Source organism: Crocodylus siamensis, chromosome 1, assembly GCF_052110815.1.
Source record: "Crocodylus siamensis isolate JL-2025a chromosome 1, ASM5211081v1, whole genome shotgun sequence".
Lineage (NCBI taxonomy): Eukaryota > Metazoa > Chordata > Crocodylia > Crocodylidae > Crocodylus > Crocodylus siamensis.
In genome coordinates, this window is record NC_143395.1 from 53,227,506 (window position 1) to 53,299,594 (window position 72,089).

Sequence of the window (72,089 nt, forward strand, 5' to 3'; positions counted from 1 at the left end):
CAAAGTCAAGAATAAATCTGATACACATTAAGTGTGGAGCTAGACTGAAGAACTGTTTTTATAGATTAAAAAATTGTTATTGAATGGGATTCAGTGTCTTAAAGTGACCTATTTGCTCTTGGAAGAGCCAAATGATAGTCAAAACCTTGTTAATTCAAGTTCATTTATTTGGTCCAGCAGTAGCTGTAACGATGCAGAACTTGTTTTTTAGCTCTCAAAAATGGTACTTCCTCCTTTATAGTCACACAAACTGCTAAGTCTTCTTCTGCCATATTGCCAAGAAGTGAAACATTATCAAGGAATTGTCAGACTTTTATATATCCTTTTCTTGCTTTCCTCTTGCAAAGTGCTGGATTTGTAAACTTATTTTGCTTGAAATAAATGGATATATTTTTCAGCTTTCCTCTTCCCATGCCCAAGCAATTAGTTGAACACAATCCTGCAAATTTACAGACTTCAGAACTATTTTAATATCTTTTTGCAGGTTCTCATTGTGAATAACAATAGTCCAGTTTCTGACCTTTGCTTGGTAGTGTCTCTTGTTCTTAAATACACCTTGGCCATTGTGTGTGGGTAAAATATGAGTGAAAACTAATCCTTGGGACTTATGGAGAAATGTGAAATAATGAAAGCAAGTCTTACTGCCTTGAATGATAAACTGACATTCTCACTATTTCAGCCACATGATGTTATCTAGGACCTTCATAAATTGCTGTAGCTGGGGGCCACTTGTAGTTGCCTTCAAGGACATTGTGGGAGTTTTGATTTCCCAATGATCAGGCACATGTATCGTTATATCTATTCATGTTGACACATACAAACAAAATTACCCATTCTTTTCCAAAGTCTGGCTTTCCTTTTGTCCACCTTGTCCTCTACCAACAAACCTTTCAAATAATATCCTGTTTCATACATCATTGTAGATGTCAGCCAAGGTAAAGTTCTCAAAATATTGAGGAAGGGTTACCACTCCTTAGTTGGTGGTATATCTGCTAAATGTTTCTTTGCGTGCATCTTTGTGTAAATTAGGTTAAAGTATTTCTTCTACTTATTAAAGCAATAGTCTGTTGCCTTAGAAGCACTTAACTCAACTGTAGTGGCAAGCTGCAGGCCTTTTTCCCTGACCATGGGTTCATATTCCCTCTATCCATTTGAACTTGCACCACAGAAATGGAACCTTGTCAACCTTGAGGGATTTTCCTTCAAGTTTGTATTTGTGATTTTTCTTTGCCTGACTTTCTTTACCTGACCAACTTGATTTCTATCTATGACAGGGTGATAGGCTTTGTGGATGGGGAGAGAAGATTGGACTTGTTATACCTTGATTTAGCATGGTTTTTGACTGCTACAACATTCTCATAAACAAGCTGAGTTAATCCAGACTAAGTGAAATGAGTAGTCTTCAATGGCTCAGTGTCACCTTGGGAGGATGTATAAAGTGGGGTTCTCCAGTGTCCTGAATCCTGTATTGTTTAATATCTTCATTAATGATTTGGAAGACGGGATTAAGTGTACATTTAGTAAATTTGCAGATGACAGCAAGTTGGCTGGAGTTGCAGACTTTCTGAATGACAGGGCTAGGATTCAGAATGACCTTGATAACTTGAGAAACTATCCAAATTCAATCAAATGAAATTTAATAAGGGCAACTACAAAGCCTTCCAATATACTGAAATACATACTGGGGAATGGCTAGCTAAGCTATAGTACTGCAAAAGATCTGGTGGCTGTAATAAACCATATGCTGAATATAACCCAAGAGCAAATCTCTTGAAAACAAAAGCCAGTATTATCCTGGGTTATATTAAAATAGGGATGGGCAAAATATGGCCCGTGGGCTGGATCTGGCACATGGAGAGACGTTGTCTAGCCCATGGGAGGTCCCTTGGTCTTGCCTGACCTAGGTGCCATCCGGCCCATGGCATGTCACACTGGTCCTAGATGCACAGCAGGTTTGGGGTAGCTCCATGGCTGGACTGCATTTCTAGGCAACCTAGGCAGCAGCTCCTGGTTGCCACTGCTGCTGGTCCCAGCCCCATGTTACTGCTGGGGATTCATGTGTTCAACCCCAACCTTATCTCACCTCATGCCTGCTCTGGACTCACCCCAGCCAGAGGGACCATATTCAGGCAAGCTGGAACCTGCACACACAGTCCCAATCCCAGCCCTCCCTGTGCCTGCTCCAGACTGCCTGCTCACATTGAGCAGCAGCAGGGGCCAAGCAGAAGCTGTTGCTATGTACAGGGGAAAAGTAAATACCTAACCCTCACCACTGCTCAGCCATTCATGCTGCAGCCACCCAGAGTCCATGCTCAGGCTACTCAGCAGTTCCTCTCCGCCACCATCAACACCCTTGCAGTGCCATGCAGTGGTGGCAGTGGGGAGGAGCCACAGGGTACCCCGGGTGCAGGCTCTGGGCAGTGGCAGCAAGAAGCGCCCAGCTGCGGTAAGGAGGACAAAACCACTTTTCCCCCATGCCAAGCAGTAGCTTCTGCCTAGTCACTGTCACTGCTGCTGCTCAGGATAGGAAAGTGATCTGAAGCAGGCACAGGGCCTTCCACTTCAAGAAAGATGTGGTTATAAGATATAAGAATTGGCTGTATGCACAGGTTTCTTCTCGTCTGAAGCTGGTCCACTTCAGCCAGAGTGACTGGAATTGGTGCAGGATGGGCTAGGGTTGTGGAACTGGTGTTGTGTGTTCAGCTGCTGCTGGGTGCTGTTGTGTCACAGGCCAGTTGGGCACTGTCAGTATATCAATTTTATCACAGGCCAACTGGGCTGTTTGATTCAGTTTTGGATCGAGGAGGTAAAGTTGGGAGTGAAGTAAAGGCAAATTTATTATAGCTTACACATACGCAACAGTTAGTAGAAAGATAAATGTGATAAGCAGATAATGCAGTATTAAAGAGCTAATAGTAAATAATAATAACAGATAATAACAGATAGATAGATCAATTCTGTTACAGGCACTGTGAAGGTATTAGCCAGTGGGTTGTTCAAAATAAAAAATAAACAGACATGGGTTGGCAACTTATCAATAGTCCCTCAATGCCAGGTATGAGTCAAGTGATTCCAGTGAAGTCAGCATCCCCAATCTACACTCTCAGAGGGTTACTGGGAAAGGTCCCTTGATCAGGATCCGATCCTCACTCACACTGGGAGTCCGGGGTCTGGGCATGGAACAGAAATGACCATTCTGTTCCATCCTTCTTGCTGGTCACCTGACGCACACATGTTTTATACCTAGTTTTTTGCTAATATGTTGGCTTTAGAGCCACTCAGAATGTTACCATATAGCTGTTACCCTATGGGATTGAAAGGTGTTAAAATTATCATACAAGGTTACTACCGAGACTCGAGTTTATCCAGTAAGCAAATTATGATGCAACACTTTTAGGCTTGAAATTAGCATTGCACCACCTAAGCCCCAACCTTCTTTAGGTTTCATTTGATATGCTTTCTTGGGATGTGCTTTTCTGGAATGTGTTGGCTGTGCCAGGCAGTTGGATCCAGCTTTTTATCGTCAAAGCTGAACCCTGAGAACAAACTTTGAAGTCAGCTAATCTTACATCTACAGCTTTGCCTATGGGGCCCAGTCAGTTCCACGAACAGTTAATTTTATTATTTTGGTTAAACTTATGACAGACAAGTTACATTTGCAGTTTACAAACTTACAAGCTTTATATTAACTAATATTACCTGTTTAGGCAAAATACCAAATGCCTCTAAGAAGCACATATTTATTGCTTATTAATCCCTCTGGTTCTGGCCGTCACACTGGTGGCAGTGGTGCGTGGACAGTGAACTACTGCAGTGGGTGGGGAGGAAGGTAGATGCTGACCAGCCCATGACAGCTTCCCTATGTAGGGCTGTGGGCCCAAATAATTGCCCACAATTGTAATTCAAATATTTTAAAACAAAAAAATAATTAGAGAGCTGGGAAGCAGGACTTAAGAGGAAAATATATAAGTACTGGGAATATTTAGGGCCTTACACTGTGAGCTACTTAATTCAAAGGGTGAGAGTGTTGCCAGACCCCAGGCCAGCACTCTGAGGCAAAGTGGAGAGGGGGTGTGTGTGCAGTGGATGTATCTGTTGATGATACTGACATTTTCAGTCTCCCTTTCCCTGCTTCTTCATACCGTTTGCAAACCTGACAGGCAAGGGAGCCAGCAGGTGGCTGATAATCCAGTGCAAAACAAAAGCCTTTCTCATTAGTTCAAGCTCTTTATTCCTTCCTTAGAAAAAGCTGGTTAAAAAGGAACATTACCAGCAAACCTGTTGATTAGTAGGGCTATGCGAGGTTTTGGATCGTGCTTTGGATCCAGAGAAGCTTTGGACACTTCAGCATACAAAGCAGCATGTCCAGATTGAAGTGCTGGCTTCGTTAGGCTTTCCGAAGCACTTCTGAGCTTCTGAAGAGCTTCAGAAAAGCTTCAAAGCTGCTTCAGAGATATGGCCATAGGGTATAATGGGTAATCAATGAAATACCTATAACTAGCTTGGTTTTTCTCTGATTTGGATGAAACTTGCAGGGATCGTAGACTCTACTGAGAGCATGATGTCTGCCAAGCTTCAAGAAGATTGGTGTATGGGTTCAGGGTGAACTTCACCCCAAATTCTTGCAAGTAAAACTCATGTCACATCTATGTGTTACAGCACAGAGTGGTAAAAAAATGCAGAGATAATAGCTCCCAGTGAGGCCACAAAGTCTGCCAAGTTTGAAGAAGATCGGTGGAGGGGTTGGGGGGAACTACACCTCAAGCTGCAGACAGAGAAAACTTGTGACATAGATGAACCTGTGTGTGTTAAGGTGCAGTGGACTGAAAACTGCAGGGACGCTGGCCCCTAATGAAGTTACGAAGCCTGCCAAGTTTCAAGGAGATAAGTGCAGGGGTTTGGGGCTAACTGCACTTCAAGCTGCGGACAAGCAAAACTTGTGACATGGGTGCTTGTACAACTGTATCTGTGTTGGGGGGAACTACTGCAGGCCTGGCTGCTAAGCTACTGTGTTACCAGTTACCAATCAAACATGATTCACTCAAGGACTAGCTCAATACACAGTTGCTAGCTAATGTAACCTGTTAATTAGCAACAATTAACACCTACAAAACCCCACACTAAGGAGAGGAAATAATCAATACAGACAATCAACTGCCCCAAGACAGAGACAGTCAATTGCGCAAGCACCCATGTCACGAGTTTTGCCTGTCAGCAGCTAAAGGTGCATGGTCACAGAAGCCAGAACCCCTGCACTTATCTCCTTGACAGCTGGCAGGCTTCGTGGTCTCAGTAGGGACTAGCAGGCCTGCAGCTTTCACCCTACTGCTTCTTAACACACACAGTGTCACCCATGTCATGAGTTTTGCTTGTCCACCACATGAGGTGCAGTTTCCTCCAAACCACTATACCAATCTTCTTGAAACTTGGAAGGCTTTGTGGCTGCACCAGGGGCCACCACCCCCACAGTTTTCATGCCCCTGTGTTGTAACAGATAGACATGAGCTTTGCTTTCAAGAATTTGGGGTGCAGTTCCCCCCAAAACCCATGCACTAATCCTCTTGAAATTTGGAAAGCTCCATGCTCTCAACAGTGGCTACCATCCTGGCAAGTTTTACCCAAATCAGAGAAAAACCAACAAAGTTATAGATATTTTATTGATTCCCCATTATACCCTATGGCTGGATCTCCAAGGCAGCTCTGAAGCTTCGGAGCCTCTTTGACTGGATCAAAGCAGGAATCCATTCCGGAGCTCCAGATCAGATCCCTGGCATCCAAAGTGGCCAGATCCAAAACCGGATCGAATAGTTGCCTACTTGCACAGGCCTATTGATTAGCGCCAAAAAGCCCTAAGCAGACACTGGTCTGTCTGCCTGTCCCAGTGAAATTGGAGCCACATACACAGACACCTCTCAGCATTAGCTAGCATACCACATGGAGCAGACAGCCCAGCCCATGGTTGGAAAGCATATGGGATGCTGGGTGATTCTGGTCAGGAAGGGGTGTGGAACAGACTTTGCATAAATCGGTTTGACCCAATCAGTTAAGTCTGATACTACCTTCAACCAGGTTTATCTTAACCCACTTTCAGCCATTTGGAAACTAGTTTATGTGCACTGAACTTATGTTTCGTTACAGGTTTAAACCAGTTTCTGATCACTTAAACCAGTTTATGTGTAATCGCTGGCCCTAGCCAATGAGTGCCTAAAACTAATTTCAGGTGTTAATGTGCAGGCAATCTAGATGTTAAGAGATCCAAGAGCTACTCCAAATTACTGTACAACAAGACCCTTAATTTGGAGAAGAGAAGACTGTTGGGGATTTCAAAATACCTAAAGCCTGATTATAAAGGGCATGGAGATAATGTTTTCTTTGTGGCTGTAAGGGAGAAGACAAGGAACAATGACCTCAAGCTGCCTGAGAATGAAGATAAGTCCCTTCTTAGAATTACCATGGAAACTTCCCCTCTGACTATGGGACTATGAGACCCTGTAGGGAAGAAAAGAGAAGGATATTCTGTAAATGCAGCTGGAATGTTTGGACTTTGCTAATTTGCCCATCCAGTACATGAACAACAAAGTTTCAGCAGGAGTTGTCTGAGACTTCTCGTGGCTGGACAGTGGTAAAGCTGAAAAAGACCCTAGGAAGATAATAGTTCTGAGCTGTATTGTGTCTTGCACAGCTTTACACAAAGAGAGTCTGTTTTTATTGGAAATGTCACTAAGGAGGGAGTTCCATCCCACAGAGAATTGTGCTACAGAGATTACACTCGTTCTTTTTTGTATATCCAGAGGAAAGTCTGTACATGGATCCTCAGGAGGTAATCAAGGGCTTTTCAGTTAGGTTACATTTACAACCCATAGTTGTTTCAGGTGGTTTACATTAGTAGCAAAAAAGAAAACACAATTCATCTCCAAATAAATTGTAATCTATTTTCATGGTAATTCTAATACTGTTATTTATTCATGATATTACAAATAATCATTGTTTTAATTGGCTGCTTCGAGACATTACAGAAACATAGACAAAGGAGAGGGATTTCAATCTGTGGACAGGTGTTAACTGTCAGCTGTTGTAAAAGGGGAAAAGGAGCTGATGTTTTACTAAATGTACCAGTTACCTTATTTAACTGCTGTGTCTGTATGTTCTTATGGCAATATAAGTGAGCAAAAATCAATGTAACTTTAAACCTGAATGAAACAAGTTAAATTTACAGTTTTGTTTTGTTTATACTATATTGGCTCAGTTTACCACAGTACTATTTGATGAAGATTTTACTTGTAGGTCTGTCTACAACCTAAAAAGGTTAATGAAAAAATTGACCATATAGATTGTGTCATCAGCAGGGCTTTGACTTCTTCAACTATGAGGTGGTTTCCAAGAAGATAGATTGCAGGGAAGAGAAGGGGCCCATCTGACTAGAAGAGGGAAGCGTGCATACCAGCTTGCTAACCTAGTGAGGATGGCTTTAAACTAGGTTCAGCAGGCGATGGAAACAAAAACCCAGAGGTAGCTAAAAAACTTGGATAAAACTTAGTGAGAGCAAGCAACAACGGAGCAATGTTCTCATGGAGACGATAGGATAGTCATTGAAATATCTGAAATGTTTGTATACTAATGTGAGAAGAATGGGGAACAAATTGGAAGAAGTACAGGCCCTGATACAATTGGGGATTTGTGATGTAATAAGGATTACTGTAACATAGTGAGGTAGTTAATGTGACTGGAGTGCTGCCATGGATGGGAATGGCTTGTTCAGGAAGCATAAGCATGAAAAAAGGAGGAGGTGTTGTCCTATATATACATATAAAGGCAATGTACACATGTGCAGAGGTGTAGTGCAAAGTGCCTCTGGAAAGCCTGTGGGTAAAGGCCAGAGAGAAGAGAAGCAGAGGGGATGTTATGGTGGGTATCTGCTACCAGCCTCCAAACCTTTAAGAAGGCCCTTTTAAGGACACAGGAGCAAGCTGTCCTGATGTGATAGAATATGAAGTGCAACAGAAAATCAGCCTGACTAGACAGTGATCTTTTCAATGAGTTGAAGCTCAGAAACAAATCCTATAAAAAGTAAGACTATAGTCAAAGTACTAGGAAAGAGTATAGGTATCTCATGGGAATGAAGGGAGAAAGGAAAGCCAAGCCATAATTTGAGCTATAGTGGGCAAGGGTCATAAGAGTCAATAAAATGGGATGCTACAAGTATGTCAGAAGTAGAAGACAGATCAGAGAAGGCAATTTAGTTACCGATCATGCACACAAGGTGGAAGTATGTAATGCCATTTTAACTTCAGTTTTCACAAATAGAGGCACAACTACCAGGTGATGAATGCAATTGGCAGCAAAGATAGGGAAGGAGACAAACAGCTTAGAGTAGTAGAAGTAGCTTAGAGCAGAGAAACTACATGCTTTCAAGTTATCAGGGCTGTGTGGGATAAGGCCTTGAATGCAGATATTGGCTGAAGTAATTTCGGAGCCATTGGCTATCCTCTCTGAGAACTCATGGAATTTGGGCAAGGTCTCAAATAACTGGAAAAGGGCAAATATAGTGCCCATCTTTAAGAGAGGGAAGAAGGATGGGGCAACATGAAAAGGAAGGCAAAAAATTATAAGTGCCTAAGCCTGATACATAGGCAGTGCTCAAGTGATGTAGGAACTTAGAAATCAAGAAAATAAATCTAAGCTCTCTACAGTGAACAAAGGTAAGTTAGTGGATTCAAGGATTTTGTAGATAACAGTCAGATCCATAAGGAACATAATTATAATCAGGGATCCTGGTTTTTTCTAATAAAAAATCCCCAATTTTTTGTTTAAAAATGTAAACCCAAATTTACATTTTTCCATGATATATAACTGTATATATATATAGTGGTGTTTCATTTTAATTGTGGAAATACGTGGATTTTAGGTTCCTTTTTAAAAACTGAAAATTGGGGATTTTTTGTATCAGAGAAAACCAGAATCCCTGGTTATAATTAATTCATTGAATGAACTGATGGAAAGTATTGTTAATGTATAGGACACAAAGAAAAGAAGTTTATAACTTTTATATTGAGGGGAAATTAAGACATGACTAGGGGTATTCTACACACACATAAAAAGTACACAATCCAGAAGTCTTCCACACCTGAGGTTTCCATCCAAAATAATAAGATTTCTGTGAAGGCTAGGAGTATTAGATCCTCGCATTTTAAAAAACTTTAATTACATGATAGTAAAAAGCCAAAAAAAAATTCTCTCTCACGCCAGGAAATAAACATTTCCAACTGTCAATTGCTCCAATAATGGGAAAGTGGATTTTGCTCAAAACTTCTGAAAATATACTGCCCCATTAATCCTTTTGGGATACAGGTAATCCCTTGAGTCAAACCAAGAATATTTTTAGAAGTTATACCAAGCATGTGAAAAGCATGGGGTTATATTGACAGTCTCAGATATAAACTAAACTGTAGCTTTTACTTTTCAGAACAAATATATCTGATTTTCTTTGTGTAAAAGATTTGCAGTAACTTTGTGGAATCACTGAAGCAAGCTATAAATGTTGTATGAAATGAAAGCTCACTGCCCTGTGCGCAGCAAGAATACAGACACTACTTTTCAATCACTGGGACCATTTGCTTTATAATTCACTATAAGATTTTGTTCAGATGAAGTCAGAAAAAAAATCACAGAACCCAGCCAAAAAGAAAGAAAGAAAGAAAAATAAAATTGAAAATAAAATAAACTTAAGGGATGCTTGAATTTGGTCGTTTGTTTCTTCGTCTGGGCACACAGAAAGCCAGATTTATTCTGAAGGAACTCTCTTCCCTATGCTACCAATACCCACACACAGCTCACTACACACATTCCTTCAAAAGACACTTAAAAATATGAGACACCATTAAACAACTACTTCAGAAAGATAAAGAGAGATGTTTGTCAGGGCTAGAAGGAAAGATTATATAACTATATTGAATATTGTATATGGCTTTTAACATTACATAACATAATGGGATGAAATTACATAATGGATTTTAATGTAAGGAAAATTATAGTATTGTAGTGTTCCTGTAGCCAGGATGTTGCAGGGACTTTATTTAGTAATATCTTAAAACATCTTGGAACTTTTGAGATTTGTTTGGTAATTTCTTTATTGGACCAACTAAATAGTTGGGAAGAGATGTTAAATTAGCCTTTAGGCACAAAATAGCTTTTCTTTTAACAAGTTATTTTGCCGTGAAGAAAGGTGTTTTGTGCCCCAAAGCTGGTCTAACATCTCATCTATTTATAATAGCTGGTCCAATAAGAAATTACTACCAAACAAATCTTGCTTCTCAAATATAAAGGAAGACAGGAGAGGTCTGTCAGAAACTGTCCTGTTCTAGGGCCAGTGTAGGACTATCTTACCAAATTCAGATATCTTCCTCTATTCAGCAGAGCACTTACACATAATGGCTGCTTACAGATTTTTTTTTAAGTGTTTTACTGGAAGAAAGAGCACATTACTTCTACCCGGCTCTACAGCATCTGTAAAGATCAGGCTCCTCAGCAGGGCTTTTTGGGCACTTTTAGTTAAAGCTGATTCAATCAGCTATTAGATAAAAGCACCAAAACAGCTGTAGTAAAGCACCTGATCTTTACAGATGTTGGGCAAGCCAGGTTTAAGTAACCCACTGCCTCTTCTGGGCATACACAGGCTTGGCTCAGGAATGCACTGACTTTAAAATAAAGCACCATTTGGGGAGGGAAGAGGGGATTACAGCTACAAGGGCCATATGAAATCTTCCTGGTTTCAATAGGAATTAAACTCATCCTTAAAACTAAAACACAAGCTGCAATAATTTGTTTTGTTCCATTAGCACTTTATTATAAGCTAATAATACAACCCATAAAACTGAAATTTTCAAAATTGAGTGGAGGTTTGATCAGATCCCCTGAACTTTCTTCACCATTGCTTGAAACCTTATGTAGTTAGTGTTACCAGTGCAATAAATATGCAATATAGAAATATGATCAGAGAATGGCATCTTTCACACCTTTTCCCCATTGGTTAGTCAGGCCCTCCATGTTCTTCTGTTTCAGAGATATATTATACTAACTTGATAAATTTGACTACGAGGTTATGAACTTGAGTCCTTTTGTTCAAGTATGAATATTTTAACATCAATAAGATTACTTCTAAAGTAAATGGGTTTCCAATGGGCATCTCATATTTATTCCATTTAGGAGGTAAGACTTATATAGAAGGTAAAACTTACTACTTATAGTAATTAATTCTGCCATCAGTTGTATATCAAAACCAGAGTAAATTTATTCCAATTGTGTCATTTATAACAGGATCTGTGTGTCACTGTCATTTCCTAGATTTCATATGTTGACTAAACAGTTAACCACAATTAAACTAAATAGATGCCATGTTTTACAAATGTTCCAGCAAGAAGATTCATCTTTGGTAAATAAAGCTATCTGAGTCAATATCAAATCTTTGATATTTAATAATGACCTTACAATGACAGGCTGAAAGCCATGGGGCTCGCAGGCTCAGGGGTGACCTGATGGCCACCTATAAGTTTATCAGGGGTGACCACCAGTATCTGGGGGGACATTTGTTCACCAGAGTGCCCCAAGGGATGATGAGGTCTCACAGTTATAAACTACTGCAAGACCATTTCAGGCTGCACATAAGGAAGAATTTCTTTACTGTCCGAGCCCCCAAGGTCTGGAACAGTCTGCCGTCGGAGGTGGTTCAAGCACCTATATTGAACACCTTCAAGAGTAAATTGGATGCTTATCTTGTTGGGATCCCATGACCCCAGCTGACTTCCTGCCCTTCGGGGCGGGGGCACTGGACTCGATCTTCCGAGGTTCCTTCCAGCCCTAATGTCTATGAAGTCTATGAAATCTATGAACTGAATGTGTTTCTAGCAAAGCATGTGTTAAAATACCTCATTGAATCAAGGCTTTTCCTGTGTACAAGTATTCATTTCTATTAGTAAGAATTTCAGAGAAATTTCAGAGAAATTCTTACTGGTAGAAAAATAGCTAAAGAGCTGGACTGTACATACATTTCTGGCCCTGGCCATTGAACATGTTGGTTTGGTCTGTAATGATAATTTAGTTTTGTTGTGTATTTTATAATTATAAACTGGTAAAGTTAAACCATGTAAGTTAAATGGAACACTAATCCAATTAGAAATTAAAACAGCCTAGATATCTGTTTACTTGTATATATACCAGTTGAAATATAACATTATTCTAAAAGAACATGGTCAAAGATGAGACAATAAAATCATTCTTTTAATTTCCCACTTGAATTTCATACTCTCTGGGAAATGAAACCTTACTTTGTTGAGTGTGGTTTAAATACAGGAGAACCAAGAATAACATATAAAAATGTAACATTAATTTTGCCTAGGTATGCATCTATTGCACAGTGATTGCTGTGCATGTGTAGACAGTGACACTATACTGTGCATTAGATTAACCTAATGTGTAGTAAAGCATCTTATGTAAACTTACCCTGTGTGACACAGGATATTGGGCAAGATGATTTACAGTCTGACCCAGTGGCCACGTCTCCATGAAATGCTGGCTGTACAGTCCTTACTGTGTAGTCATTTAGTACTTGTATAAACATTATATTTAGTATAAAGAAGTACTAAATGACTGCTCAGTAAACCTGAGTTACTGTTTAGTAGTGCCAACAAATGGCTTTTCTGTGACAGTATTGTACAGTAGCCTGAGACTACTGCACAGTAGCACTGCATCATGGTTTTTGCCATGTGACGCTACTGTGCAGTAGTCTTGGGGTACTGTGCAGTCACTGTCTTGTGTAGACACACACAGTAAATGATATTTCTTATGTTTTAATGCTCTTAAGGCAAAGATGCAAGCAGAAACAGACAGGACCTTGTGGTACTGGACAGTTCGAATGTGTTTTCGCCCACAGGACGTCAAATTTCTCCTATTATCTCCACACAGCAGTGTGACAGTAGAATATGTGTTAGTTAAAATGATATGGAAATATGCCTCTCACAAAAAGTCCTGATTTTGCTGCCATACCACTACTTACCACATCTTTTACTGCCTGAATACATGCATGTTAACATTCAGGCATTTAAGTGCAATCAACATGTCCTAAATGCAACATGCCCTTATTTACAAATTATGACAACATACTTGGACATGTTACAGAAGGTGGCTGGTAATTAGCAAGTGATATCAAATGCACATAATGACAACAAGTAAGCATCAAGTGAAATATTTTCCCACTAGGACTTGTATCATAACAGACATCAAATATGTCTGTAGTGCTCATCATGGAGGAATGAGAGAGAAAGAGAAGGACAATAGATTGGTAGTAGAGAAAGAAACCAGTGCAGTTTTAAAATAAATATGATCAAATTCAGAAAGTATCTTTCAACTCACACGGCTGCCTACCTGCCAAACAGAAGCAAATAATTGGGAGGCTCCTATCTAAATTGAGTGCTTGGTACAGTGCTTGAATGCCCCTTTATTAGTTGTTATGAAATTACATCACTGAATAACCAAAGAATTGCAACACAATAGCAAGGCTTCTGTAAAAAATGAAATTGTAATTGAGCATTTTACATAACAAAAACTCTCCTGAAAGGAGATAAAATGTACTCAGTAATTAATTTTTTGTTTATGATACACGCGTTGAATTCCAGCACTTGATTAACGTACAGAAAATGAAATACTTTCAGCACAAGCCATTATGGAATTAACAGAAGACACAAGGGGGAAAAAATCAACAGAACTGAATTGCAGGATTGGCTATTCTTCCATTGTAAACTCTCCTATTTTTATTAAAACAACTGAGCTCCATATAATAGAAATAATTCCATCGTAAAACATCAGGAGGGCAGTACAAAGTCAAAATATAGCCAGGTGCTTCAAGGTTCAGTGCCAGAAGTGTTCATTTATTTCAGGAATTAAATTTGTCAGAGCAATGAATGATGTCCATTGTCTGGTGCATCTCTTTCTTTCATTCTTTTAAACATGAAATGAAAATCTGACTTGAATCAATTGACATGGGAAGGAACAAAACCAAGGGATTCTTTCGCTTTCAGGTTGATTAATTTCAAAAGCTTAGTGAGTTTTGGTTTGAGGTACTGAGGAATGTGGTTTTTAATTCAGACAGCTCATTTTGATAAATTTTCAAAGCAGGCAATCATATCTTTACCAAACTTCATTTATCTTAAGTTATTTGGGATTTGGATAGAGTGTTTAAGTGCACAACTACATCATCTTTGTATTTTTTAAAATATGCCAGGACATAGGGAGAAAGAACATGTGGTCTATGACTTTATGCATTACTGGACCCAAGTGGCCATTAAGCTATATGAAGACTGGATGTGTTCTGTTACCTAGTCAATCATAGCACATTTTTAATTTTTAAGAAATTGCACTGCAGACAGAAAGAAATCATTAACTGAAATATAGGCACCACCATAAACGTCATGTGCTGCTGTAAAAAATATATCTTCCCTGGAAGACATTTCAAGGTTGCCTGTATTATGTTATCACTCATCTAACAAATATCATCCAGCTTTTTGTAACTTTAGACTATTAAAGTATTAGAGGAGTTGAAAAAGACTTCAGGGGAATGGTTAATATATTTTCTATTAAGCTAATCTGCCTCTAATGATGAACTATGTTTGAGTGCCACAGCATCTCTCATCTTGCATGGCCCAGTACTAAGTATAATGTATCCTCTGTTTACAATGATCAATGACATTCCCATTGATCACAACAGATCATGTTCTGTTTCAGATGACTGATCCCTATATCTCAGCATTCAGTATTGATAATACATTAAGTCAGTATAAGCTCAGAACAGAACAGCAGCTGGAAAGTAGTTGTTTTATTGTAAGCCTACAAATGAATCATTCCCTCTGCTTATTGCCTCTTCCAGTCTCTGTCACTCCACAATAAATTACCCAGTAACTCTTTACAACTCACAAACTTTAATAGCTGAATATAAATAGGCTAGATTTGCAATGTTTTCTTCCTCAGGTAAATCTCAGTGGCAAGAGATTTCAAATTGGAACTTTAAGAATTGTCATAAGAAAGGAATTAATATGATAAAATAATCACAGATTTACATGATTGTGCTTATGTGGGTTTTTTATAGCAAGAGAGCAAGAGATTTTGAAGTTAAAATGATTTTTAATGCTTTAAGTTTGTATTTTTAATGTATAACTTTAAATGCAGAAGTCAAAGCTCATCGTGGAAAAGCTGGAGCTTTCTCTAAAATAAATAATAAAGAGAGTGAGAATGGGAGGGGGGAATGATAGCGTGTATAACAAATTAGCTTAATCACTGCGAGCACCTAAAACCAAATCCAAGCTTAGTATTTATGATAGAACCCCCTCCCTGCAACCAGTCCCACCATCCCCACCTCTGCTTATATTTGAAGTCTACTACTTATCCTGCAGGGATTGACCATGAACTATTTAAGTCACTGAGAGCTAAGGATTGGGTCCATAGGTTGTTTCACTGTGTGTATTAGATAAACTTTTTATGTGATCTAAAGATTTTGGGTGACATTGTAGTCTTTCTAAGTGGCCATTTTTCAGTTGGCTACTGGAATTTTTTTGGACATGTTTACTCAAAGGAATTGTATTCCTGCATATGTAGTCTTACACATATAGCCATAGGTAGTCATGCAGACTGGGCATGCACTGTAGCAGCTGTAACACCCATACATGCTCCTCCAAATATGCCTGAAAATGGAGTTGGTCTAAACCCATGAATACTGAACCTGGGTGAGGAACAGAAATGGACAGTGTGCAGTGTATGCCTCTTTTACCCGCATAGCTCGGAGGCTAAGACATTCACATGGGAAACTGGACAACCTGGCTCCTAGGACACCCCTTACCCAGAGGAGGATTGAACCCGAGTGTTTCTGTCTTCCTAGCAATCACTTCCATATTACAAATCAACAATCCAGGCCCTCTTCAGCACTCCTTTTGAAGTTGAACTATTAACATATTATCTGGACAAAATGCCTGGAAAGCAGTGCAGAGGGGAAATTTCTGTCTTACTGAAGGCATGGGCCCTCCTACAACACACGAACCTCTTCCCTACCAGGAGAGGAGACACCTCACTGGCTGCATCTACACAAGACATTAACTGCACAGTTTCTCATTACTATTATGCAGTAGCTTTGCCTAGCACGAAGTGTGACACAGCCCTACTGTACATTAGTAACAAATTACTGAGCAGTAACAAGCTACTGCGCAGTCAGTATCACCATAAAGCTCTTCAGGGATGCTACTATGTAGTAATGACAGTTACTACACAGTCATTTAGTACTTGTGTACTTTCTCTTTTCTCTTTAAATATAGTCGTAGAAGAATGAATGCAGTTGCAGTAGTATAACTAAGGGTGGGCTATTGAAACCCAAGTTGTGAACACTCAGTAAAGGGATGTGCTAGACTGGAGTCAGGGATGCTTGAAAACAGTAGACAGAGTCGGGAGTCACATCGTCAGCCCTCCATCCTTGGTGTCACAGCCAAGAGGCAAGTTAACTCTTCCCTGACCCCATAGTTCTGACTGAATTAAGAATTTTGGATTCTTTCTTGCTATGTAAAACATTAGTTGTTGTGAGGTTAGGGCAATGTTAACCTCTCCATTTGGTGAGATAAATGTAAAAGTTTGGGGAAAAGTTTCTAATTTACATCATTTTTGTATGCCAATATAAATTGTAAAGGGACCAGTAATTAACTTCAGTTATTCATGTACATTGAAGCTGTCCACAGAGTAGGCAAATGAAACTAAAAGCCATTTCTATGTAGCAGAGTAGCAAGTAACATGCTGTAGCCCAGTGGTTTTCAGCCACTGTAGATTCAAAGCACCCATCATTAGACTCAAAGAACACCTCTGAAAATGCCAGCTTTGTTTTCACTCATTTTTTGACTATGGAAAAATTATAGAACACTTCTTTGGTTGCAAAGAACTCAGAAAGACCACAAGCCAGAATATTTTTGACACTATGGCTTCCTATTTGAAATCTCTGGATTTATCTTATGAATCATGAATTTGCACACCTAAAAGTGCTAATATTGAGTGTTACTTTTTGATATCTTTAAAAGGATTTTAAATACCTCAGGATCCTATAGCATCCACGTTGAGACTCACTGTCCTAGCACTAGGATAAGAAGAGCCCCCATCCTTCTGTTCCATGTTTTTTGTATGTTTTATTTTTAAGTTAAAAAAAATAAATAAAGTTTTAGACTTTCCTGGTGTTATGAATGTGTGTGGAGATTTGATTCTACCAAACACCAATAACATATTCTGTGCTGTGTCCTCAGGAGGGAAACACAAGAGGAGAGCATAGGTAGGTACAATCTAAACTGTGGTAAAATTGCAATTACACCAGTTAAACATGTAAGAGTGCTTTGCCCCTCTCTGGCCCCAGAGCTGAAAACTATCATGCATCAATTTTCAGTTAACACATCCAAGAACCAGACATGTTAATACATGTTACATAGTTTGGCAGCTCTTCTTTTCTTTTTTATCTACCTCAAAATATCCTGCCCTTAATTTACTAGCAATTTGGACTTCCTTAGACATAACAAACAGATCATACCCTTTGGTTGCACATATACCATTTAGTTTGCAGGTACAAAGTCAGGAGTCCACATGTTCTTGGGTTTGGATAACTGAAACCATGGAAGGTTATTATATCCTGAGATCATTCTTAGTTTGATATTTAGAATGAGTTTCTGGAGTGAATTCAAGTTGTCAACCATCCTTCAAGTAACTATTCAGTGTGATTCTTTCTGTTGACTCTCAGTCTGATACACACACAAATAAGACTGAAATAAGGACTATAACCAGGTTATCTTACAATAACCTAAATATCATTTTTACTTTATAAATTATTTTGAGTAATTAAAATAATAGACCCACAAAAGAATAGGGCTGGAAGGACCCATAGGAAGTCATCTAATCAAACTCCTGGTTGATGCAGGTTCACCCCATCTCATCCAAGTATTTACTTTAACCATCTCTCAAAAGCTTCTAGTGATAGAAATTCCACAATTTTTCTAGGAAATCTTTTCTAGTTTTAAACCATCTTCCTTGTTAGAAAATTCTTCCTGATATCCAACATAAATTTCCTTCGTTACAATTTAAGACCACTAATTCTTGTCTTGTCCCCTAAAGCTGAAAAGAATAATCATCCTCCTCTTTATAACCACCTTTGATGTATTTGAAAAATGTTATCTAATGCACCCCTTAGTTTTTTCTTCTCCAAACTAAATAATCCCAGTTTTTTTCAGCTTTTCCTTGTAAATCTTGTGTTGCAGAGCACTAAGATGAGCCTGCTCCTGTGAGAGTACAAGCACTCTAACCAAGGAGAGCTGCAGGCTAGGCAGGGCACCACAACTGCAGATAAACTGAGTAACACGCTTATGAGATAATTATACAGCACCTGCAGGCAGTCAGCTCCCAGGGAGGGAAGTAGGGCTCTGGGAGCATATAAACCCAAGGCTGGCCCCTGCTGGGGGAAGAAGTTCCTGTATGTGAAATCTACCCAGGGGGTGTTTGGCTGCCTGTTTGGCTGCCTACAAGATTAAGAGGGCTCCAGGAGCTCACAAGGTACCTAGGGCTAGGAGGTGTGCTATGCTATGCTTGGCTAGAGGCTGACCTCTTAGAGGAGCTGCCCTCTTAAATGAGCAGAACATTGTCTCCATTGATATTATTATGTTATAGCTCAGGGGCTTATGTTTACATTGCTGTTTGAACTGGAGGTTTGGGATGGGGCTGTAAGGGGAGAAAGGTCTCATTAGTGCTGGAGGTGTGGGGGTGAAGCAGATGCTGTGAGTCCTCCTACAGGTAGGTTCAAGGCTTGAGTAGCTAGTGAGCTAGAGCAGACAGGAGTCAGGGTGTCAGGGGCAAAACCAAACAGGGGTCAGGGGCCCAGCAGGCAGGGGCCTGATGACTGGAAATGACAGATTAGAGCTGGTGTCTCAAAGCCAGGTGTGACACAGTGGGCCTAAGCTTGAAGGCCTAGTTGGATTAAATGGGCAAGGAAGCCAAGGGCCTGACAGAGGGAATAACATTTTTATAACACCCATGAGGTGTGGGGTATGGTATAGGGGTGACTTCTGGAGCCACACAACTACCCCATAGGGCTTGATCTCCTGTGCGGCCTAGTACTAGAGTGAAGTCCAGTGAAGGACCCCCAGGTCCTTTTCTGCAACACTGCAGCCTAGGAAGTAAGTCTGCTCAGTTCTGTAGCTACATATTTGAAGATTATATGTGAAGTGGGATACTTTGCACTTGCCCTCACTGAATTTGGTTCAATTAATTTTGGACAACTTTTCCCGGTCATTCTGAATCCTAATCTTACACTCCATAGCATCTGCAATTCCAGCCAGTTAACTTTTATTCAATTTACAGTCCACTATAACCACCAGGTTCTTTTCTCTCATGCTGCAACCTGGCCAGTCATTCCTCCATCTACATTTGTCCATGTGATTGATCTGTCCTTTGAAATATTCAAATTTTCCTCCCTCTTTCAGAATTCTGTCTGTCTCTCTTTCCCCCCCCTGCCCGCCCTCCCCCCCAAAGCCTTTCCCAATCTCTAGGTATTTTTGGCACAAACAAAAACATACCCAGTTTATTAACTTCATTGCGAGTTTTTTGTTTGTGTTTTTTGGGGGGAGGTTTGGACCATTTCTCCAGTTTAGCAATTATTCTGAATCCTGGCCCTGCTCCTCAGAAAATCTGACGCTACCCATTTGGTGTCATCTGCAAATGTACTAAGTGCACACTCAATCTGATCCTCCAAGTTATTAATGAAGATATAAAACAGTTCCTGAGCCTTACTTGATGCATCTTCTGAGTTAGATATTGAACCATGGAAGATTGATCTTTGAGCATGATGATCCAACCAGCAATGCATCTGCCTCAGTTTCATTAAAAGCGTTTCCTTCATTTACTAACTAGACTGTCATGGCCCACGGGATTCTAATCTCGCTTCTCTCTCATTCACAAAGACCTTCACTTCTTTATAGAAGGAAATCAGATTTATTAATCTTGTTTTTCAGAAATCCATGTCAGCTATTCCCAACCACATTTCTATCCTTTAGGCTCTTAGAAATATTCCTTAGGAGTTGGATGGACTCCTAAGGTGTTCCCCGGGGTCTTCCCTTTTCTGTGTGGTTTTTGTCTTTAAGATAGGCACTATATGTGGCTTTTATTAGTTTATTTGGGACTTCACCCAAGCTCCATGATTTATCAAATGTCAGCAATTCCCTTAGCCAATTCCTTGAGTAATCTAGTGTAGATCTCATCTGGCTGTGCTGACTTGTAAGAATTTCATGCCTTGTATTTCCTGACTTCCTCCTTGTGTGCATTATTCATCCTTGGTAATATGGCCAAATTTATACTTGTAAGATTACTTTTACCTTTTAGTTCATTGAACAATATTCTGTTTAGCCAGTATGATCCTTTTTCTTTTTCCTGACTTTCCTTTTATACTGGGTTAGTTTTTCTCTTGTCCCCTTTAATATCAATTTGTTAAGGTGTAACCATCACTACTATATACCTTTTCTACTTGGTATTTTCTCTCGTAGGGTTGTGGCCACTGTTGCCTAATTTTGTTAGTCTGATTTTTCTGAAATCAAGTATTTTTATTTTGGTGCCACCTTCCTTCAAATCTTGAACTCGCGTCACTATTGTCCAAGTTGCTTTAAGCAGCCAACCCAGGAGAGTTTCTATTTTAGATGTCCCCAACACTGTGCAAAATATTGGTAGACTGTTTGTGTACTTCTGTATCATACTCCCAATAGAGATAATGGTAATTCAATTTCCCCATCAGGGCCATGCCTTGCGACTTAGTTACTTCAGTTAAATATTTGGGAAAAACCCTTCATCCACCTACCCCCAAACCCAGTTTGGTCTACAGTAGACTGCTGCTGGAATGTTCTCCCTTACTGTTCTTCCCCTATAAAAACCTATACCTTCCACTTCATGCTGCATTTCAGAGTAAGAGTGTCTTCAGTATAGAAGGGAATGCCTCTTTTCCTCACCTTCCAGTCCTTCCCAAACTAGTTATACACATCCATAATAGTATTCTACCTCCATTACTGATATAATGGATTACAAGAATTAATAAAGAAAAAAAGAGAAAATTGGGACCCTAACCAGACAACCTAATGTTTGTGAATCATATATTTGTTTTATAATGTTTTTCCTTTCAATTATTTATTTGACAAAAACCTCACCACTCTTTGTGATTTAAAAAAAAAAAACACATTACTGTAGTTTTCCCTTTCCCTTGAACTTTGTACTTTTTAGATCTATGATAAACCTATAGCAATTTTTGCAAAGACTTGTTCTCAGAGGAATATATCTCAGCTGAGTACAGATGTTTAAAACAGAAATACAGGAATTCTAGGCAGAGTTCATAAGCTGGATATGTTTTCCGTTGAGCCAAAAAATGCCTGGATATTGGGAAAGGCTTTGAGAGAGAATTTGAATATTTCATATTTCTAAATTCATTATACAAGGAAACATTAATGTGGCGAACCTTTATAAATATATGGCAACTTTGTCTGCAGGCCAAAGTTGGTGCATGTTCCTTACATATCTATGTATATTAAATCAACTTAAATTTGTGAACAACAAGAACATCTGGTGTGAAGCTGTTTTATATTGAGCAAACCCTTCCTATTCAGAACAAGAAAACTAGGAAGAATACCAGGAGATATGTGCACAAACCCTCTGGCAGTGAAATCTAAAATGAAGAAACTGTAAGTCATACAAATTAGTTTTCTTGTTACACCTGGTCTCAGGCTAAGTTTCTATACTCTGAGGAAACCCAGTTTCCACAATTCAAGGAAATGATAACATGCTGAAAACTATATAAGAAGGCGGCGGGGGTGCGGGGGAGAACCAAATAATCTCAAAGGTAGATTACTGTTCACAAAACACTAGCAACTTGTCCAGAAAGCCACTAAGAACTCCTTTGCAATACTAAATTAAGGATCACCTCAGGTATTTTATTGCACACCTGTAGAGGAAACTGATTGATATTCTGAGTGTATGTGCATGGTGACACTAGGGGTTTTTTGTTTTTTTCAGTTTGAGACTGAAATAATGTTGGCTGCTTAGAGAAGCCCATATGGAAAGGAATGTGAAGAAGCAGAAGCCAGGTGGAGAATGGAGATCTTTGCTTTTATTCAAAGTACCTGGGTTTCATTCTAGGTTTCACTTTCAATAAGGCAGTTCTATTATGAGAGGCATTACTGTTTTAGTGTTCTGGGGAGCCCCAAAAAGACTAAATGTCATGGCAGATATGTGGATGTATGTGTTTTTATACATTTTTTTTTGTCTGTTTTTTGAAAGGTTCTTTGTCACAAATCACTTCAGGTATTTACAATCTAGTTTTTGCAAATTATAAAGTTATGGCAGGAAGGGACCTTAGGAGGTCATCTAGTCCAACCTCCTGCTCTAAGCAGGACCATTCTCAAATGGATCATCCCAGCCAAAGCTTTGTCTAGGCAGGTTTTGGAAACCTCCAAGGGTGGTGATTCTACCACCTCTCTGGGTAACCTGTTCAAGTGCTTTTACTACACTCCTAGTGAGAGAATTCTTCCTAGTATCTACCCTAAACTCCCCTGGGGACAACTTGTGACCATTGCTCCTTGTTCTGTCATTTGCCATCGCTGAAAATAGCCTAGCTCCATCCTCTTTTGAACCCCCCTTCAGGTAACTGAATGCTGCTATTAAGTCCCCCTCTGTATCCTCTTCTCTAGACTAAAAGCCTGTTTCCCTCAGTCTTTCCTCATAAAGCATGTCCCCAAGCCCACCCCCCACCCCCACTTTTTTTCTTGCCCTTCACTGGACTTGCCTGTTTGTCCACAGTCTTCCTGTAGTGGGGTGCCCAAAACTGAAAACAGAGCTCCACATGTGGCATCACCAGTGCTGAATACAGGGGAATAATCACTTCCCTTGACTTACTGGCAACATTTTCTACCAGTGCAGTCCATTATGCCATTAGCCTACATGGCAGCAAGAATACACTGCTGGCTTATATTCCTCTTATTGTCCACTGTAACCCCTAGGTCCTTTTCTGCAGATCTCCTGCCCAGCCAGTCACCCCCCAGCCTGTACTGGTACGTGGGATTGTTCTGTCCTTGCTGAACCTCATGAGATTCATTCTGGCCCAATCCTCCAATTTGTCTAGGTCACTCTGTCTGGCCCTACTCTCCAGCATATCTACTACTCCCCCCAGTTTGGTGTCAACTGCAAACTTGCTGAAGGTGCACTCTATGCTATCTTTCAGGTTGTTGAGGAAGACATTGAACAGAACTGACCCCTGGGGCACTCCACTTGATACCAGCTGCCAACTAGACATCGAGCCATTGATTGCTAGCCTCTGACCCTGATGTTCCAGCTAGTTTTCTATCCACCTTACAGTTCATTCATCCATCCCATAATTCCTTAGCTTGCCTGGGAGAATGTTGTGGGAGACTGTATCAAAAGCCTTGCTAAAATAAAGGTGCACCACATCCAGCAGTCCCTCCACATCCACAGAGTCAGTCACCCTATCATAGACGGCAATCAGGTTGGTCAGGCATGATTTGACCCTGGTGAATCCATGGTGACTGTCCCTAATCACCTTCTTCTCCAAGTGATTAGAAATTAATTCATTGAGGATTCGCTCCATGATTTTTTCCAGGGACTGAGGTGAGGCTAACTGGCCTGTAGTCCCCAGCATCCTCCTCCTTTTTCCCTTTCTTCAATACGTTTTCCCTTTCCAGTCATTTGGGACCTCTCCTGATTTCTCCATGAGTTTTTTCAAAGATTATGGTCAATCGTTCAGCTATCACATCATCCAATTCCCTTAGTACTTTCCCTTCCCCCCCCCCCAAACTGTGCTGCCTTGGGTAGTAGTCTGGGAGCTGACCTTGCCTGTGAAGACTGAGGCAAAGAAGGCAATGAGCACTTCAGCCTTCTCTACATCTTCTGTCACGAGTTTGCCTCCCCCATTCAGTGAGGGACCCACATTTTCCTTGATCCTCCTCTTGTTATCAATATACTTGTACAAACCTTTCTTGTTACCTTTTGCATCCCTTGCTAGCTGCAAGTCTAATTCTGCTTTAGCCTTCCTGAATGCATCCCTTCATGCCTGAGCAATACTCCTATGTTCTTCCATAACTATTTGTTCATGTTTCCACTTCTTATAAGTTCCTTCTTGTGATTTTTAGTTTTACTGGAGAGTTCCCTGCTAAGCCAAACTGGTCTTCTGCCATAATTGTTAGTTTTCTTCCACATAGGGATAGTTTTTCTTGCACTCTCAGTAAAGTTTCTTTTAAGGTACAGCCCACTCTCCTGGACTCCTCTTCCTCTCAGACTGGCTTCCCAGGGGATCCCGCCCATGAGTTTCCTCAGTAAATCAAAATCTGCTTTTCTGAAGTCCAGGGTCCGTACTCTGCTGCTCTCCATCCTTCCTTTCCTCAAGTTCCTGAACTCAATCATGGTCAAGTGTGGAAGATGAAAGTCACTAAGCAAGTTATTAGAGTATCACATTTGCAGAAGGGGAGTTCTTAGTTCTGACTTGGGATGACTTTGTGGTTCACTTTTCTCTTAATGCTTTCTGTTTTTCACACCACACTTAAGTGAAGTGAAAATCACAGGGCAAGAAAATATGGCTATAAATAGCACACTTCAGCGGTAACTTGTCTTGTAATCATTATTTAAATGTACAAAGCAATTTCTAAGGGAGAGGGAATAATCAGCAAGAGTTCCTTCCCAGAACAACTCTGTTAAAGACACTTACTTGGAATGTGGGTGTCTAGGTATAACTCCAGATTATGTCCGTCTGTCTATCTAATCACAAAATAAACTGAAGGAGTTAAAATGGGTATGTAAGAGAAAAGAGCAGAAAGTGATGATCTAGAGTAACCATAAGTATATCAGGGCAAGGTCATGACCTTCATTGGGGACCTGGACTTAAACCTAGCTCACCCACTTTCCAAGCAAGTATCATAAAAAAACAGAGCTGTTTTTGTTTGTCCCCCTTAGAAACTGTAAAAGATATAGCTTCTTTTCCAATATGGAACTAATACATATGTTGAAAACTAGATTTTTTTTTTTTTTACAATTTAACCATATATATTTTTTATAGTTTTTTTGCACAGGATACCTAGAATGTATAATGTAAAGATTGTAGTACATGTACATTATTGCATGATTGGGAATAGATTCTGCATTTACTTTTAAAGGGCATACATTGTATGAACAAGGTTTAATATCAATTCACTGGACAGTGCTTCTGAAAAAGAGGAGAGTGCATTGCACATTGTATTTTAATAATCTAATGTTGAGCAGTTTTTTTAATACGTCTGTAATTTGTAAGAGTATATTGTGAAACATGTATTCTAATAATAACATGAGCACAAGTAATTCTTCAATAGAACCCCTAAGCTATATTTCCCTTATTCTTCTATTTATATATAAAATAGCCATGCCTACACTTGTAACCATTATAGCATCAGTATTTGCTGTCAGTTATCATAGTGTGATGAAATCTACTGTCCTTTTATTAGTAATTATGTACTTGAATAATATAAATGGTAATAAAATAGTATAATAGTTTATAGTATAATAGTTTATAAAATCAGCCCCAGGACTGACACCTGGGGTACTCCACTTAATACCAGCTGCCAACTAAGCATTGAGTCATGAAAAACTACCCTTTGAGCCCAATGATCCAGCCAGATTTCTATTCACCTTACAACTCATTCATCCAACCCCTACTTCCTTAGTCTGCTTACAAGAATGTTGTGGGAGACCATATCAAAAGCCTTGCTAAAGTAAAGGTATATCACATCCACAGGTCTTCCTGCACCCACAGAGCCAGGCATCTTGTCATAGAAGAGAATCAGGCTTCACAGGAATGACTTGTCCATGGTGAATCCATAGTGACTGTTCCTAATCATCACCTTCTCCTTCATGTGCCTGGAAACTGGTTCCTTGAGGACCTGCTTCATGATTTTTCTAGGGACTGAAGTGAGGCTGACCAGTGTGTAGTTCCCCAGATCTTCCTTTATCCATTTCTAAAAGATAAGCACTATTTTTGCCCTTTTTTCAATCTTCTGGGACTTCTCCTAATCACCATGGCTTTTCAAAGATAATGGTCGGAGGCTGTTTTCTAAATAGTCCCTAACCTGTTCTTTCACCACTGTTTGCTGCACACTGTCTCCCAAAATTGCTACCCTGTGCAAAAGCCTGGGAGCTGTCCTTGTCTGTGAGGACTGTGGCAAAAAAACATCAAGTGCTTCAATCTTTTCTGCATCTTCTGTCAACAGGCTGCCTCCCCCAGTCAGCAAGGAACCCATACTTTCTGTGATCTTCCTCTTATTGCTAAAATACTTGTAGAAACCCTTCTTGTTACAGCTAGTAAGGGACATGAAGGGTAACTTCAGTTGCACTGTGGCCTTCCTGTCATGCCTGGACAATATTCTCGTACTTCTTTCCAGTTGTTTGTCCAAGTTTCTATTTCTTGTGAGTGATGGAAAGAAAATGGTATTTAGAGGTTTGCTTTTGGGAATCAGCTTGTAGGTAAATATTGTGTTAGAACAGTGTTCCAGGGCAACAGCAAGAGTTCACTGATTTCTGAAAGCCTGTTTGTGACAGCTTCCGTCAAGGCCCACACTATCTGACACAGGAAAACAACAATCAGACACACAGGCTGGGAAATTGAAGACATGTACCACACTGTTCCATAACATAAACAGTGTACTTAAACAGAGATAAGGGACTCTGCATTGGCATTGGGTCACATTGACAAACTTCAGGGCCCTTGGGATTTCCAGTTTTGGTGAACAGACCCAATAAGGAGGTCTAGTAAATGTCCAAATTAGGATGTGTGCATGTGATGAGTTTGTGAAACAAAAATATGCTGACAGGACAGAATGTGGAAAGGATGATGACCACAGGGAGACCAATGCCTGGTAATGAAGAATTATCACAGAGGAGAGAGAATATAAAAGGAGGGATTTTAGAGCAACAAAGGGTCTCTGAGAGGGGAAAGCCAAGGCTGCCATGGACAGAGGGCATACCACCAGTCCATCTCATCCACCCCACTGGCAGGAAGAGGGGATAGGCCTGGGCCTCTGGCCTCAAGGCTGCTAACATTTGACATTCAACAGAGAATCAGGGTGATGCCTCTATACTGGCCAGATTTACTTTGACTCTGTGACAGCTCTAGGACTGGTAGATATAGAATTGTTTGTGTTATTCTTATCTACTATTACTGTGTATCCCTAAATTCACCTATTGAATGGAAAGGTCATGGTTGGTCTGAGTGTTTTGGTTCTGCCCTGAACAATGTATCTGGGTCATAAATCCAGTGCCAACAATAAGCTTCCTTTTTGTATTTTGGCTTCTTTTTATATTTCTATTTAAGAATGGGGGGGTTGTGAAGAGTTTCTTGCCAAGTCAAACCAGGTATTCTGCCATACTTGCTAGTCTTCTTGCATATCAGGATGGCTCACTCCTGTGCCCTGAGTAAGGCTTCCTTAAATTACAACCAGCTCTCCTGCACTCTTCTTCCCCCCTCAAACTGGCATCCAGGGGATCCTGCCAATCAATACCCTGAGTGAGTTGAAGTCTGTTTTTCTGAAGTCTAGGGCCCCTATTCTGCTGCTCTCCTTCCTTCCTTTCCTCAGGACCATGAACTCAATCATCTCATGGTCCCGGCTGCCCAAACTGTCATCCTCTACTACATTCTCCATCAATTCTTCCCTGTTTGTGAGAAGCAGGTCAAGAAGAGCATGGCCCCTAGTAGGCCTCTCCAAGAGTTGCACCAGGAAGTTGTCCCCAGTACTTTCCAAAAACTTACTGGCTTGCTTGTGCACTGCTGTATTTCCCTCCCAGCAGATGTCAGGGTGATTTGGAAGCCCCCCATGAGAGCCAGGGCCTATGTTTAGGGAAGTTATGCTAGCAATTTGAAGAAAGCCTCATCTGCCTCATTCTCCCAGTCTGGTCTATATCAGACACCCCACCTCTATCACCCTTATTGCTCTCCTCTCTGACTCTCTCTAACCCTGGGACTTTCAATAAGCCTATCTCCACTTTCATACTGGAGCTCTGAGCAGTTATACAGCTCTCTTACATAAAGAGCAACTCCTCCTCTTCTCCCCGTCTATCTTTCCTGAATAGTTTTGTACCCATCTGTGGCAGTACCCCAGTCAGGGAAGCTATCCCACCAAGTCTTTTCCCACCTATTCCAGTCATATAATAGTTTTGTGACTGTATGAGGACTTCCAACTGTTTCTGTTTTTGTTTCTTGGGTTCCATGCATTTGTGTACAGCCACCTCCAGAGACATCAGGTCAGGACAGCACATGGATGCCTCCATCCCCTGCAGGTCTCCAAACACCACCACCCTCTGTTTCTTCCTTTTGAGCCTTACATTGGAATCTGATTGGCTTGTAATTTTGGTAGCTGTGCTTCTACACCTAGAAAACTTTATTAGCTACAGACTGCTGTGGCTGATTTCCTCTTTCTGCGTGACAGTCATTTCTTTTTGTGTGTAAGGAAGCTTTTTTTTTTTTCCATAAGGTAATGGTTGCTTTTTGTGTTCTGGAATGATTGGTTTCTCCCTAAAGAAAACTGTCCAGTTTTGAGCAATGACAGCTAAGAGGATCATCAGAAGGCATGAATATTGGGCTTTTCCCCCCGCTCCCCGTAATGCAAGCCCACACCTAACTAGATTTACTTTACACAAGCTCCTAAACCTCAGAATGGTATCTCCTTCTTATACCCAAAAATGGTGTCTCTGTCCTCACCAAAATGAATGGGGATTTGTATACCCTATTTTTTATATTAATGTTTCATCGTTTCGTAGTTGGTAGGGTCAGAAGGGACCAGAGCAGATCACCAAGTCCTAACCCTTGGCATGGTAATGCATCTTCTTTCGCTGGTCTCTATGTTCCTAAATAGCCATATATTTTGATGTTTGTTTTGACTCATTTTTGGTCTGTTTAAATTTTCTATATTTATTCTCTAGTAACATATTAACCTGAGTTTCAGTATCCCATTTAAATTAAACCATTGTTCCTTGTTTTTTTGCCAGTGGAAATGCAGTATCACTCCTTGTTTTTTGCTGGTTTTTTAGTTTATTTATTTACTTTTTTTGCTTGATTCTACCCCATATATTTTTAAAGGGAGCACAGATCTTGACATGCACAAAGTGTAGAAAGCAACATGGGACCAAATGTGCTGTATTTGGAAAGCTCTGTTTCCTCTGTAACAAGAGGACCCATTTTGCCACATACTGCAGACCCCAAACAGAAAAATTTCAGCTGCACACACTTATTTTGCCAGGTATCCAGAGCCTAAATGTTACAGGTAAAACAGAGCTTTCCAAATACAGCACACTTGGTCCCATGTTGCTTCCTACACTTTTTTTTTTTTTTTTTTTCTCTTTCAGTATGTTCCCTCTCAATCAAATTCCACTCTGTAAGGTAGCTTCTTCTGGCCACTCTTCATGCCTACTGCACAGACTACTTGTTTGGTGCATTTATCTCTACAGCCTGGTCCCTCACAAGTTCTGCTTCCCTGCAGATCTGAAGCGTCTTTTATAAAGATAAATGTCCCTCATGCAATAGCCTGTCTTGTAAAGCAGTGACTAAAATACCTCAAATATTTCTATTTCTAATGAGAGATTCTATAAACTTCCCCAAAAACACAGGTCTTGCTCGGTCTCTTTAATTCAGTAACATACTGATCTATACTGTGTTCTGCTGCTTGTTTGCAAATTAATAAATTTGTGCCTGTCAAGGGTCTCATTCTTTTTTGACATACAAAAAAACTAGAACTCTTGGATCCAAAATGATACCTTTTATTAGACCAACTGGAACATGGCAAGAAAATTGTCCTTTTTCTGCAAGCTTTCGGGAGCTTGTACCATCTCCACTTTTCCCAGAGCCTGACGAAGCCTAAGGTAAGTTAGTCAGATAAAGAGTGTGCAGACATTGTATATTGCTCCACAAATGTTGTTTTCATTCTTGTGTTTCTTTGAACCTGATGATTATTACATGGTGTCAGCAGTGGCAAAGGAGAGAGAACTTTTTCAAATTAACCTGAAAAACAAAAGTCTATTAAGTTATTTTCTTGCATTGGCAGTACAGTATATGACAGTAACTGTAATAATTAATTGCCAGTGTTCAGAAAAATTATTTCCTTAAATGTACTCAGAAACTGCTTTGAGTCATCTTTGGGGTTTTTTTTCCATTTTCTTAGGATTTGGATAGAAGGAAAAAACGTTATTTCATATGTGTGGGTTTTTTTTTTTCCTGCCATTACAAATGACACAGACTCTCCACAATGTTTGTCATCCATCAGTACAAAAGATTTACTCAGTTACAAGACACTTTTGCATTCCATATGCATTTTTGTGGATTAGATCTTAGCAAAACAAACACACATTTAAAAAAAATCCTTTTCTTTCTTCTTTTGATAGGAAGGAACAAAAATGTTGTTAAGCCAATTTTTACAAAAATCTTTTCCAAACAACTTTGTTCTGCTCCTAAAAATGGTATGATACATTTTCTTTCCTTGTTCTATTTATTCCAAGGGGCAGACAAGGAATGAGCAGATTGTGCGTATATAAAGTATCTTACACTTCTCTTGGACAGAAGAGGGGCAACCTGCCTAGCAAATATTCATACTGATCTATTTTTTATGTTGTTTTTTCAGCTAGTAAAACTAGTTTGTCAAATGGCAGCCACTTTCCCAGCTGACATTACTGTATTCACCCTTTTTAAATGCTCAGTAAGGAGCTAGGTTTTTGTCAGTTAAATATATCATATTGTTATGATTCTTGACGACATGTGCAATGACATGACATACTTAGAGTGTGAAAAGCTATCTCTCTGCAAAAATGTGAAGTGACATACACTGATTGCAACACTGCCTCTGTACCTCTCTTGTAACTGATGTTCCTGTACCAGTGATACACTTCTGTGCTTTTTCACACAGCTTCTCTCTAGTCACATAATGCTCTTGTGTACCACAATGACCATTTTTCCGTAACAAGTGAGCAGTTGCATTACTAAAAGTTCCACCTTGATCCTGTTGGCATCAATTTTATTTTCCTGAATATAGACAAACATCTGTTAGTAATGGCAAGCACAGATTTTTATTTAATTATGTTTTTTTTTTTAATCTTTTTTTTTTTTCCCTCCAAATTTGAAAGCTAAATTACAAACCAAGGTGAGGTTTTTCAAAAAGGAACTTGAGATGTAGTTCACCTTGGACATCCAAATCAAGTACAAAGTTTTGAATATAGAAACCTTAACATGGCTGAAGAATACATCAAATTATACTGCTGTGGAAATAGGTAGTTCTCCTACTCTGACCTCCAGAGGCATGTGGTACTTTGTCCTCTAGAACACATAGGTCCCCCTTTACTTGTCCTATAGTTAATGTCTTCAGGGATGGAACCTATTTTGCCAGGAAGTGCATCTCTCTCCTTTATCTCAATGGAGGGTCTTCATTAAGGATAAAAGAATCTGCTGTAATTCTACCCAATCGTGATGATGAAAGAAGGTGCCAGTGATATTTCAGGATCTGAGCTATCTGCCTGAACAACTGCATCCACCTATAGCAGTTCTGACTTCAGTATAACATAAATCAGGTAAAATCCAGCCCATGAGCCAGATTAATCCAGCCCATGGGTGCATGCCTATTAATTCACTGTATCTGGCCTGGTCCTGGGTTGCCCCTGCTGTGCTCGGATGGGGCCGAGCCCTGCTCACTCTAATGGAGACAGCATATGCTACACTCCCATCCTCTCCCATGGAACAACCCTAACCCAGCCTTGCTGATAAGGAAGTAGCAGCAGTGATGGGTGGGCAGGTTGGTGGGGGAAGTGGTGACAACGGGCAAGAGGTAGGGAGGAAGGGAAGGTGCAGTGGTGGTGACAGGCGGGCAGGGGGGAAAGTAGGGACGTGACCGGAGAAGGGCAGCAGCAGCAGTGAGCAGAAGTGATGGTGTTGGCAGGTGGGAGTGTGGGGCCTGCGCTGATACCAGCAGGGACCCAGGGTGGGGCATCAGGAGTGTGGAGCTTGGGTTGGCAGGGGTGCAGGGTCCACTTGCTTCCATTGCTCAGGGCTTGCATACAGTTCCTGCATTCTCTGCCTGAGCCACATACCTCTGGGGGAGTCCTGCATCATGGACCCAGTGGCCCAGCTCCTCTCACTGCTATGCACAGGTCCTGGGAAATGGCAGGGAGCTCTATACTATGGAGCTGAGTTGGCTCCACCCCTCTCCCTGCCACCAAGACCAAGCCACATCATCTGCACCACTGGCTTCATCATGCAGGGCTTTCCCTGGCAGTGCAGGGTTTAGGCATGTGAGGCCCATGTAGTGGAGCTGGTGGCCTAGCCATGTGCAGTTCTAGGGTTTGCTGGGACCGTATGCCACTGGGAGGCTTTGCCTGATGTTGGCTGTGAGTACCCCTAGGGCCTGCTGCTGCCACTAGCAGGAGGGGCTGTGCATAATGGGGGGCATGTGTGAGGGCAGCATGTTTGTAGGAGAGTCCCCCAAGAACACTCCACACCCACCCACCCCACAACCTCCTACAAACCTCATACCTACCTACCTACACACACACCCACACATCCCCACAAACTCTACCCACACACACCCGTTGGCCCCCACAAGCCCCACACTTACCAACACAAATCCTATACCCTTCCACCATCCTCCTATGATATACAAGATTAAGACTTCATTTTGCACTATTTTGCAATCACCTCTATACACATGACACAAACACAAATCAAGACTTTTTAAAAATAAAATATGTTATCCTAATTTTTTTTAAATTTTTAGTATACAATTAGTTTTGGGGTTTTTTGTTTTTCCTGGTTCTACGATGCCAAACCCCTTTCCTAAAAGGAGTACTTCCAGGAGCAAGGAAAGGGACTTCTGGTGGCTGGGATTAGGGGTGGGATTTCTGGTCTCACAATGGCAACCAGTAGGTGGGACACCTGTCAAGGGATGGGGCTACAACCTTGCCAGCTGACCAAAACTCATTTAGTGGCTCTGCAGCTGAAATAATTACCCATCCCTGGCATAAATGCTGTTCTTTGTAAATAGCTCAGTGGTTAGTGCACTTGCAAGGTTATATATATAAATAATTGTTGTAGTAATAATAATAATAATAAACAACCTTCTAACTAGAGGGAAGCCAAGCTGAGAGTATTCTTCATCCACTGGGCATGCACACACACATGCACATGCAATTTAATGAAGCCAGAAGGAGAGGAAGAAAGGGGAGCCTGACTGACCACATGTCATGCCAAGCCATAGGTAGCCAAGCCTGACAGTCGCCTCTGAGTTGGAAGAAGCCAGGAGATCAGTTAAGGAAGCCAAGATAAGAGATCCACAGGGATAGGCAGAACACAAGGTAGTTGGCTAGGGACAGACATTACTGTACACATAAACCTGTTTAAGTGATCAGGTTAAAACAGAACATATGTTCAGTGCACATAAACCGGTTTCAAAAAGGAAAAAACCGCTTTAAGATAAACCTGGTTGAATGCAGTATCAGACTTAACTGATTTAGGTCAAATTGGTTCATGCAACTTCTGTCCCAGACCCCTTCCTGATTTAAGTTAAATCATAGTCCCCCAGCATGGTTTTCAGCTCTGGGCTGGGTTATCTGGTCCAGAGAGCAGAGCTGTCTCTGCCTCTCTCCTCCCTAGCAGGAGCACTGTGGAAAGGAAGGGAGGGCTCACTCTAGCATCTCCAGGCTTCTAGCCTCAGCCACTATAGGTTTGTGCCTGCATTTCTTCATTCAAAAGTGAATGTCTATCCACTTGAAAATTGTTTTAAGCTCTTCAGGTTAGACTAATCTGCAAAAAATAAACCAATTAAGGCTCAGGATTTTTGAATGTCTGTCCCTAGCCAAGATCATGGGGACCAGCTGGGTCAGGTATCCAGGAGCTCAGGCCAGAGCTGGGTCAGATATCCGGAGGGTCAGGAAGAATTCTAAGTTGGGAGGCTAGCTGGGTCAAATATCCAGAGAACACATCAGAGTCAGTTGCAGCACAATTCAAGGATGTAGCAGCCTAGATACAAACCTGTACCTCTTCTGGGTCAGGGCCTATATGGGAAAGGGTAATAGATCAGCTGACCTTGACTAGCCATTCCAGCGGCAGGGAGTGGTGTGTGCCTTGGCCCAGCAGCAGGGTTCTGGCTACTTATATCTGCCATAATTCTCAGCTGGGGAAGTGACAGACTGGGGTGAGCTGCTATGTTAGCCAGGCCGAGGTCTTAGGTTCAAAGCCACAGCTTAATAAGGTAAGCACCCCCCTCACAATGAAATGGTTCTTGAGGTTGTTTACACAATTTGTTTAATGTGATTAAACTTATGCTCATGAAAATCTAGAGTAAGCCATTGCACAAGATGTTTTAATTTTTTTATTATACTTTTCTAACAGTGGGTATATTCTAGCCCGATATAGCTTCATTAGTACAAGTGAGAAGGGACTGGCCTGTTTTGCCTAGAGTAATCTAAAAAAAACAAACTAACTAGTTGCCATTAATTAGTAGGCACTCCATCCTTTTATGTTTCCTGGATCCATGGTTAGAAGTATCACAAAACAATCATGATTCTGAGAGATTTGACAATAGAGAGAAAAGGTGATTTGAATCTGATTATGTACACATATAGGTTTCTGTATCTGAAAGGAGGCAGAGACCTTGAGAGCTGCTAATAACACATTAATGCTTCTGTTAATGAAACTGGGTAATGTCTGAAAACAGGCCTTTCCTTCATGAAGCATTGCCAGAATTTCTACTGGAAGGTTTTAAGATACCGTGTTTCCCCGAAAATAAGACATACCCATAAAATAAGCCGTAGCAGGATTTCTACGTATTTGCGCAATATAAGCCATACCCCGAAAATAAGACATAGTGATAGGCGTGGCTAAGCGTACCAGCGCGAAGCGGTAAATAAGACGGGCAGCCCTTCTCATTTGCCCCATCGTGACAGCTGCTATCTCGGAGGTGACCGGAGAGGGAGAAATAGAAAGTGAAAGTAAAAGTCTCCTCAGTGAAGTGAGGAGCAGGAAGTTCTGCTTTAGGTATTGTGTGTCCTCAGGGGGAAGAATAAAGCTGTGGCTGCGGCTTTGGATTAACATCATACATAGTTTTGGTATTGGGTGGTGGAACCGGAGTGTGCTCCATCCACTCCATGCATTGACCTGGTATTACAGTGCTTCCAGGACTGGTGCAAAAAAACAGAAAAAAACAAAAAATGCTGTTTTAAAAATAAGACATCCCCCGAAAATAAGCCATAGTGTGTCTTCTTGAGGAAAAATAAATATAAGACAGTGTCTTATTTTCGGGGAAACACGGTAGTTCAGTATGGGTGACTGGTACCACCTTAGTCAGGGGGTCTTCCCCACAGCTTCACTGACTGGGAAGCAGCCACAGTTTTCACAGAAGTGGCTGTGGTGCTCCCAGAAGTGGCCATGGCACATCATCCAATGCTCCCACTTCCCAGCCGGCACTCACAGGGGGGCACTGGTACTCTTGCCTGCCCCCCCTGCCTGTTGCCTAAGCAGGGAGCACTGCCTGTCAGGGGGTGCACCAGTGCTCTCATCAGGTGCATGTGCACCCTCTACACATCACCACTTCATATACAACTAAGAAACAGGTTCAAGGAGGTCAACCATCCTGTGAAGAAATCTGTTCTCTGCTCTGTTTACACACTGCATCAATTATTACTTAATGTAAAATATCATAGATAGAACCAGAAGCAGAACCCGATGTCAAATAGTCTGCCTCTGTAGGCCACAGGGTCAACACCATTTTTAAATATTTATTCTGAATAACTATGCTTTTTTTCCATAATGATGTGGGTAAGGTAAGGAATATAACAAAGAAAGTAGCATGATTTTCATTTTAGTACATCATACAAGCTTTGAGACAGTGAAAATCCCATTGGATAATGGAATGAAAGTAATTCTTGTTCCTGTATTTTAACTTAATCCTTCTGAAATAGATGCATGCATAGAAAGAAATTCAGTGGAGACCTGCAATAAAGGAGCAATTTCATTCTGATGATAACAAACTTTAAACTAAACTGCTTTTATATTTCTCAGTTCTTTTCTGACAGAAATGTAAAGCTCCACAGTGAACTGTATACCCAACACATGTTTACATTGTTTAAACAAAACATGTCATTGAAACACAACATGATGTCTAGTGTAACTCAATTTGAAGTATGCCCCTTAGCAATGTTTGGCAACAACTTCATAAAGACAGGAGAAATATGGAAACTTCTTACATAGTGATTACAAAGCTTTTCAATAAGAAAATACAACAGCAAATTACGAATATCCATCAATCTACTTACTTGAAATATTCTAACAATTTAAAATAAACTTCTCTACTAATATTGTTAAATAGGGTAGGCAAAATTAATTCACTGTAGAAATAAATAAGAAAAATTAAAAGGCTATGGTGAATAGATATATAATAGAAACAGTGAAAAATATTTTATTAAAAGCAAGTCTCTGGTTATGCTATATTTGGAAGATATATATAATAAAGCATAACACATGGACCTTGCACACCTTGGGACTGGAATCAGTTCTGCATATGTACATTTTAAAATACATTTTGTTGCTTCCAATTATTTTTTAGTAGATTATAGGTGAAGACATCATACTTCAAAGTTTGGCAGGTTAAATTAGGTAAAAAATGGCCCCACTTTTTGGAGGTTAAATCAGGTAAAAAATGGCCCCAGTGATTATTTACATGTACAGTACAGACCTTCCTGGGATCACTTTCTCTAAGCTTTGTGATTGTAGATCAGTTGCCAGTTTTACAGACCTTCACTGGTGCTGGGAGCATGAAGAAAGAAAGCCAGGGAGCAGAGAGGGTTTGGCAGGATCAGGGGGCCTGTTAGAGTCTTGTGGGGAGGAGTTAGGGCCTGGGCAGGTTAGCAGAATCAGAGAGTCTCCAATCCTGCCAAACCCTTGTGGACCCCACCAACCCCCATCCCCTCCTGCCCCCCTTGCCCACCCCATCATGAATCTGGACATAGATTCATAGATTCATAGATTCATAGATGGTAGGGTCGGAAGGGACCTCAATAGATCATCGAGTCCGACCCCCTGCATAAGCAGGAAAGAGTGCTGGGCCTACATTACCCCAGCTAGATACACATCCAACCTTCTCTTGAATACCCCCAGGGTAGGGGAGAGCACCACCTCCCTTGGGAGCCCGTTCCAGACCTTGGCCACTCGAACTGTGAAGAAGTTCCTCCTAATATCCAATCTAAATCTGCTCTCCTCTAGCTTGTGGCCATTATTTCTTGTAACCCCCGGGGGCGCCTTGGTGAATAAATACTCACCAATTCCCTTCTGTGCCCCCCTGACGAACTTATAGGCAGCCACCAGGTCGCCTCTCAACCTTCTCTTGCGGAGGCTGAAAAGGTCCAGTTTCTCTAATCTCTCCTCGTAGGGCCTGGCCTGCAGGCCCTTAACCATACGAGTGGCCCTTCTCTGGACCCTCTCCAGATTATCCGCATCCTTCTTGAAGTGCAGCGCCCAGAATTGCACGCAGTACTCCAGCTGTGGTCTGACCAGCGCCCGATAGAGGGGAAGTATCACCTCCTTGGACCTATTTGTCATGCATCTGCTGATGCACAATAAAGTGCCATTGGCTTTTCTGATGGTTTCGTCACACTGCTGACTCATGTTCATCTTGGAGTCCACTAGGACTCCAAGATCCCTTTCCACTTCCGTGCCACCCAGCAGGTCATTTCCTAGGCTGTAGGTGTGCTGGACATTTTTCCTCCCTAGATGCAGCACTTTGCATTTCTCCTTGTTGAACTGCATTCTGTTGTTTTCTGCCCACTTGTCTAACCTGTCCAGGTCTGCTTGCAGCTGCTCCCTGCCCTCCGGTGTGTCCACTTCGCCCCATAGCTTAGTGTCATCTGCAAACTTGGACAGAGTACATTTCACCCCCTCGTCCAAGTCGCTGATGAAGACATTAAAGAGTATCGGTCCAAGCACCGAGCCCTGCGGGACCCCACTGCCCACACTCTTCCAGGTCGAAACCGACCCATCCACCACAACTCTCTGGGTGCGACCCTCCAGCCAATTCTCCACCCACCAGACTGTGCAGTAATCCAAGTCACAGCCCCTTAACTTGTTCACCAGTATGGGGTGGGATACCGTATCAAAGGCCTTCCTGAAGTCCAAGTATACGACATCCACCCCTCCTCCTGCGTCGAGGCGTTTTGTGACCTGGTCATAAAAAGAGACTAGATTGGTCAGGCACGATCTACCTGCCACGAACCCGTGCTGGTTTCCCCTCAGCATAATTTGTCCTGCCGGGCTCTCACAAATGTGAGCCTTGATGATTTTCTCAAAGATTTTGCCAAGGATGGAGGTGAGACTGACTGGCCTATAGTTACCCGGGTCCTCCTTCCTCCCCTTCTTGAAAATGGGAACCACATTGGCCCTTTTCCAGTCCTCCGGGACTTGACCCGTGCGCCACGAGCATTCAAATATTCCCGCCAGTGGCTCTGCAATGATGTCGGCCAGTGCCTTCAGTACCCTCGGATGGACCTCATCCGGGCCTGCCGACTTAAAGGCATCCAGTTCCTCCAAGTGACCCTGCACCACCTCAGGGTCCACGCATGGAAGTCTGGTGCCTTGCTGCTGCCTCCCTACACTCCCAGTGAGAGACTTGTCATGCCTCTCGCTTAGGAACACTGAGGCGAAGAACTCGTTGAGGAGTTCAACCTTGTCCCCTCTGTCCATCACCAATTGTTTCTGCCCATTTAGCAGGGGTCCTATTCCTCCCTGGGCCTTCCTTTTACTCCCTATATATCTAAAAAACAATTTCTTATTGTTAATGTTTCAAACCATTCCTGGTGCTAGTGTCATAGGACTTTGTTAACCTGTGGCTCTGAAGGGGGAGGGGGTTTAGTGTCCAAGAGGGGGTTGGCAGACTCAGGGAGGCTCTTCCCCCCAGGGGCTATTTTTAGCACCCAGATGAACAAGACACCCTGAGGACCAAACCCCCACTTAATCCATTCTATCTCTCCCCACACCCTGCCTTTCTCTGATCAGGCTCTGGGTAAGAGCAAACACTAATAAAACCAGCACTGGGGATGGCTTGTGGACTCAGGGGATGCATCCAAATGAGCATGCATGTGCCTTTTACAGCATCTAAAAGCCCTTTGAGACACTGCAAGAGGCATGTGTGGGAATGAAAAAAAGTTCCCCACACTGCAGATTTTCACCCTGGGGGCAAAATTAGACCTCTGGATATCCAGGGGGCAAAAAAAAAAAAAAAACCAGAGAAAAACGAGCAGGGCTAAGTCCTCCACAGAGACATTCTGGCAGCTGGGGGGGGGGCATCCATCAAGGGGCTGGGGGTACAATCTGGGAGTGGGGCTGGGTGGCTAAGCCATTGGGGGGGCTGCAGGAGCCGGCATGGGATGGGACCAGGTGGGGACTATGGGGTTACTGTTGGGGGGACTGTAACCTTTGTTGGGGGAGGCTTTAGCCACCCATCCTGAGCAACACCCCCTGCACAGTCCCTCCACAATCCACCCACATCTACCCACACACCCCACGACCTCCCAAATCCCTCCACAGCCACCGACATCCCCCCACCCTGCTTCCCACCCCCGCTCCTGCAAACCCCAGATCCCCCCAGCACACACCCTGCTTGCCCAGTTGACAGACAGGATGAGGCCTGTTGGCAGGAGCAGCTGCCCCACATCCTGGTTAGTGAAGGGGTCACAGGGAGCTCTAACTGCTCTATGGTAAGAAAAACAAAGGCAAACAGCAAAACATATAGGTATTTAGAATTCATTTTATTATGATGATAGAGATACTGGTAAGCTTTCAAATTGTTTTAATACTGTAGATATAGCAAAAAAACATTGCCCAGCTAATCTCTGTGTCTTTGTCTCTCACTCTATCTCTTTATATATAGTAGTCTTTTGTTTTAATTGTGGAGGAACATGGATTTCAGAGCATTTTACAGAGTGACTTGGGGATATTTATCAGGGATTTTTCAGTTTTTAAATAGGGAACACCAGAGTTCCTGCTAGGGAAGCCAGTGGCAGGACCCTGCACGCTCAGAGCTGGCACCTGGGACCCAGTTGGAAGTGGATGACTTCCTGGCCAATTGGGGCCAGGAGGACATGCTTTAACAGTTCAAAGGAGGTCACCACACTGGGAATATCTTCTGGGCAATAGCTGCCCAGATGGCTGGGCAGGGGGCATACGTGGCAGTAGCGGGACACAAAGGCCAACTCTGCAGCCCCAGCCTACTGGCATCTGGCCCAGAGGGAATAAACCAGGCAGGATTATTTTGCCCCAAGTGGCATGATTTGCCCCACACCAAAGTGCATGTCTGGGCATGTGCGCTGAGGCAAAAAGTCCGTTTTCAAATTTGTACCGCTTCTATTGAGCTGCTGCAAGTGCACGTGCCTGCATGTGTGGACCTACCAGGGTATGAGTTTGGTAGGCTTGAGGGTCCTAGTTCTTGCACAAAGGCTTGTAAGTCTGGGAATAGGGAGAGGGGGTCCAGGGGTTAAAAATAGCCTTGTGGTTGGGGGAGTTAGGAAAAGCTGAAGCACTTCTGGGAGAGCCCATCCACTCATCCCCAGCCCTGGGGCTGAGGTCATCCCTCCCTGCCCCTCCCAGCTATTTTTTTAGCCCCTGACCCCACTCTCCACCCTTGTATGGACAACAGCCCCACCCCACCTTCAAACCAGTTAGTTCCCTGAGCCTACCAAACTGTCTCCCTTCCAGTTTTACTAGTGGTCATCAGGGCTGTATGTCTGATGGAAGTAAATTGGGGTTGAGGAGGGGCAGAAGGGATTGGGGGAGGTAGTTTGTCCACAGTCGAGTAGGATGACGTGTGTTTGGTTAGCTTTTGCCTTTTTGAATGAGTTAGTCTTTCAGCTGCCATGAGCTGCCACCCAGCCCTGCCTTCTGATAAGCTGATGTTATGCACACCACACATGTATAGCAAGTATGAATTAGAAATGATAACCTTACTCGCATGAATTGTAACTTGCATCACGGCCAGATAAGATGAGTAAGATAGGACTCAGTTCTTCTCATCCTGGTCTCTGTGTCGTGATATCTTCTTTATCTTGTAGAAAGGTACTCTATAAATGTATACTTAAAGTGATTTAGGATTTCTAGAGTTAATTGTAACATAAATATCAAGAGATCATAATTTAACAATAAACAGGCTTTCTGAAAGAAGAAACTTGCTTAATTACATTTAAATAAAATGTAAACTCAGTCAATTTTTCTGTCATGTATTGTATTACCTTAAATGCATTGCACTTTAAAGCAGAACATGTTATAGTGTACAGATACTTATAATGCAACACATATTACTCAAGACTCATTTATAACATGCATATATTCAGTCTTAAATTTCACAAACATGAAAAACATTTAAAATACACTTTCTTTAAAAAAAATCAGAAAATAAATGTACTTCAGATTAAATCATTTCATTAGTATTTCCTCAGACACCCTTTCTATTTCTGCAAAACACTTGATTTATCTAGTTACTCTGGAATTCAGTGACTTCATAGTTCTACATGGCTCCCATTGAAACAGTTGTTCTTATTTATGATTCTTAGTTATCCCTGGTGAACTGAGATGTGGCACAAGCCCTAGCATTGGATGGCTGACTCCACATCCACTGAGGCATTCAATGATACAGCAATTGCAGAAAATCAACTGGGATTTGAAAATTACACATATTCCCAACTTGTCATGTCTGGCAAAAATTTGCTTTGTCTAGGGAAGTTAGGTTGTTTCTATTTGCTGCTCAGGTTCCTAACTTGAGAGAGAGCTTAAAAGCCGTTCTACTGTTCAATGCTCATTTCACAGCTGTAGTTACAACTACGTTTCCTTGGATTTTATTTGGATAGCATTTGTATCTTTTTTCCTTATGATACAGATCCTGCCAGTGAACTTCACACCTTTGCTTCCTTGAGACTAAACTACTGCAATGCAATTTACCATTAAAACTATACCTTAAATCCCTTCACATGTTAAACTGTACACTGTGAGTCTGAAATCAGGCAGTATGTATGGCAGAGTGGCACCTTGGAGGCTATCTGGTTCAAGAAGCATGAGTTTTGAACCAACTTTGAGTTTGGACCAATTTTGCACCAACCAGCTTTGGGCCAACAACCTACTTTGTCAGATGCTAGTAATGGACAGAAATAGCAGGCTTAAAGAGGGGTTCTTTGATGTGGATGCGGGGTAGTGAGAAGGGGTGAGTTGAAGGGGAGTGGGAAGGTGGGAAAAGTTTCTTGTGAGTGATTTTCTTGTGAGTGAGGGAAGCATGTTAGGATTGGCAGGAAGGTTTGCTTGTGTGGAGGTTTGGCCAGGGGGGCAAGGGCTTGGTGGGAGTAGTGGAGTTGGAGTACTTGGGTTGATTGAGAAACTTGATTGTGGAGTGTTTGTTTATTGTACACCACCCTGAGCCTTTTGAAAAGGGCAAGATATAAATCTAAGAAATAACTACTGTAGTATAAGATCTTATTTGGTTAGTGGAATGTCTCACAATGAACATATGCAGCCAGTTTTGTATGATTTATATTGCCAACTTTGCCTGCCTTTCTTTGGAGATACAGATGGGTTAATTTGCTTTGCTAAGAGGCAGAACTAACTGCCCAGAGTGCAGTGCCCTCAGAACATAGCTGTGTTGCTTCAGGTTCAGGAGATAGTATAAATGGAGTGGTGCAATAAGTATGGCACCTCCTAGCACAGCAGGATAGTGGTATACATGCATTTACTATTTAAGTATCTTGTACACCTAAACAGTCAGCAAGCTGAGCAGAGAACTTTCTGAAGTCAACCACTCAGCCAGAAGCATCTGGAATCTCTGTAGAACTAACATGCCTTATTCATAAGCAGGGAGACACTTTCTTCTACTTGTGTTCCACAGCCCAGAAATCTCTCTAAAAATTAGGTACCTACAGAAGTATTTTCAAAGAGAAGGGCATGCAGTTTGTTTTTAAAGCACAACTACTGAAAAAAAGAAGGTCATGTCCCTATCCATTATAAACTAATGTAGTGATGAGAGCACTCACCCAGGAAGTGGAAGGTTCAGGTTTGGTTCCATCAGTGTCATTGTATCTGAATGTTTAGATGCTCTTCTGTGTTCTGTTCCTTGATTTCAGGACTGTCCCTGTATTTTATCTAATAACCTATCAATGTCAAATGCAGCAACACACTTGGGAACAGAGTACAGTTATCTCATGTTCTTTGAGGGTTCCTTAACCAATAGTTTCAGAGTAAGCTGCCTCTTATGCCCTACTTTCTGGCTCAATAAATGTTGAAAACTTTTCTGCTTACTGGTGGAATATCGGAGGTAGAAGTAGAAAATGCCCTATACCTAGGGAAATTTAAGGGAAATCCAGGATGGGATAAAGAAATTCAGAAGAGTGCTGAGGGGCACCAGCATGCACACACTGCATGAGGGGCTCTGTCATGAGCCCCCAGAAGACCTGATGGCTGCTGGAGCAGCCAGTGAGTGCAGGACTTTTTACTTTATTTTATTTTAGGTTTTTAAAGATCCAGGAGCTGGGGCTGGGCAGGGAAGGTATTGACAGGGCTGGAAGAGTGGGCAGGAGATGGGGGTCATGGAAGAGCCCCCCATGCAGCACACAGCAGTGGGGGTAGTGGGGATCACCCCCCACCTGGCAGGAGCCAGTGAATAGGGGCTTTTATTTTTATAAAGAACCAGGAGCTGGGGCTGGGCAGGGCAGCCATGGGGCGGGACTGGTAGAGAAGGTGGGGGTTGGGCGGCACTCGGGGGGGGGAGCAGGCAGAGGATGGGGCCTGGGAGGGGTCCCCTCTCCCCATCTCTCAGCCTCCCTCCCTACTCACCAGCATGGAGTCCAGGTCCAGTTCCCTGCGGCGGTAAGTGGGGACTGCCCAAATCTCCACATCTTTTCCAAATCAGTTCCCACCTTTTTTATTTGTCTCCTGATTTGATTCAGATTTGGAGATTTGGCCACTGAATTGGGCTGAATCTCCTCCAAATTGAATCAGCACCCAAAGATTTGCACGGCCCTATTGAACATCTAGATCTCATGTCACTCTTCTCTGTTTCTTATGTAGAGGTGAGTTGGGGGCAGAAAAGAAATGGAGGTAAATTGGCAGGATAAATTCCCAGACTTAAATGTGCATCAGCAAACCTAAACTAAGGTACATTGCCTTCTAAATGCAAGCCTGCTGATGCAGGTTACAGTAGTCCATGGACAATTTTGGTCTGCTTTCCTTTCAGAATATCAAGACACAGTAAATAAATCCATGACAGCTTCACCACTCTTTGTTCTATCCATTCAATTCTGAATAATGTCCTTAATATGCAGTCCTTAATATGATTAACATCTCAATTTTGTTAATGGACGATCACCAGATTATTTTCTACAAAACAATTCTTTGCTGCCAAAATGTCCTTCAGATTTCTGCCTCTAAAGAAATATTAAAGACTCATGGTGATACTTTAATTATCTATAGTAAATGATAAAACAAAACTTATCAGAACATCTGGAAATATTTATTTTCTTAAGGATTGTAATAATCTAGGCTCAAGCAGTATTCTGTGAAATATGCGTAGTGAGGAAGAAATTTGCTTAAGGAAAACTACTATTGCTTATCTATTGCACAAACTCTCATAGTGGGGAAAAAAGTCCTGACCTCTTAGGACAACAGTTGCAAAACCATTTAGTCCTGCACTTTTATCAATTCAATTAATAGATTAAGGTCCCGACCCCATAAAGCATTTAGGCACGTACTTAACTGTAAGAGTACAAAAAATTCATTGAAGACAGTGAGACTTTATAAAAGTGGATTAATTTTTATGTTTAGTGTCCAGTCAGGGTTCACAAGCTAGATATGCCTACACCTATTTCATCTCTGAAACCTAATTCAGCAGGTTTTGAAAATACTTATTAAATTGGGGTCTATAGGGCTTAGCTAATATATCAAAATTTTGAATGCTGACCCATAGTGTTGGGAAACCTCAGTTCAATCATCATCTCTGTTTAAGGGAATGGGAATTTATGCCTCTTGCCTCCCTCTTGCCTCCTCTTTGCATGGACTAATTAAATATTCATTGGTAGAGAGTAAAAGCTGAAGTATGAAGGATTTTGCGGTCTCATATTAGAATATTCTCTTGGAAGAGGGAAAGCTTAGGGCCCAATCTTGGATCAAATGGATATCTGATATAAAATACTCTTTGGAAAGGGGATCGGGCCCCTCCTTGATGATGAGTGTCCCATCCACTAGACCATGGAGACATTCTCTCTCTTGCAAGAGCTCACTTCAGTTTAATAAATATTGACCTACTCCCTTCAACAAGACACAGTTTCAACAAGGAGGCTGATTATGCCTACAGCAGTACATCTGAAAGCTAAGCGGTAAAAGTCTTCTTGTTGAAAGATGCAGATTAACTTCCCATCAGGAACTACACACCATAGTCTGGGTGTACTTTAACCACAGAGACATCATTTTGAGAGTGAGGACTAGCTACCTTGCATGGCATTCTACACAGATTTCTGTTTTTGTCTATTCCATTCCTAGGTGTCTTATTCTTCACATGAATTGTAGAAATATTTCCCTTTTTAAATGATATTATTTTTTCATTTTACCATTTTTCATCTCCCTAAAGTAGGATGAGATAGGAGAGAAGACAGAGAGTTTAACTGTATCAGGACACCTGGAGAGTATCATGCCTCTCATGTCTCCTGCTCCATTTGGGGACTTACAGGCTTTTGAGGAGGGGCATTGGGATATAAGAAAGTACCAAGGTAAACGGGATATTTACTACATACTTGATGGTTAGACAACTTGTCTAGCTGCATAGATTGTTTGCAAGATCCCTTTTGTGTTTTCTATATTTTCCCATGCATTTGCAACATGGAGATTAGATCACTCTCACCCTTACTCCAGTCTTGGTACTTCTATAAAATTAAAGCATTTTTCTACTACAGTGTTTCCTGCAGTGTTTCCATGCTATGCTAAAGAGAATGCAAGAACATGTTTTAAAAAAAATCTTTTTATTAAAATATTATCACTATGAAAGAAAATGTGTGCTATTTTGAAATACATTTTTATTTTAATGTTTAAAGAAGATGGAGTGACAAGTCAAAGCCAAAACAAACTAAGTGCCAAAACAAACTAAGGGACATGCCTGAAATATAAAAATAGTCAATAAAGAGTGAGCACAACTTCATGGGTTGCATCAGGATTAGCTAAATAGTTGAAATTGCTATATCAACACTGGTAGTCTACACTAGCATACAGTGATATATAGTGACATGATGACCAGAAGAGTGAGTGCAATGATAACATGAATTCACAGCAACTCTTCCAAACACTTTTATGTGTCTATTTAATATCACAGATCCAAGTCTTAAAACAGTGGTTTCTACTCTACAGCAGAGAAAGTTATTCTTCTTTTTTTACAAATGAAATATAAATAGATTTTACTACAAAATAACTATGATTCATTCCAGTGCAAACCATGGTTTCATGACTTTTTTATAAGTTATAATTCAAACCATGTTGTGGTTTAGCCACAAATAAGAATGTACTCTATATTCAAGATAACAATTTTCTGAAAGATACCTGATTTTTGAGAACCATGAGAGGAACACCAATTCTATTTCTTACAGTAAAAAAAAGAAAAATGTTATATCCAATTGATTCACACTATAGCCCACTTTCTATTTCACCTAGCAGATGACTAAAATGAAGCTTAAGACTAACTCTGAGTTAGTCAGTTAAAGTTCAGCTGCAGTTCTAATATCACTCTAAGCATGTAAGTTTTCTCCTGAAAGAAATAGGATCACATTCCACTTGCAGACATCTCCATGTTCTCATAATGGAAGCAGTTACATAGACACAGAGGGGATTCTTTTATTTTAAGTGAGTAACTCAGATTTAGTCTCAGGCTGCATTTTGGTTATCCACTATGTGAAATAGATTTTTTCTTTATGTCTGCTTATAGTATTGTAAGCAGACCTTTGAAATATTAGATTTGGGAAATTAAACAGTATAGCTTATCTGATGAACATCTACAGTTGGTATAAAGGCAGTTAGCTATAACATTCTTCCTAAGATAAGCTTTGTAGCTAGAACTTTGTCCTACTTTAAATATCAGAATCAGTGAACAATTTCTTCACTGCCATCTGTAAAATCCCTCTATTGCCATCAGCCAGATAGCTGTTTTGAATTTCATAATAGTCTTTAGTATACATTTGGCTATCCTGAGATGGATGGTACATGGTGAGTTCAGTACAGGATCAGATATCCCCCCAAAAAGGGGTGGCCTTTTACAATCAGATCACCAGCTCATTAGATGCAGGGGTAGCAGTGGATATAGTCTTCCTGGACTTCTGGAAGGCTTTTGACACTGTCTCTCACCCCATTATCATTAAGAAACTGGGGGACTGTGGTGTAGACACCCACACAGTCAAATGGGTCGCCAACTGGCTGGAGGGCCACACCCAGAGGGTGGTAGTGGATGGGTCCTTCTCAACCTGGAAGGACATGGGCAGTGGGGTTCCGCAGGGCTCGGTCCTTGGGCCCACATAGTTCAACATCTTCATCAGTGATTTGGACGAGGGGGCAAAAAGCACCCTGTTCAAATTTGCTGATGACACTAAGATGTGGGGGGACGTGGGCACACTGGAAGGATGCATCAGACCTAGACAGGTTACAAGGGTGGGCGGATGAGAATAGGATGGGTTTCAACACAGACAAGTGCAACTGATGCACCTCGGGAGGAACAACTGGCACCATACCTACAGGTTAGGGAACTCCCCTCTTGTCAGGACGGAGGCGGAAAAGGATCTGGGGGTCACCATTGACTCCAAGATGAACATGGGCCGGCAGTGTGGAGAGGCAGTTAGGAAGGCCAACTGCACCTTGTCATGCATCCACAGATGCATCTCGAGCAGGTCCAAAGAGGTGATCCTCCCCCTCTATGCAGCACTGGTCAGGCCGCAGTTGGAGTACTGCATCCAGTTCTGGGCGCCACACTTCAAGAGGGATGTTGACAGCATGGAGAGGGTCCAGAGGAGGGTTATTCACATGATCAGGGGACAGCAGGGCAGGCCCTATGAGGAGAGGCTATGAGACCTGAACCTGTTCAGCCTCCACAAGAGAAGGCTGAGGGGGGATCTAGCGGCCTGTTACAAACTAGTCAGAGGGGACCGGCAGGCACTGGGGAAGTCCCTGTTCCCCCGAGCACCGCCAGGAGAGACCAGGAATAACGGTCACAAGCTGGCAGAGGGTAGGTTTAGGTTAGATATCAGGAGGCACTACTTCACGGTCAGTGCGGCTAGGATCTCCAACCAACTTCCGAGAGAAGTGGTGCAGGCTTCTACCCTGGGGGTGTTTAAGAGGAGGTTAGATGCACATCTTGCTGGGGTCATTTGACCCCCAGTATTCTTTCCTGCCATGGTAGGGGGTCGGACTAGATGATCTGCTCAGGTCCCTTCCAACCCTAGAAACTATGAAACTATGAAAAAGGCAATGAAGGGAATAACAACTCATCAAAACTTCTTTCACAAGTGAAAAAATGATCCAGAAGTATTTTTACAAAGGAATCTCAATACATGCCATTTTAGAGTCCACACTAATCATATACAAATTCAAGGCAGCCATTCTTGCATCTTATTTTTAACATCAATGAGACTGATTCTAGAATCTAAACCATCTATTGTATAAATCTACTTTAGACATTTCTGAGTACAGTCTAGATTTCATTTTTAGCATGTTGATGTTAAATGTGAATATGTATTACAAGCTTAAGTTGAGAACTGAGATGGAGAATCAGATGTTGCAGGAGGACTTGCAAAACTGTTTTTGGCTCTTACCTATTTACAAAAAAATACCTATTTATACAGTCATGTATGTAAAATATTACAAACATTCTTAACATTTACATAGTTGTATGAACATAGCTTATACTTTTGCAATAAGGGAAAGGATGCCAAGATAAACAGTTTTTTATTTTTGTATTTTACACAAGGGGAGCGTCACCAGAAATAGACACCAATAAACAAAATAATTATACTGGTATAAAAATTATATGTAGGAGTTATATGTAGGAATGTAGGCATTAGGGACCATGGACATAAGAGGCAATTATTTTTGACCAAGTGCTGACCTGCGATTGATATGAATCCATACCTCTATATATGAGTGAAACAGGGATGAGAGATCCACATGAGTGGCAATAGGTAGTTAAGAAAAATATATTTTTGTTAGGCTCTGCATACCTATTTAATTCAAAGGATACTGTGTTCAAATCAGTGGTATGTGGCTGAACATTTACTCTAACTACAGATGTTTGTAGCTTGTAATATACAACCAAGTATTATCCAGATTATCCAAATGTGTTAATTTCTTCAATTAATTCAGTAATTCAGGATAATTTTCACAAGAGCTATGCTGATTCCTTATAAAGCAGTAGGGGTGGCATTTTATTTTTTCCTTGTCATTAAAGTTATATTTTTGGTCAATAATTTGGTGACAAGACTAAGGCTCCAAAGAGTGACCAGTAGGACTGAGAGTTTGGCTAAGACAGTTAAAGACAACCAAGGACTCTTGGACAGCTTCCCAATTCATATACATCAAGACATGGCAGGAAATAATGGAGGAATGCACTGAGAGGCTGAAGTGAGGCACGTTTAAGTGGCTACCCAGGGGGGTTCATGGTCACTCACTGAGTTAGACCTGCTCTATTGAATTACTTTAAGAAGAAAAGTGCAGCAGACAAGACTGCAATATGACACTGGCAGCCAGGCAAAGACTAGCTGAAGAAAAGTAAGCATCTCAGGGAAGGATGAGTTACTGAGCTGCAGACAGCTATCTGGAACAAGATGCCCTATCCAGTATTTTAAGCAATCAGCTAGCTAAGGAGCAGGTGAAGACCAGCTGATCAGACTGCAGTAGGTCAGAACAGGTTGAATAATATCCTGAGCAGAACCCCCTGGGTATGTTGGAGGTAATTTAACCAGAAGGGGTGGAGCACAGCATATTTTATATCTACCTTCACAGCTAGACAGATTGGTCTGGCCCTGAACCATCCCAAGGGATAACCAGTCTGCTAGGGGAGGGAACTCAGGCAACACAGGCATCTGGGGAAGCTGGAGGGAGGCAGCAGACAGAAGGCAGGAGTTTGCCTGAGACCCAGAGACCCAAGGTAAAGGTATGGTGCTAAGAGAGTAAAGGTATGGTGTTTTGGAACCATTTTATTAAATGTTTCTTCCATTATTTTGATCAGAGTTTTGGAAGTGGCTACAGGGGAAGATGGAGGCCACAGGGGGTGCCCAGAAGGCACTTTGAGTCCTGCTAGGGTAACAGACCCTAGTGGGCTAGATGAAATGACACTAACACAGGGCTTGAATGGTCCTGGAGGAAAACCCACAAGATATAAAGGTGGTTATGAAGGAAGCTGGAGACCATGGTTATGGCCAATAAGGCCATGATTGGTGCCAGAGAGTCAGAGCCAGGGGCCCAATGCAGAGGGGAAAGGGAACAAGGGGAATGAGCCCAGAGAGGATTGGGCCAGAGAGCCCAGAGTTAAGTGAGCTACTAGGACTGAATATAAGAGAAGGACTCCTGCTCAGGACACTGAACAAAGCCTAGTTATGAACAAGGTCAGGTGAAACATACAAATCCCACATGAGCCTCTGAGATCAGTCTTTGATTTCATCTATCAAAATATGGCAAGCAAGACAACAGGATAATTTCCCAGGAGGTCAAAGTGGGGTAGATGGTATAAGTGGGACCACTACCATGTGCCACAGCCATTCTTGAAGGTTGAGTCCTGCTATAGCACCCTTCCAGCAGAGGGTGTTTGAATCAGAGCCTGTGACTTTCTAGCACAGTGCTCACTCCACCATGCCATACCTCAGCTTTTAGCTAGTTCCTTCTCTGACACGCCTTTTAAAACTGGTCCCCTGGGCAGTCACTATACAGAGGTATGTATGAGATATGCATGGCCAGCAAGACAAAAGCAAGAGAAATGATGTGTGGCATATGAGTATAGGGACATAGTATACAACAAATATGATATACTTTATGTATCATGAGATTTATATCATGACTCTGACAGGGGGCATGCTTGGAGCTTGCTTTCATGCTGGCCCACCCACCTGTCTCCATGGGGCAGTCTGTCCAGTCTTTCCTGACTCAACTTTGCTGTTCCATAACCTGTTGATATAATGCAGGAGACTGCCAATTACTGCCCTGATGCCAGGGGGTGCTATCTGTGGCTCTGAACCTTTGCTACATCACAGCCCATGACTAGCAGATGGCATCCAGATTAATACTGCTTCACAGTATGAGACTGGAGCAAACCCAGTCCAAAGTTGGGATCCACTCACCCATGTATTCATACCATCTCCCCTCTCACAGGAGGGCTCATACACTCTTCCCCACTCTCACCAGGGCCTCTGGCATACCATTACTGGGCCACACTCCATTGCCCTTGCTCCTCCTTGAGTGGCTCTCTTGGGCCACCAGACTTTAATACTCATATCCTGCTTTGCCACCCAGTTCTTCAGTTCCTGTGAGTTCCCCTACTCTATGTTGGCTTTGGAACAAACCCTGGGCTAATTCTGCCCCAAGCCCCTTACCAGGCAACTCTACATTATGCTCCACTCTGGGGTCTCTGTCTCAAGCTTGCAACCAACTTCTCATGGTGCTGGCCTGTGCACTAGCCTTCGAGCTTACTCCCATTTGGACTACTCAGTGCACTCCTGGGACTGTCCTTTAGGCCTACTCACACTTCATCCCTACTCAGCCCCCTCACACACACAGCTCTTCAGGCCTACTTCAACTTCAGCCCTACTCTGTATGGGGCCTCCCAATGCTCTACACTGGGGCCTCAGGGGCCTCCAGGATGTGCATCCCTGCTGGGTTCAGGTGCCCACATGTGGGCATACCTGGCCTCCACTACTCCCCTAGCTCTCAAGAGTTCCCCACCAGATGGTAGGGGCTGGGGTTAAGGTGCCCCTGCCCACCTTTCACTGGGGAGGTAACTGGTCTGGCATTTCCTGGGGACTCCCACACCACCAGGCCACCTTTCCCTAGCAGGGAGCAGTTTTAGGTCGTGCCCAGAACCAAGAGCCTCATACTCTCACCTCTAGATGTTCCATGTTGCTGAGACAGGTGATGTTTCTGCCCTCATCAGGAACCTGGTAGTTGCCTGTCTTTGCCCTTAAAGTGCCCATTTGATCTTCGTACAGCAAAGGCTTCTACTTTTGTCAACTATGCATATACAGTAACACTATAATCCAGGAAAAAATGTATTTAGATTCTTAAATATACTTATTCAGTGAAAGCTGTCCCATTGGTTTCAATAGTACAATGAGGATTAAGCTACAGATAACTAAGGACATTTTTTGTGTGTCCTACTGTAGTGATGTCCTTAGATCAAGGGACATTTGATCAAACTGAAAAATGGTGAATGCAAATCATTGAAGGGAAATAGTTTTTTTTCCATCTTTTCTACGCTTAACCTGTGAAAAAAATTGTCAGAAGGTATAAATAAAACCAGAAACTTACCAGATTTCAGAAGATAATAAAAATTCCAAGAAAAATATCATAGAAAATATGAAAAAGTAACAAGATATCTAGAAGGAATCAAAATCTGCAGGCGTAAGAGAATAAGACAACCTCTAAATACCTTAGGGTAATTTTTTCTCCCCGAATTATCTAACACAGAGTTTCATGCTACTTTCTCTGAAGTAGCTGGTATTATCAAAAAGGATACCAGATGTCTTACCTAGTTTGGTGATTTCAGTGAACTAATAGCAGAAATTGTGAGTACTTCAGGTATCCAAACATTAAGAAAAAATATCATGAATGATTGTTAATTTAAAAGAAATACAACAGCAAGCCAGGAACTGGGTAATAAAATAGATAGGGAGAAAAAGCTTAAAGTTCTGAAGGGAAGAAAAGACAAGGCAGGATAATTTATGATGTTTTGGAAATTTGTTTTGATGCTTACTGTGACAAGGACCATTTAGATGCAAATTCATAAGTTATTTAACAATATGCTAAATATATGAGAAGTCTAAACATATGAGAAGACTCAGTGACATCAGTAATGCTACTTATGTACTGAAGTTCCTATCTAAGTAGGGCCTGGAGCTGTACTGATTACTGATTTACAACAGAAGAGGGTCTGATATATGAGACCCATGAAAAGAAGACAGGTATTATCCGAATTTTACACAACAAATGTGCTTAGAGAGGATAAATCTGTAGTAAAACCCAGAAATAGAACTAGCATGTCCTTAATCCTAGCCCTTTGCTTTTACCTCCAGAAACACATTTCCTAAAATCAAAATGTAATTCAGCTTTTAAAAAATGCGGATGCAAACAAAAAATAGAATGAAATTAATAGTTGTTTTAAGTCTTTTTCCTTGTGTTTTCTAATAATACAAGAGAACAAATATTACAGAAGGAAGGGAAAAACAGTAAAATCCAATAAAGGACTGAGGAGTCTATAAGTTAGGCAACAGAACATCTAAATTTAAGGGGCTTGGAACTGGGGTATACAGACTTCCTACCCAGTACATGGAAAGACTTAACTCAGAATGGAATCCAAGAAAATTCAGAAGTCTTCAGACAAGAAAGGTAATAAGAAAGCCTTCAGAAAGGGTTGTCACTCAAATCCTGGATTTCTCTGAACAGATATGAGTCAGTTCTCCACCCAGACAAATTATTTACTTAAAGATGACCCTGATTATAAGACAACCGCCCCCTAATAATTAGATTATATATATGGAAAAATTATAATTTTCCAGGTATAAGATCTAACTTTGAATAGTTGCCTTGAATTTCCCCCCCTCCCACTCCTACAACTGGGGAAATAAATTTGGGGGTAGGGGTAGCTCCTTTGCCCTAAATTGATATCTAGATTCTTGAGGAATTTAATACCATATAGGGAAATTCTTAGTGAGTTTAGGTATTTCTGTGGTTGAGAGGCAGTTGATCAGGGACATTTGGAATCACAGTTTCTGACTAAGGCATTGAAATTCCAACTAAATCCTAAATCCTGTTTTGACACCTCAATCCTTTATTAGATCTAGCTATAAATACCTAGCACTAAATGGAATCGCATCGCATGTAAATCTGGTATATTAATGAAAATAAAACCATGCACAATGAACAGGATGAGTTTTAGAAGACTAACACATACTAGAAAAAGCTGAGTTATAATTATAGAATTGCAGAATTAAGAGATGTACACTAGATATGTCTTGTTCAGTCTTACACAGTTCATAGTATATTGGCTATGAAGACTCCTGATAAAAATTACTGAAGGAATGCAAGGAAAGAGAAATTTGAACAATAAAGTATCAAGTTAATGGGATGTGTTCTGTGCTGCCTCAGGAGGCAAAAGTAGCTCCACAGACACTCCTACCCCACTCCAGTCAGGCTGCACAGGGAGACATGCTCATTTGAGGACCACCACAGAAGCCCCTACTCTACTGGTCACTCTAGGTGTTCCCCACCAGCTTGAAAGCAGGCACAGGACTGGAGAACCTGCTTGCTGCTGCCACTTTCCCCTGCCAATCCTTGTTCCCAATGCAGCTGCTCACCACACCCCTGTCTGGAACAGGGTAGGAACACCCAGTGGACTAAGTAGAGAGAGCATGGGGGAAATGGGAGAGGGCAAGAGGTCCTACTGAGCACACAAGTCAAAAGAGGTGGTTCTAAGAGACGGTAGGGGATATTCTTATCTAATTTGGGGACTTCAAAAAGTTTCCAGCCTCTGCTCCTGTGGCATGGTCTGCCCTCCACGTGGTGGGGGTGAGGGGCAACAGAGACTGGAAGTGAAGAGGGAAGCTATTCCTGCCACATTGTTTGCTGCTCCTTTTAAAGTCATAGATCCACTTATGATGGAATTGTTTTTGATGACTACCTTGTTTCAAAAGATTTGAAATTCTCAAAATTCATTGCTTTGACAATTAAAAAAAAAATTGTTTTATTTAGACTATCTGACTTTAGATATTTATTTGATAAAAGCCTTGAAGCAAATAAAACATTTTTAAAAAGCCACAATGAATTATTTTAATTGATCTGAATCATTTCTTTAAAACACTAGTTCACAAAGATTTTGGAAATGGGGAATATTTTCCCCATTTCTTCAGAGAACAAATATTTGAAATCTCCCCTACCTCCTACCCATCATGCAGGGATGACTCAGTCAGTTTCCTGCCTCATTATAAATATAGGATAGCTACAGGCATTCAAGAAGCCTGACTCAGAGGTGTTCAAACTTCTGAGCTTCATTCTAAGTGCTCAAGGTTAGGTTGGAAGCAAACAGAACAGACATTAGTCTTTTAGTAGGGTGGGGCTTTGAGCCATCTGCATGAGCCAAGTGTAGCAGGTATGAGGGGTTCTTGCATGCCCCCAAGCATATTGAACAGGCTCCCCAGGATGCTGAAGACTCCTGAATAGAGCCAAAGACCTGAGCCACTCCTTATTGGGTGCTGGGCATGGGCCACCATGCCCCCAACCCCTTCCATTGTGACCTTCACATGTCTTTGTTTCCCGGCCTGTACACCCAAGCAGGAAGATCCTGGAGCTGTAGCAGGTTGTGCTAGTTGTCCTCAGTCTCACTACCAGCTGTGGGCCGTGACTACAGAACGTCATGGCCACCTACCTGGACTGACTCAACATGACATTGTGCCCTAATGGCCACAAGCCACCAGCCGCCTGTCCTGTGCATGGCCACCTAGTGAACCCTGCACCCACCAAGTTTGTGTGAATGTCTTGGACATGTCTTGGACATGTCATTGTGTGTGTGTGTGTGTGTGTGTGTGTGTGTGTGTGTGTGTGTGCTTGTACACCCCATAGAAGCACACATGCTGCACAGAGATGGAGAAGAGCGTAAATACCCTGCCAATGTTGATGGCCCTGTCCAGATCTGCAAAGCCCAGGCCATCTACTACCTCACCTGCATGGAATGGAAGCACTCCTGAATGAGTAGGACCAAAGGCTTTCAAATACCCCTGCCTTGGCATTGCACTATGGGTCTCCAGTTCTGGGCTCTTGTGGCCTCATGTCCCTGGCAGTGCTGCCCACAATCCAGGCTAGGTGGCCACTATTCCACTCCCTTCACCCTTTCCAGACCCAACTAGGGGCACAAACTGGGGTGCAAGAGAATGAAGCCAAAAGAATAGACATGGTTTATTTTAATCAAATACTGAAGCTGACAAAATTTTAGTGTGTTTCTTAAATTAAAATTGGAACATTGCCCACTCCAGAATTTGGAACCATCTTCTCAATTAATGTTGAGAGTCAGGGGAAAGATCCTGGCTGCATCGAGTGGTTATGATATTGAGGGGGGAAGAGGGGTGGAAAGCCATAGAGGCTCAGCTCAACAAACACAAAACCTTGGGTCAGAAGGAGGAATGCCATTGTGGAAAAGACTTACCCTCTGAAGCTGGGAGGCAGCGGAATGCTACGCTAGAGGATGAGCGCATGAAAAGTGAAAGCATGGCGGGCAGAGCCGCCATGGTAGAATGTCAAAGGGAAAGAAAATGGATGCGCTAGAAGGAGATATGGATGGCTTCTGCATCAGCATGGGCACATTTTTTTGTGCCTGCCAGGGCTGATTGGCCAGCTGGCTGCCTGGGGCTAAAATAAAAGGCCTAGCAGAAGAGCAGCAGGGGATGCTGGGAGAGGAACCCCCAGCCGGTCCAGAGGGGCAGGATGCTCCCATGATCCGAGGGAGAAGTCCTTGTGGGCACCCCAGGAGGGGGAAGCCCCAGGGATCCATGACCAGCCTGAGCCAGGGGAGGCACCCACAGAGCCAGAATGGACACTGAATGGCACTACTGAAGACTAGGGTCCATGGGAACCCAACAGCAACTTGATATGAATACTACCAGTGGGCAGTAAGGACCCCATTCAAGGAAAGGATGATGCAATGGGGAACAAGACAAAGCCAAGCACAGACGATGCCTAAACAGGAAAAAGGGAAGATGCTCAGAGGAGGAACACCACTGATTGATTGTGACCATCGGACCCTACAACCTCGAGCATTGAAGACCACCCAGGACATCACCCTCAGTGACGCGAGTGGTAACATCACAGTTGGTGGTAGGCAGAGTGTAGGGGAGGCAGAGCCCCACAGAAAGGGACCGGAAGAAGCAACCAAGGGAAGACTTCATGGGGGCAAGACAAAACATCATCCTCCCAATTTAAACCAATTAATCATCAAAGACGTGGCAAGAAAGTCCCCCTGGGGAACCACCCTGAAGTTGCTTGCTGACTAGAGCGTCCAGCCCAAAAAGCCAAGGCAAAGTCCGAGAAGCATCCCTACCCATGATGTGCCAGGGAGAGGCATGGGAGGTTACAGCCATACACAAACCTGATGCCTCTCAGTTTCATTAAATGTTTAATCTGTCAAACTTTTCATGTCCATAATAAACAAAAGCTGGAATGGTGCCCACCCTGGAACTTGGACCTGAGCCCAGGGGACTATTTATCCCTACAGAGGCTGTGCCACTCCCTTTTGTGGGATCCAAGCCCTGACTGGCCTGGCTGAGCAGACTGGTGGACTGCCCCCAATCCCCCATTCTAAATGCTCCCACATTCTTCCACAACAAGTCTAGAACCCCTTAGGGTTCCCCATGCCTATGCTGGTGGCCAGGGGTAGTGATTTGGCTCTGGAAAGTGGGTGATGTCCCTTCTGGCCATGGCACTGGGTCTCAGGCAGCGTAGTCCTACTGGATGGGGCCCACTGGATGCTTTCCTGGCTCCTTAGACCATGGGTCAGCAGCTCCAACATGCCATGCCTCCTGTTCTGGGCCCTCTTCACCCTCCCCAGCATTTCCTAATCAATGTGTAATATAGAGCATTCCACCATAGGACCCCCATCATTTCCACCCCAGGGAAGAGTCCCTAGCATGGGATCTCCATGCCATTAAGGACTAGCCTTTCTCAACCTTTCTTAACATTCTGACCTAAAAGGGCTACAATCTCTCCATGGGAGGTGGCAATGATATCTCTCAGGGGTGTTGTAGCTGGATTCCAAGCAGTTTGTACCCTGTGCATAAACTCCTTATCCTAGTAATACATCTCTCTCAGCTCCATAGTGGCACAGGTAGCTTCTTTTAGCCAGTGAGTGGCCACCTCATTCTTGGACCTTCACAACACATTCCTCAGCCTTGCCATTTGTTCAAGGGCCTCCACACTGAGAGCTGGGTATCATCTCCCATGTGGGAGACCCAGGACACTGAATAAGGAGCTGTGATTGGACTGAAATGTTTAATGAAAATATTTTTCAGGTCATCCAGATGCAACAACCCAGATGCCTGGGTTCTACCTACCTGCTGTGGGAGCTGGGATGCCCAGAAACTCAAGCATTTGGATCAGGAGGGATGAACCTTCTGTCATTATCCAGGAAGAGAGGGATGGAGAGTTGGGAAGGTTGGGGCTGTTATTAGCAGGATTTTTTCCTGTTCCTACTGTTCTGTACCTGCAGAGGTGTTTATATGTAGATGCTCTGCCAAACAGCCTTATGGTAATGGTATCACCAGTGTAAACTTGCAACTGTGACTGTTGGGTACACATCAGCTGTGGGGATTTAGAAAATCTGTCAGGGCCTTTTCATATCTGTTTAGGGGGTGGGTTTGGGTTAAGTGGTTCCATGCCAATACATGGGCCTTTCCAAGGAAAGCAATGCATCCATGAAGGATAGGGCAGTGAGTTGTCAATTAAACCATTTTACATTTCCATTCAGTGTAACACAGACTGATAAGTCCCTGTAACAGTAATGACCTTGACACCTTAGCTTTGTTCCAGGCCCAGTGGCATGGGGGTTGAGTGGGGGTTGTTTGAAAAACATGGGGTCAGTGGGGAGCATCAATAAATCAGTATTGTCACTCTTGCAGTTGGACAGTCATCAGAGCACACTGAATATCAGAGTAAGCAAATAAATCCTTCCCATGAGCATAACCCAACCTACCAAGGACTCACATTAGACCATTCCCTCACCTGTAAACTTCACATTCAGAATGTCAGCAATAAAGTCTCTTTACTGAGAGAGGGGGTGAATAAGGTGCCACAATGCTCCAAGGGCTAATGGCAGAATGTGAACTTCCTTAACTAGAGATGGGATCTGGCACATACATACAGTGTCCTAATGTAAAGAGCATTGTAGTCTGATAGTTTGATACCACATTAATCTAGGGCTACCTTAGTGTGAGTTCTGCCATTTTTAATGCACTTTATGTTCCATGGCTGTTTGTTTGGTTATAGCTGTACAATGCTTCCTGTGCCCTTACCACACAATAAATGTCACATCTTGCACCTAGATATAATATCCCAGGAGAAAAATAAATAAAGAAACAAAGCATTTTAATAAAGGTGGAAGTAATTTTCAAGAGTATATGTAGAAAAAAATCAAATGATTTCTCATGAAAACATTTGTCATTTTATATTAGACTCCATTAAGACTTCAGCTTCAATACTTCATATATTTTCAATATCTCAATAACAAAATTGGAAAAAAGTGACTAGAGGGGACAAACTGAATACAGTTCAGAGAAAAGCAGCTAACATGATTAAACTGCTGGAGAAATATATTTAAAAAGAAGGGTCAAAAGGAGTCTGACTAACAAAATGCACGGCTTGTCTGTATTCAAAACAGATAAACATTTATTTACACAATATTTAATTAGCCTAAAAGACACATTGCGACAAAATATATTTGAGGCCAAGCACTTAAAATCATTAAATAAAAGAGCTGGATATTTATATGGATAATGAGACCATTTTTAGAAAAGTCTGCTACTAAAACACAGCAAAACAAAAACAAAAAACAAAAAAGGATATGCTATAAATCCTGTTCATTCACATGATTTAGGAAATAAGTTAATTCTTACAGAAGGCTAAGAAGGGGAAAAAATCTTTCTGGTATTTAAAGGAATAGTCTATAGCTTTTGTATCTTTTTGGGGAGCATGTGATCTTGCCTACAGCAAACCAATATAACAGGAAGTATTGATCATTTAATCACAGCATTAATTATTTAACATTTGCATTATATAGGACTAAATTATCAAATGGATTTAGGAACTTCCCAATAAAGAGTGCCTACATATTTTCACCTGGAGTAAAATCCAAAAATCTGTTGTGTGGCATGAGGAAATTTTGGTACCTCACAGTGGCATTCAACATAGGCGTCACAATGAGCGAGGAGTTTCTTAAGCCAGGAAATATGTATCTGAAATCCTGTCCCTTTCCAAGATCTAGGAAGATACCTCTGTCCACTTGAGTTCAACAACCTAGAAAACACTTGTGACAGAGCCTGGGATGCTCTGTCCATTTAAGATGGCAGGTAGGACACAGCTGCCCTCGTAAAGTGACAGAGTGTCCAAGGTTCTCTGTCACACCCCTTCTGAGGGGGTACCCCCCCCACTCTGCCCTGCTGCTGACGACCATTGTGTTTGGGCATGCCTGCACACTTGGCATGGGACCTTGAACTTCAGCAGCATGGAAAACAACCTCCACCACTGCTGCACTACATGTCCCTGCCCCCGTGCTGTCAAGAATGACATTGCCACCAGCATCAACATGTTCCTTGGCATGTGAGAGTCCCATTCCCATCCTAGTTGCAGGGCATGGGCTGCTCAATGAAATTTTCCATTGTTCCCCACTGTCCTGTATGCTGTGGAGGAGGAACCCCAGCCAGGGGAGTGTAGGCAGGCAGGGTGGGCAAGGGACAGGAGAAGAGGCAGGGTCTTGGGATGAGGAAGACCCTCCCCCCCAGTGCAGGCCTTTCCACGTGGCTGGGGCTGGTGTGGCCTGTGGCTCTTCTTGGTCTTGTCTGTCAGTGGCAGCATGTAGCTCTGGACAGTGTCCTCCGATGACAGGGTATGGTGGGTGAGCACTTGACTGGGGACCACTTCCCCTGGGTAGCGGTTAGCCCTGCTGATGACCAGCAGTGTCATGGCCAGCTTCGCCTTGCAGCAGGGGTTGGGGCTGTGGAGCTGACACAGCAGGCACTGACTCGGAGTCCTCAAGCTGCTGTTGGAGACTACAGCCAGGGAGCTTATTGGGACAGGCTGTTGGATGCCTGAATGGCCCTCCTTAAGTGATATGTCATTGTGGGTGCCAGGCTGGGGTGGGGGTTCATGCAGGCCACTTGTGCTGCTGTAGAAAGCACGGCTGCTTTCTGGGACCTGGGGGATGAGGATGTTCATCAGTTGCTCCATAAAGGACTTGGACTTGTGAGCACTCCCTGACTAACAATTGTGGTTAGTGATGGCAGCCCACTGTGCCTGCAAGGCCTTGATCTTTATATGCCACTGCCACACCAACTGGTTGTGCCCACATTCCCACATCCAGCCTGACAGCCCCTCATAGATGTCAACATTGGAGTTCCTGCCCTGCTCTAACTGGTGCTGCACCTCTGCCTCACCTCATAGTGCCATGAGGTTGCCAGTCTTCTTCTGCAACCATCTCGGGTCCTGGGTTGTGGGCACAGGTGTGGACATGAGCATTAACAGTGATGAGGCCATTGTGGGTACTCTACCAGTTCTTTGGGTTTCAAAGCTGTCCCTGGGCTGCCAGGCCTGGGTAGCTGCCTGGAGCACCCAGTACAGGAGCCTGAATGGGAGTGAAAGCCGCATGGCTAAAGCAATGTCCCACAGCACCTGCAGGTTCAGAGAGGCTACTGGGGGTGAGCTGTGGGCAGGTGGAGCTGGCTCTAGCAGACAGAAGCTGCCTGAAGCTGGGCCTGGTGGCTGGCAGGTCTGACTCAAGCCTGCAGTAGCCTGCAGGCCTGGACAGCATGGGCCTGGCAGGTGTGCAGCCCTGCACTGCCAGGCAATGGTGTTGGAGTGCAGCTTGGTTGGGACAGGTGGCCTGTGGCCTGCCCATGTGGACACAGGCACCTAAAATGTCCTCTGACTCCCTGTTGGTATGTGCCAGGACTCAAAATGCCCACAGGCTTTTAAAGGCAGAAGCTTTTAAAGGTAGACACTGCCATAGAGACAGTTAGCGCAGTCCTGGGACAGCTCCTGGGTTGCATCTATACATGCATTACTGCACAATAACTAATAGTACATACACTTGGTACCTGCATTTGCAGGTAACAAATTTAGTCATGATTAGGGGTTTTTACGATGCAGTAAGCATGCACATGTGTAGATGTGCACATTTACTGTGCAGTAAACTATGCTACAGTGCCATTAAGCATCTCATGTAGATGTGGCTATTAAGCATGTCCACATGCAGACCCACCTGCTTACTGTGCAGTAAACTGCACTACTGGGCAGCAAAGAATCCCTTGGAGATGCACCCTGTGATACTGATCAGATCTAATTTTGTATATGGATGAACTATGTTCCTATTAATGTTTAATTATTTGTATAAAGTGGAATAATTTCAAGAGTAGAGACTAAGCATAATCCTCTTCCAAATTCATTATAGCACAGTGATTAAAATACTCTAGAGTTTAGGTTAAATCTGTGCTATATCTCAGGCAAGAAAGGAATTTGAATCTAAGTCTTCTGTTTCCAGGTTAGGAGGTAAAAGTCAAGAGCTAGTATCTCTGTAACACACTGCTGCTGCATTTTGTATGAGATGGGTAAAAGAAAACATTTACATCACTTTTAAAAGAGGGAGGAGGGGACTTAATGTAGTTCTGAATCTTTTATAACCATGTGTCTATTTTATCTTGAAATAAATGAAATCTGAAAGAAAATAATTTACTAGATATTTCATTTTATAGTTTCATAGTTTCTAGGGTTGGAAGGGACCTGAGTAGATCATCTAGTCTGACGCCCCGCTGTGGCAGGAAACAATACTGGGGTCAAACAACCCCAGCAAGATGTTCATCCAACCTCCTCTTAAAAACCCCCACGGTAGGAGTGAGGACCACCTCTCTTGGAAGTTGGTTCCAGATCCTTGCCGCCCTGACTGTGAAGTAGTGCTTCCTGACATCTAGCCTAAACCTGCCCTCTGCCAGCTTGTGACCATTCTTCCTGGTCACTCCTGGCAGTGCATGAGGGAACAGTGACTCCCCCAATGCCCACTGATACCCCCAGACTAGTTTATAACAGGCCACTAGATCCCCCCTCTTTTGGAGGCTGAACAGGTTCAGGTCCCATTGCCTCTCCTCATCGGGCCTGCCCTGCTGCCCCCGATCATGCGAGTGGCCCTCCTCCGGACCCTCTCCATGCTGTCCATATCTCTCTTGAAGTGCGGCGCCCAGAACTGAACGCAGTACTCCAGTTGCAGCCTGACCAGTGCCACATACAGGAGGAGGATCACCTCTTTGGACCTGCTTGAGATGCATCTGTGGATGCATGACAAGGTACGATTGGCCTTCCTGACTGCGTCCCCACACTGCCGGCCCATGTTCATCTTTGAGTCACTGATGACTCCAAGATCCTTTTCTGCCTCCGTGCTGACAAGAGGGGAGTTCCCCAACCTGTAAGTATGGTGCTGGTTGTTCCTCCCCAGGTGCATCACATTGCACTTGTCTGTGTTGAATCCCATCCTATTCATATCCGCCCACCCTTGTAGCCTGTCTAGGTGTGATTGAAGCCTGATGCTACCTTCTAGTGTGCCCATATCCCCCCACATCTTAGTGTCATCAGCAAATTTGAACAGGGTGCTTTTTACCCCCTTGTCCAAATCCCTGATGAAGATGTTTAACAGTGTGGGCCCGAGGACCGAGCCCTGTGGAACCCCACTGCCCACGTCCTTCCAGATTGAGAAGGACCCATCCACTACCACCCTCTGGGTGCGGCCTTTTCAGCCAGTTGGTGATCCAATTGACTGTGTGGGCATCGACACCACAGTCCCCCAGTTTCTTAATGAGAACGGGGTGAGAGACAGTGTCGAATGCCTTCCAGAAGTCCAGGAAGACTATGTCCACTGCTACCCCCGCATCTAATGATCTGGTAACCTGATCATAGAAGGCCGCCAGGTTGGTCTGACAAGACCTGCCATGGATGAACCCATGTTGGTTCCCGTAAGCATGCAGTCCCCAGCTGGCCCCTCCTGGATGTGTGCCAGCATAATTTTATCAAACAACTTGCCTAGGATCGAGGTAAGACTGACTGGCCTATGGTTTCCTGGTCCTCCTTCCTCCCCTTTTTGAAGATTGGAAACACGTTGGCCCTCTTCCAGTCCTCTGGAACCACACTAGAGCACCATGAGTGCTCATAGAGCCATGCCAGGGGTCCTGCAATGACCTAGGCCAATTCCTTAAGGACTCTAGGGTGGATATCATCCAGGCCAGCTGACTTAAACACATCCAGCCCCTCCAGAAGCCCCCTAACTAGTTCCTCACTAACCTTTGGCCCAGGTGTGCCTCCCCTGGGGCCCGAGGGGGGCCTAGCAGGGAGGTGGCTGCTCTGGTCCCTACTTAGGAAGACAGAGGCAAAGAAATCATTAAACATGTTAGTTTTGTCATCTGGTGTGACGACCAAATTTCCCAACGCGTCCTGCAAGGGCACCGGGACCTTCTTTTTGTCCCCTATGTATTTAAAAAAGGACTTCTTATTGTCCTTAATCTGAGAAGCTAGTCCTAATTCCATCTTTGCCTTGGCCTTCCTAACTGCCCCCCTACAACCCCAAGTGACTGCAGAATAGTCATCCCTGGTGATGACCCCTTACTTCCATCGGGTATACACCTCCTTTTTAGGAAGGAGACATTCTCGGATGCTTTTGGTGAGGCATGGAGGCTTGTGTGCTCTCCTGCTCCCTTTGATCCTCTTTGGGATTACCTTCCTTTGTGGTTGGAGGATCGCCCCCTTAAGGAGCAACCACTCTCCTCGGACATCTGGCTCCCCTCCCCTCTGGTACCTCAGTGCATTCCCAAGTATCCTCCTTAGCTTGCTGAAATTTGCCCTTCTAAAGTCTAGGGCTGTTGCCTTACTGCATGCCCTTGCCACCTTGCACTGGATGGTAAATTCCAGCAGGCGATGATTGCTGTCGCCCAGGTGGTTGAGCACCCGCAGCCCCCTCACAGGTCATCACCCGTGGCCAGCACTAGGTCCAACAAGGCGTCCCCCCCTGGTGGGGCTGTGCACCTCCTGGGTTAGATGGAGGTCCTGCACTCTGTCTAAGAACCTACGTGAGCGGTCAGACCTGGCTGACTGCTCCTCCCAGCAGGTATCCGGGAAGTTCAGGTCCCCCATGACTACCACATCTTTATCCTTCACTACCTCTGTGAGATGACCTAAGAATTCCTGGTCAAGCTCTTTTCAAAAAGGATGTGGAGAAGCTTGAGAGAATCCAGAGGAGAGCCACGCGCATGATCAGAGGTCAGGAAAACAGATCTTACGATGATAGGCTGAGAGACATGGGACTCTTTAGCCTGGAAAAGCGTAGGCTCAGGGGTGATCTGATGGCCACCTATAAGTTTATCAGGGGTGACCACCAGGATCTGGGGGAACATTTGTTCACCAGAGCACCCCAAGGGATGATGAGGTCAAATGGTCACAAACTCCTGCAAGACCATTTTAGGCTGGACATAAGGAAGAATTTCTTTACTGTCCGAGCCCCCAAGGTCTGGAACAGTCTGCCAGTGGAGGTGGTTCAAGCACCTACATTGAACACCTTCAAGAGTAAATTGGATGCTTATCTTGCTAGGATCCTATGACCCCAGCTGACTTCCTGCCCTTTGGGCAGGGGGCTGACTCGATGATCTCCCGAGGTCCCTTCCAGCCCTGATGTCTATGAAATCTATGAAATCTTCTCCCTGGTTGGGAGGTCTGTAGTAGACCCCCACCGTTAAATCTCTCACCCCTCAACTGCCTTGTACTCTAACCCAAAGCACCTCAGAGTGCCTTTCCTCTGACACCTTGCTAATTAACAAGGATGTGTATTCCTCCTTGATATAGAGTGCCATGCCCCCACCTCTCCTTCCTATCCTGTCCCTCCTGTACAACCTATAGCCCTTGACATTCACTGCCCAGTCATGCGTGGAGTCCCACCACGTTTCCATGATCCCCACTATGTCCACGCTGGTGTCAGCCATCAGGAGGGTGAGTTCCTCCTGCTTGTTTCCCATGCTATGAGTATTTGTGTAAAGACATTTGAGGCCTCCCGTGGATGTGTGTATTGCCCCCCTAGTCCCAGCATTGCCCTGCTCCCCATTGCTGTTTGCTTCTTTTGCTCATTCATCTGGGCTGGGCTGTAGTTGTGGGTGTTGTTTGGTCTGGCACTCTGATGTGTCCTCTGCCCTCATCTTCGCCTTCCCCCGATGAGCCTAGTTTAAAGCCCGCTGGAGGAGGTCCGCCAACCTAGAAAAGAACACACGCTTACCTTTAGGGGAAAGGTGGAGCCCATTCCATCCAAGCATGTCTCTTGTCATGATGTGCTGGTCATGGCTGAGGAAGCCAAAACCTGCCTCAAAGCACCATTCCTGTAGCCGCCAGTTGGTCTCCGCGATGCACATTTCATGTCGTCTGCCTCGTCCACTCATTGGCCTGGACGAGGTAAATTATTTGAGGTAAATTATTCCAGTTTAAGATGTAATTATTACAGGATCATCATGATTGGCAATTCCTCATGGTCAATTATGATTGTTTTCCATAATTATCTTATCTGTAAGTTCAAAGATGGCTTAAAAGGCCAAGCTGGGATTGACAGGCTCTATTGAACCTTGGGCATATGTGCAGGGTGGATGGCTCTGGATTCCTAATTAGATCCATGACATGTTGTTTATGTAGCTCCTGCCTTTCTGTCTTCCATTGTCATCATGAATTTCAAAGTACTGAGATCCTTGCAGCAAACTCTTTTCCCATTTGGGGCAGTCCTAGGCAATATCCTCCCATGAATTGATGTTGGCATTGCATTTTTTGAAGTTGGCCTTGAGGATGTCGGGCAGATAGCTGCCACACCTAGGAAGAGAAGCAGGGTGGTCATGGTGGACCACTCTCTTCTCAGAGGGCCAGAGAGAGTGATCTGCCACCCTGACCCCCTGCTTGTGAGGTCTTCTGCCTCCCAGAGGCCTGTATCTGGGATGCGGCAGAGAGGATTCCTAAACTCTTCCCCCAATCCTCATCCATGTGGGCATGAATGACATAGCTCAGAGCAATCCTGGCCAGTTCATGACTGACTACAGGGCTCTGGAGGCTGGGCTCAGAGGGTTGGAGGCACAGGTAGTTTTCTCCTCATTCCTTCCAGTTACGAATCATGGGAGGGGGACCACATATTTAAGAGGTCAACAGAAGTCTGTAGTGTTGGTGCCATCATGAAGAGCTCAGCTTCTTCAATCACTGTTCACACTTCAGAGGCAGTCGCTTGTTGGGAAGGGATAGCCTCCACCTTACTCCAATGGGAAAGAAGCTCTTCTCGGCCAGAATGGCTGACCTGTTTGACAGGGCTTTAAACTAAGGTCTCCAGGGGATGGACAGACAATCATTAGTGCAAGTCCTGGAAGTGACCACTACATAATCAGCAGGTCAGGTAACACAAGGGAACCCACTCCTACCCCTGCCCAAGAATGGGACTCTTTTAAGAGGACAAAGAAGTCCAGGGCTTCTGATGTCAGGCGTAGCTGCCTGTACCCAAATGCTAGGAACATGGATAATAAACAGGGGGAACTGGCCATTTTGTTAAACAAAAATGAATAAGATCTCATAGGGATAACAGAAACCTGGTGGGACTCCACCTATGACTGGCCCGCAGATATTGATGGCTATACTTGTACAGGAGGGATCATGTTGCAAGGAAGGGTGGGGGTGTAGCTATCTATGTGAAGCAGAGATTGGCACCCAAGGATGGAAACTCAATGCTATATGGTTTAGAACATTGGGAGAACATGGTGAAGGGATATAACTGTAGGGCAGGCGTTCCCAAAGTTTTTATGCTGGGGGTTGGCAAACCACAGCCTGGAAGTGGCAGTGGCCTGTCAAACCACAGGCCAGCAGTCACAGCTGACCATGGCTGGAATTTATGGCCAGAAGACAGGTAGGAATACCACCTCCCAGGGTATCCTGCACTACTGTGGGCCCTGTGAAGGGAGCCAAGGCCTCTCCACCCAGCTAACCATGCTGTGGACTGGTCTGTGGCCCAGGGATTGAGGAACCCTGCTGTAGGAGTCTATTACATACCTCCTAACTAGGAGGAAGAGCTTGACCATGAATTCTCTAGGGAGCTGGAAGAGCGAACTGGCAGAGGCTGCATGCTCTCTGTGTATAGTTATCATAGGTAACTTCAACCACGCTGACATCTTATGGGAAAAGCATTCAGACAAATCTGATCAGTCAGGAAGCTTGCTCACTTGCACTGATGAGTGCTATTTCACAAAAGAAGTCTATGGGCTGGCAAGAGGTAAGGCACTTCAGGATCTGGTACTGGCCAAGGGGATGATCCAGTCAGAAACCCAAGGATCAAAGGGAATCTTGGTGACAGTTATCATAAGTTGATCTCTTTATCCATCACAAAGCTGGCAAATGAGTCATCAATGCAGAAATCTTCAACTGTAGGAGAGCTGACTTTCACAAGCTCAGGAGGTTGGTTGTTGAGGCCCTGAGAGACCATGATCTGACAGGGAGGGGAACTCATGATGAGTGGTTGCTTCTTAAGGACATGATCCTAAAAGCACAAGGGAAGTCCATTCTGGCCAGTAGGAAAGGTAGCAAAAGGGCTGGGAGCCCCCCTCCTGAATCTGAAACAGAAGTTTATAAGGGATGGAAGTCAGGAACTACCAGTAAGGAGGATTATGCTTCACTGCAGGGAGTGGACCAGAAAAGCCAAAGCTGAAGCCAAACTCAAACTGGCTATGGGAATCAAGGACATTAAAAAGTCCTTCTTGAAATAAGTGGGAAGTTGGAAAAAAAAAAACCAAGGCCAACATCAAACCCTTGCTGAACCAAATGGGGCAGATGATAACTGACACCCAGGAGAAAGCTAATCTCCTTGATGATTACTTTGTGTCAGTTTTTCACCAGCCTAAGGAGATCACCCTGCCTGACAGGACACAGCACTACCAGGGTAAGGGTCATCATATGCCTATAATTGGTGAAGAACTTGTAAAGGAACAGCTTGAGAGGCTGGACATCCACAAGTCAGCTGGCCCAATTGGAATGCACCCAAGAATGCTAAAAGAGTTGGCTGACATCATAGCATGACCAATAGCAAGGATATTTGAGAACTTGTGGCATGGTAAAATTGAGGGAAATGAAATCTCAACAACCTTACTGTCCGATGGCTGGGGAACTGGCTCCATGGTCAGACCTAGAGAGTAATTGTCAATGGAACTGTGTCAACATGGCACATGGTGACCAGTGGCATCACCCACTCAGTACTCAAGCCACTACTCTTCAATATATTCATACATTATATTGATTTGGGTCTCAGAAGCAGACTGGCTAAGTTCTGAGATAAAACCAAAGTATGGGGAAATGTGGTCACACTAAAGGATTGACTGACAATTCAGACTGACCTAGACAGGCTTATAAGGTGGGCGGATCAAAACCTGATGACATTCAACAGAGAAAAATGTAAGGTGCTCCACCTCAGAAGAAAAAGACCACCTCATATTTGTAGGCTTAGCAGTGGTATGCTCACTGAAAGAGATCTGGGGGCATGATTGACCAAAAGATGAACATGAGCTACCAATGCAGTGCCACGACTGACAAAGCAAATACAACTCTGGCTTGCATCTAGCGATGGACATCAAGCAAAACCCAAGAAGTCATCCTCCCACTTTACTGAGCGTTGGTGAGACTGTGGCTGAAGTACTGCATCCAATTCTTGGCTCCACACTTTAGAAAGGATGTGGAGAAGTCTGAGAGAGTCCAGAGCACAGCCTTGAGAATGATTAGAGGTCAAGAGAACAGACCTTATGAGGAGAGGCTGAGAGGCATGGGACTCTTCAGACTGGAAAGCAAAAGCTTAGAGGTGAGTTTGTCGCAGCCTATAAGTATATAAGGGGTGTGCATCAGGAACTGGGAGAATGTCTTTTCACCAGGGCAGCCCAAAGGAAGACAAGGTCTAATTATCACAAACTGCTGGAAGACCATTTTAGACTGGACATAAAGAAAAACTTCTTTACATCTCCAGAGTCTGAAATAGACTCCCCCCAAAAGTGTTGCAAGCACCTACTCAGGATACCTTTAAGAAACACTTGGATACTTATTTTTCTGGGGTTATCTGAACCCAGCTGACTTCCTGCCCCTTGGGCAGGGGGCTTCACCCGATGGTCTGGCAAGGTCCCTTCCAGTCCTATTGCCTATGGAATCTATGAAATCTTTGTCCTTCAAGCTCTTGTGGCAGACTTTTCCTCCATTTGGGGCAATAGTCTTCCATGAGTTGATGTCAATGTTTCATTTTTTCAAGCTGACCTTGCGGACATGCTTGAAGTGCTTTCTTTGCCCTCCTCTTGAGTGTACAACTTGGCTGAGATGGGAAAATAAAACTTGCTTTTGGAGTCTGGATTCAGACTTCCAACCACTTCCTAGACTTGGAAGGACTTACTGGATAATTTATCAAGCACTTACTAGACTTGGTGCTGGCCACAGGGAATGATTGGTGGGGGATCTGCAGGTACAAGGTAACCCAGAAGATAGTGACCACCTATTGATAGAGTTCACTGTCTGGCAAAAGGTTGGGAAGATAGCAAGTAGGGCTGAATTGCTAGACTTGAAATTGAAAGACCAACTTCAACAACCTCAGGAGTTTAGTTAGGGAGGGACTGGCAGGCAAAAGCATTGGAGAGATGGGAGTCCAAAAAAGGTGGGCATTTCTCAAGGGGCTGCTGATGCAGACACAGAAAGGGACCATCCCAATATGTATAAAGGGAGGCGAAAAAGCAAAGAAACCCTCTTGGTTGGTCAGGGAAATCCAGGACAGCTTGAAGGGGAAAAGAGGCCAACAGGCTGTGGAGTCAGGGGGCAGCCACCAAGGAAGAGCATAACTGCTTGGTTCAAGCTTGCAGGGAAATAGTGAGGAGAACCAAAGCAGAAATGGAGCTTAGGATGGCAAGAAAAGTTAAGGATAACAAAAAATCATACTTTAAATACATAGGAAGCAAAAAAAAAAAAAGGGCAGGGTAACATTGATCTAGGGCAACTGGTAACAGATAGGATGGCCAAAGTGGAGCTCCTAAAGGATTTCTTTGCATCTGTATTCTTGGACATGAATACAAACATGTATCTCAATGGGACTTTAGGTAAGCACGAGGTAGATACCAAACCACCAACTGTTAGCTCTGACCTAGTAAAGGGGCACCTGGAGGGGTTGAATGTATTTAAGTCAACAGGACCTGATGATCTTCATCCTAGGGTACTTAGGAAATTAGCTGGAGTCATAGTGGATCTGCTAACACAGCTGTTTGAGCCCTTGTGGCACTCAGGAAAAGTCCTGGGTGATTGAAAAAGGCCCAATGTGCTACCTATTTTCAAGAAAGGGAGAAAGGAAGAACCAGCTAACTATAGGCCAGTTTTAGGATAGGATAGGTCACCTCTATCCTTGGCATGACCTTTGAGAAAATTCTTAAGGATCACATTTGTGGGGGATCAGCCACTGGAATAATGATAAGGGGCAACCAGAATGGGTTTATAACAGATGCATCCTGCCTGACTAACCTAGTTTCTTTTTACGGCTGAGTCACAAAATGCTTGAATGAAGAAACAGAGGTAGATGTTATTTACTTAGATTTTTAAAAGGCCTTTCACAGTGTCACATCCAATTCTTATAAATAAACTAAACAGTTACAATGTAGATTATTACACAGTGTAGTGGGTGGAAAATTGGCTTATGGAACGCACCTGGAGAGTGGCGGTGGATGGGTCAGTTTGTACCTGGAGAAATGTGGGCAGCAGAATCCCCCAAGGCTCTATTATAGGCCTGGTACTTACTATTCAATATCTTCATTAGTGACTTGGGTGAAGGAGTAGTGTACCCTCTCCAAATTTGCAGATAACACCAAACTATGGACGGAAGTTAACAAACTAGAGGGCAGGGAGCAAATCCAGGTGGATTTGGACAGGCTGGAGAAGTGGGCAGAACAGAATAGGA